Source organism: Drosophila pseudoobscura, chromosome X (genome assembly GCF_009870125.1).
Source record: "Drosophila pseudoobscura strain MV-25-SWS-2005 chromosome X, UCI_Dpse_MV25, whole genome shotgun sequence".
NCBI lineage: Eukaryota > Metazoa > Arthropoda > Insecta > Diptera > Drosophilidae > Drosophila > Drosophila pseudoobscura.
The window spans coordinates 17,736,103-17,793,807 of NC_046683.1; the positions used below are offsets into that span (position 1 = coordinate 17,736,103).

At 44.9% G+C, this 57,705-nt stretch overlaps 12 protein-coding genes across 18 annotated transcripts; 6 read left to right on the forward strand and 6 right to left on the reverse strand.

Moving 5' to 3' along the window:
* Positions 1-6,853: 6,853 nt before the first annotated feature.
* On the forward strand, positions 6,854-14,296 carry per (period circadian regulator). 4 transcript variants are annotated; one of them, XM_033382550.1, is made up of 9 exons: positions 6,856-7,037; positions 9,072-9,211; positions 9,274-10,202; positions 10,267-10,623; positions 11,152-13,136; positions 13,193-13,456; positions 13,529-13,659; positions 13,857-14,049; positions 14,127-14,296. In XM_033382550.1, the coding sequence occupies exons 2-7, from the start codon at positions 9,120-9,122 to the stop codon at positions 13,655-13,657; spliced, it is 3,756 nt and encodes a 1,251-aa protein (XP_033238441.1). In that variant the 5' UTR covers positions 6,856-7,037; positions 9,072-9,119; the 3' UTR covers positions 13,658-13,659; positions 13,857-14,049; positions 14,127-14,296. The 4 variants fall into 4 exon arrangements, with proteins under 4 accessions (XP_033238442.1, XP_033238441.1, XP_001354548.4 ...); XM_001354512.4 differs by having other exon boundaries at positions 6,858-7,037; positions 13,519-13,659; positions 14,104-14,296; XM_033382549.1 differs by having other exon boundaries at positions 6,858-7,037; positions 13,519-13,659.
* A 2,826-nt stretch (positions 14,297-17,122) lies between these two features.
* On the reverse strand, positions 17,123-18,273 carry dyw (daywake). The gene is made up of 3 exons (XM_001354511.3): positions 18,128-18,273; positions 17,562-18,066; positions 17,123-17,492 (listed from the first exon to the last, which is right to left on the reverse strand). Exons 1-3 carry the CDS (start codon positions 18,192-18,194, stop codon positions 17,252-17,254), a joined length of 813 nt encoding a protein of 270 aa, XP_001354547.2. The 5' UTR covers positions 18,195-18,273; the 3' UTR covers positions 17,123-17,251.
* Positions 18,274-19,948: 1,675 nt separating this feature from the next.
* On the reverse strand, positions 19,949-23,338 carry Spg7 (SPG7 matrix AAA peptidase subunit, paraplegin). The gene is made up of 7 exons (XM_001354510.4): positions 22,743-23,338; positions 22,223-22,687; positions 21,788-22,156; positions 21,192-21,728; positions 20,837-21,107; positions 20,242-20,771; positions 19,949-20,169 (listed from the first exon to the last, which is right to left on the reverse strand). The coding sequence occupies exons 1-7, from the start codon at positions 22,875-22,877 to the stop codon at positions 20,008-20,010; spliced, it is 2,469 nt and encodes an 822-aa protein (XP_001354546.2). The 5' UTR covers positions 22,878-23,338; the 3' UTR covers positions 19,949-20,007.
* Positions 23,339-23,589: 251 nt separating this feature from the next.
* On the reverse strand, positions 23,590-25,689 carry cv (twisted gastrulation BMP signaling modulator crossveinless). Of its 3 annotated transcripts, none has more exons than XM_033382555.1 (5): positions 25,501-25,688; positions 24,806-25,003; positions 24,078-24,293; positions 23,869-24,013; positions 23,590-23,812 (listed from the first exon to the last, which is right to left on the reverse strand). In XM_033382555.1, the coding sequence occupies exons 2-5, from the start codon at positions 24,909-24,911 to the stop codon at positions 23,620-23,622; spliced, it is 660 nt and encodes a 219-aa protein (XP_033238446.1). In that variant the 5' UTR covers positions 24,912-25,003; positions 25,501-25,688; the 3' UTR covers positions 23,590-23,619. The 3 variants fall into 3 exon arrangements, with proteins under 3 accessions (XP_033238446.1, XP_033238445.1, XP_001354545.2); XM_033382554.1 differs by having other exon boundaries at positions 25,322-25,688; XM_001354509.4 differs by having other exon boundaries at positions 24,806-25,689.
* A 446-nt stretch (positions 25,690-26,135) lies between these two features.
* Positions 26,136-30,841, forward strand: PGAP1 (GPI inositol-deacylase). Its single transcript, XM_001354508.4, has 10 exons — positions 26,136-26,523; positions 26,583-27,314; positions 27,382-27,561; positions 27,625-27,869; positions 27,934-28,356; positions 28,414-28,539; positions 28,671-28,864; positions 28,932-29,595; positions 29,663-29,758; positions 29,827-30,841. The coding sequence occupies exons 1-10, from the start codon at positions 26,383-26,385 to the stop codon at positions 29,987-29,989; spliced, it is 2,964 nt and encodes a 987-aa protein (XP_001354544.4). The 5' UTR covers positions 26,136-26,382; the 3' UTR covers positions 29,990-30,841.
* A 2,573-nt stretch (positions 30,842-33,414) lies between these two features.
* Positions 33,415-37,040, reverse strand: LOC4814515 (translation initiation factor IF-2). The gene is made up of 3 exons (XM_001354507.4): positions 36,798-37,040; positions 33,749-34,899; positions 33,415-33,684 (listed from the first exon to the last, which is right to left on the reverse strand). Exons 2-3 carry the CDS (start codon positions 34,570-34,572, stop codon positions 33,606-33,608), a joined length of 903 nt encoding a protein of 300 aa, XP_001354543.2. The 5' UTR covers positions 34,573-34,899; positions 36,798-37,040; the 3' UTR covers positions 33,415-33,605.
* Tre1 (Trapped in endoderm 1) lies at positions 36,041-43,564 on the forward strand. The gene is made up of 7 exons (XM_001354506.4): positions 36,041-36,505; positions 41,935-42,053; positions 42,119-42,264; positions 42,326-42,426; positions 42,499-42,601; positions 42,658-43,145; positions 43,220-43,564. Exons 2-7 carry the CDS (start codon positions 41,936-41,938, stop codon positions 43,404-43,406), a joined length of 1,143 nt encoding a protein of 380 aa, XP_001354542.2. The 5' UTR covers positions 36,041-36,505; position 41,935; the 3' UTR covers positions 43,407-43,564.
* Positions 43,565-43,804: 240 nt separating this feature from the next.
* Positions 43,805-44,620, reverse strand: RpL35 (Ribosomal protein L35). The gene is made up of 3 exons (XM_001354505.3): positions 44,505-44,620; positions 44,193-44,329; positions 43,805-44,132 (listed from the first exon to the last, which is right to left on the reverse strand). Exons 1-3 carry the CDS (start codon positions 44,505-44,507, stop codon positions 43,901-43,903), a joined length of 372 nt encoding a protein of 123 aa, XP_001354541.1. The 5' UTR covers positions 44,508-44,620; the 3' UTR covers positions 43,805-43,900.
* Positions 44,621-44,815: 195 nt separating this feature from the next.
* Positions 44,816-45,879, forward strand: Rab18 (RAS oncogene family member Rab18). The gene is made up of 3 exons (XM_001354504.4): positions 44,816-45,022; positions 45,174-45,606; positions 45,672-45,879. The coding sequence occupies exons 1-3, from the start codon at positions 44,964-44,966 to the stop codon at positions 45,771-45,773; spliced, it is 594 nt and encodes a 197-aa protein (XP_001354540.1). The 5' UTR covers positions 44,816-44,963; the 3' UTR covers positions 45,774-45,879.
* A 295-nt stretch (positions 45,880-46,174) lies between these two features.
* On the reverse strand, positions 46,175-51,036 carry LOC6901184 (RNA-binding protein 25). Of its 2 annotated transcripts, none has more exons than XM_002133849.3 (6): positions 50,564-51,035; positions 50,247-50,488; positions 48,939-50,088; positions 48,040-48,871; positions 47,375-47,970; positions 46,175-47,265 (listed from the first exon to the last, which is right to left on the reverse strand). In XM_002133849.3, the coding sequence occupies exons 1-6, from the start codon at positions 50,624-50,626 to the stop codon at positions 47,170-47,172; spliced, it is 2,979 nt and encodes a 992-aa protein (XP_002133885.2). In that variant the 5' UTR covers positions 50,627-51,035; the 3' UTR covers positions 46,175-47,169. The 2 variants fall into 2 exon arrangements, with proteins under 2 accessions (XP_002133885.2, XP_015041447.2); XM_015185961.2 differs by lacking the exon at positions 46,175-47,265 and having other exon boundaries at positions 47,501-47,582; positions 47,710-47,970; positions 50,564-51,036.
* Positions 51,037-51,525: 489 nt separating this feature from the next.
* Positions 51,526-53,944, forward strand: Sirt4 (Sirtuin 4). Its single transcript, XM_001354503.3, has 2 exons — positions 51,526-52,110; positions 52,187-53,944. The coding sequence occupies exons 1-2, from the start codon at positions 51,930-51,932 to the stop codon at positions 52,951-52,953; spliced, it is 948 nt and encodes a 315-aa protein (XP_001354539.2). The 5' UTR covers positions 51,526-51,929; the 3' UTR covers positions 52,954-53,944.
* Positions 53,945-54,269: 325 nt separating this feature from the next.
* Positions 54,270-55,773, forward strand: Coa7 (Cytochrome c oxidase assembly factor 7). The gene is made up of 3 exons (XM_002133848.3): positions 54,270-54,469; positions 54,600-54,889; positions 54,945-55,773. The coding sequence occupies exons 1-3, from the start codon at positions 54,370-54,372 to the stop codon at positions 55,335-55,337; spliced, it is 783 nt and encodes a 260-aa protein (XP_002133884.1). The 5' UTR covers positions 54,270-54,369; the 3' UTR covers positions 55,338-55,773.
* Positions 55,774-57,705: the final 1,932 nt, after the last annotated feature.

Here is a 57,705-nt window from a genome sequence, read left to right on the forward strand (position 1 = left end):
TACAACGTTAATCGAAGGCACACGAACTCCGTAGTGCTCGGATTCGGGTTTTAATGATTCGGGATGATTCGAATCTGACTGAAGACAGAATTCGTAATGATCGAAAGCATTAAAAGGGCTGTTTTTTACGAATACTGTGGAATATGTAGCATGCATCTTCTAGATGCCCTGTATTCCGACAGCTCAATGCGTAACTTTTAATAAGTGAAGTATTTAGTAAGCTATACGATCAGATTTACAGTTTAACAAAACAATAAGGTTTTATAAATTTTGCTGATCCAAATCTGATTAGAAAGAAGTCAACAGGGCTCGAGATAGGAAGTGATGTACTCGTGTGTATCTGCAGACATTCCTCTTCGGTAGTGGACTTTTAGGATAAGCAATTCGATTTGAATCAAACTTTTTTTAGACGTGAGTGTATCGTACAGACCTCTACTTACATACTAACCCCATATAAAACAGACTCATTACCCCAGCGACGACTACGGTGCTGGTGATGATGATGACGACGATGATGACAGCCAAGAGCAATGGCTCTCGGCTCTGGCTTGGGACTGGGACTGGTGTTGGGCGTGTGTGGCTTTTTTATTCCAGGCAAAGAAAAACTTATTACCAAGTAGGAACAGATCGCGAGCAAACTGAATGAATGGAAAATTGTGGGAACAATGGGACCCAGAGCGTGAGAAATTGCCACCGCCAACGCGTCCATTTCTGGTGGTGCTTCAGCCATAGAGCAGGTCTGGGATTGTTTAGCACATAATGCCGCCATTAAAGACCGCCGCGGCCTCCAGTCTCCCAAGCTATTCACTTCTCCGAGAAACCCAGGTCCACACCATGTAACATGCATACAAGTACAAACATACATATACATATATGTATGTATACATTCGAGTATTGTCTGCATTCTCAAAAAGTTGCGCGGATCTTACGCCAAATCGCGGTATTTAAGTTGACTAAGTTTCATTTTCAGCCACTGCATATTCCGTTCGCCAATTGTCCCTTCTCTGAAATTCGTAAGCGCCATTGTAAGAATTAAGCGTATGTGGGAAATTTTCCTTGCTCAACCCTCATGCATATCTCTTTACCGAGTTCAAGGCGAGCCGTTTGACGTGCCCGCGGTTCAATGTCTCGCGACTTGCGAGCCTCTGTGCGTGACTCGGCGTTGCAAGCATCATTCCTATCCCAGTCGCTGGTTAATCAGCGGCCAAATCATGGCAATCATGCAACCCAATGGGTAATTATAGTTGAAGGGCCTAAGATGGCTTAAGCATGCCATTCGGCGGCTAATGGCAACGTCATTGGAAATCCACCAACACTGATTGATTGAAGCAAATATCACGCAAAGCTGGGAAAATCTATGATCTAGAACTTAGAGTTATTCTGATTTTATTAGGAATTGCCAACAGGAAATGACAATATTATATGCGTATAGCTACACGATGGGCCATTTCCGAAACATCTCACTTTTGGCGCACTCCAACCCAACTAAGTAAAAATTAAGACCCACATGAAACGAGATCATTAAGCGAATTTCCCCGAAATAGGTGCCATAAAAGCCTTTAAATTAAAAACGTAGCTTTAAGAACTGTCATTACAAGGCAATCGCTTACAACCCGACCGAACCGACTCAAACTGAGCCCTACCTAAGCCCCACCTGGAGCCGAGCGAACACACATACTCGTGTTTATTCCTAGCACTGTTTCTCTTTCTACTTGTATCACATCCACATGACTTTTAATTGTCATGTTAAAGGAGGGAGAGAGAGGGATAGATAGAGGGTATGTGGAAATGAGGGTGGGGGGATAGGGTGTCAATGACATACCAGAAAGAAAGACTAGCCTCGGTGTACCCTTTGGGATCGGACGTTCCTTAAGCAGACATATGATACAGTAAGTCTTATATAGTTACTGCATTTAGCCAAATATAAGGTTAAAGGTTATGTATGTACTTTTTGGGCTCTCAATACTTCCGTCTGTGAGTTGCAAACATCTGGTACAAATAATAGGACCCTCTCCAAGGGTATGAACACAAAGAAAACTCTGACCGATGTGGATCTGCCGAGTGGCTGGCATGTAACTCAGTTTATGACTGCGAAGAGGCGCCCTTCGTTGTAAACCGGAAAAGTCGTCGTGTTACTCCGATGGCCATATCTCTATCATGATCTGAGCCTCAACGCTCGCTGAAGATTTCCTGTTAAGTCGGATAACCAAATTTAAGTTGGACAGAGATAGACACACTCAGATTACGATACAGAAAAAGAAGATAGCGAAAAGAAGTGCGCAGAAGTGGCCCCTTCTGTTCTGCGCATCTACGTCACTAGCGACAATGGACCATTTTGCATTGTGCAAGGTCTTTTTTTGCTTAAAGCCTAAAAATATACATATAGACATACAATTTTGCGCATTTATTATTATTAGACAGCATATCAAATAAAGAAATTTTCGGACGAATTGGTGAACGCCTACCCCATCCGTCCACATTCGATGCAGTTGGCACCGCATAGTTTTCCCGACCTTGCCTGACATTGCGCAGCCTAAATACTATACGTTTTCTCCATAAATAAAACAAAAACATTGTTTTCTTAAAGATAATTGAATCACCTAAGCAAAAGATATTCGTTTTGCTTCAAAAGTTCGCTAAAACTTTTCAGATCGGCCAATCAACCGGCACTCTATTATAATTAATATATAATTATAATTAAAAATATATATATTACATTATTATTAATATCTACATCGCCTTCATCTTCATTGTCAGAATCATTATCTAAAATTGCATTATTATATTTATAAATAGACTCCGACTCTGCCAGTAGATTGATTGATTCTTTGGGAAGGTCCATTTCCTTCTTGGAACCTTTTCGTTCAGCACCGCATAGAACTAGAACTGAACGGGACTGATGAATCCATAGTTCGAAAAAAAGGTGTCAGTTATATGGCTAAGGCGACTATTTTGAATTGAATGAGATCTGCGATCTTTTTTATTCAATTTATTATGTATTTCCGAAGCACTTTCACCCAAAACTCTAATAGGAACTACAGAAGCTGATATTATTTGCGATCCATGAGCGGTATTTTATGAAGCGTGGCTGACATAGGATACCATGGATATTTTTCTGTGTATAGACAGCAGTCTTATCACAAATATGTTGAAATTTATTGGTGAAATCTTGTCTGGCCTGACAGTTCTATTACAATTATGCGAAAACTTTGAAGAATTTCTTAATGAATATACATATACATACGTAACACTAGACAACAAAACACACGAATAAAAGAAGGCTTTAACTCTTTGTAATATGAGTTATAAATTTACGTTTATTATCCATATTATACATTTATTTTCGAATAACAATTTCTGAATAATAATAAGCCGAAGACTGGCATCATATTCCCGCTCTTTCACACATTTCGGGGCTATAATCGACCAGCTACCAGTGCAGGGTTGCCATAGGGCTCAAAAAAAAGTATACTACTATTAGGGGTATCAACTTTCCGAATATTGCGTTATTTTTCCAAAACCCAAAATCAAACATTTTTGGACTTGAGCACGAAAGACAATAAGCTATTATTTTTTAAACCGTTACATTTTATTAAAGTTTATAACATGGCGAATATAAATATTTAAGCTACATATTTTTTTATTTGGAGCTCAAAATTTTATCTTAATTAATATTCTTATTTAAAAATACATACAAGATCTGAAAAAAGTTTTTTTATCATCCATATCGGGGTAAGGACATGCACATTAGAGCCCTGCATGAACTGAAAACTGAATCCATTCGGTGGGATTCGGTAAGTTAGAATCTGCGATTCAGCTTTCTCAAATCTTCGAATCGCTCGCCCCGAAACGGACTGAACGAAGCAGGTCTCGTCATTTTTACTGTGTCAGCTCCGCTCGATCTCACCTTCCATTTGATTTTCTCGTAGAAAGAACGATAAAGCAACAAATAAATTTTCTGGTTTTTTTCTTTGTAAAACTTTGTTTGTGTGTGTTCGTAGACAAGAGGCACGAAGCCAAACGTTTAATTGCTTTACACTAAAAGAAATTTATTTCAGATAGAGCAAAAGAACTTTTAGCGCCAAAATAGACAAATATTCTCGAAATATTTTTTCAGTGTAGAAAAAAAAAAACAGAATGTATTAATTTTTGCGTTATTTCAGAGACCATGCTTGTAATTACTGACTTTAGTCGGCCTCTTTTCGCATTTTTTGTAGTGCCACCATGTAAAAGATCCCCAAACCATAAGCTTCTCTCCGGGCCTACGCCAACGTAATACGTACTTTGGATTCATCAGACCAGATAACACTTTTCCAATCATCCGTGGTGCAATTTGTATGATCCCTTGCGAATTTCAACCTTGCTTTAACATTTTTTTCCGGCAACGCAGGTTTATTTGCTTTGTACCCTATGTTGTGAAGGGCTCTTCTAGCTGTCCAGCGACTTACATTTTTATTTATGGCCATAGAAGCATTCTTTGGTGTTAGCATCTTATTTTTCCTCATTTCCGACATCATAAGTCTAGCGTCTGAGTCCGTTAACTTCTTAGGGCGGCCTTGGACATGGGGTTTGGGGACAGCATTTCGTCTTTTTTGTACTCTGATCACCACCGATTAACTAATGCCAAGCTTTTCAGCAATATTACGTGTTGAACAGCCACTATCAGTAAGGCACACAATATTATTTTCAACTTCTAGAGGTAGTTTTTTCATTTTTAAGCACGCGATAGACACTGTCTATTAGATTTCAGAGATCTGCTTTGATTTGTAAGAAGCACGTCTTAATGTGATGTTTGTATAACAAAATAACAAACCTACAAAAAGAAGAGATTTAACTTTAAATCTGCACGCTTTTTGATGATAAGAAACTTGAGAAAGTGAAAATAGGTGCAAATAACGAAAAGTGCAAAAATCAGTATATGCGAGCTTTTTCCACTCTTTGAAAACTTCTCATTTGCTTTTGTTAATTTTTCCTATTTGCTAAGAATAAAGAGGATTGATACGGTAAAACAGTTCTTTTGCTTTGCTCTATTCGTTTAGCTGTTATGTACTAACTTTTGCTCCCCACTGTAAGTTTGTATGCCAGTATCTCAGTCCGAGTTCTTTAAATAATTCGACTTAAATAAATAAATTTTGCCGACCATTGCCCTACCTGCATCACATCCACATGACTTTTAATTGTCACCTTAAAGGAGGGAGAAAGGGAGAGAGAGCTTCTGTCGAGTGGCTGGCATGTAACTCAATTTATGACTGCGAAGATAGCTTCTATAGCTTAGCTGTTGACTATTCGTACCTCTAAGGGACCGGTATTGTCATGGTATTGAATAGATAGGTCAGTTTTGTACGCTTTTCTTCAGTGATAATCATTAGTTTTGAGTAATTTTACGGAAAACATAGACTTAATAGTTATAACATAATATATACATATGTATATAACATATATTTAAAAGTTTATAATTTTTCCACCTAATGGCCTAATTTCTTAGGATTTTATAATATTTTCCGATGTTTATTTGTATGTGTATCTCACACCAACACCAGCCGTTACACCTCGCTCCCTTGAATGAAAAAGAATGTGAAAAGAATTAAGCGCGTAATGATCCGATTTAATCCAAGCTCAGCAAACTATTAGATATAAATATTCTCTATGGTTTTGCATTTTCTATCACAGATGTTCGTCCTTTGGGGAGACGGTAGTGGGGATGGCATAATTTGGACACAAAATCCATTCAGTCTGATAATCTGGGAGTCATATCTAATAACTAATATATCTCTAAATTGTCTGAGTACCATGCTTAAAAAGTAAAATTGTGTTGCATAGTGTTATCTCTGCGGCTCACCTTTAAAAATGGCATACAAAGCATACATCTTGGCTGCAGTGCGTTTTCGCTTCTATTGCGAGTCTATGCAACGCCAAGGTGCATACTTTTTTGAATTGACACGTCATCGCTTCACAGAAACCTATTTGCGGCGAATATTAGGCCTATGCGATAGTCTTGAATTAAATGCTAGAACTGCGAAATTCCGAAAATCGAATAAATGAAGCTATCAGTCGGCTCCCACAACTTTGTACGGGGCTGGTACTCAGACTGAGTAATAGCACTCATTTCAGATTTTATTGAACATACTATCGGAGGATAAGCTGGAGCCAGAGTGTACGTAGTGTGTATGCATGTGGGTCGCAGCAGCCCTTGCCAAGGCATAGGGCGAAAGAGTGGCAGGTGGTGATGATGCTCGCCGGCTGCTCACGTGGCCGAAATGCGTGACTGACCCACAAAAATACTCCCACTTCCACGCAGGCATTCAAGCGCCCGAGCCCCGCAGAACTTGCAAAATTCGAGCACAAAGTGTTCTCAACGTGCCTTCAAAGCAGCGCCCATCCGAATTCTCACCCAGTGGACCAACCACCCCCAGTGCCTAATCGAAGCCAGATGCGTCGGCATCTTTTCCTGTCTGATTGCGCTGCTGCTTTTTAACCCACTGCCGGTGCCCGAGGGTTACACAGCCACATGCTGTGGAATAGAGGTTCATACAAGCCGATCACCAAATGACAACAATTCAGTTGTGCGGTGAAAAATGTTGGTACCGCATCTTGGAAAATCTCAATGCCAAATTATATACAGTTAGTGAATAATATTGCACCAGTTTAGCGAATGCTAACTGGACGCTACCTAAGGGTTAAGGCGAAACCAAAGCGTTGTTGCACATACATACACACAGATGTATACTGAAGCGATGAATGAATGCCGAACGATAAAAGCCGAGGCTGGCAATGCAGATTCGGGATTGCCGAAGAACGGAATGAATGCATGCATGCCCCAGAGCGAGTACGCTGGCGCCGCAGTGCACGTTTTCCACTCGGGTATCATTCAGTACCCGTTTGAATTTCCAACAAGTAGGTCGAGAAAAGTCGAGAAACGTCCAGGGCAGAACACCTACACTATACACCGCGCATGCTATCCAGATATGCATTTTATGGCACATCTACAATCTTTTTTTATCGGTGCCAGTTCTGAAGCTTAAGCAGTTCACAGTGAAGTAAATATATACATATGCATACATGTATGTAAATTCATACCGATCAGCTCTTGGAAAGTCCGATTGAGCCCAGGGCGAATACAGTGAGCCCCAACGCGAGAGACGGAGACGTCACGTTGTTGTATAAAACAATACCCTTGGCTGAGAGAACTGTTTGCATTATCATGTTTGCAAAATAAAAGCAAAAACGACAACTTACATAAACAAAAGTCGTTGTTTTTCCACTCGTAACGTGTTAAGTGTGTATTATTAAAAGCGATAGGCGACATGGCGAGAGCAAGCGAAATGCCTGTGGCTGGAGTGGCTGAGAGCGCCGAGTGGGAGATGGAAAAACGCCTATCCCAACCGGCTCCAGTTTGGCACGTTGGAAAAACGACATCAAAACAAAATGATATAATGCATTCATGCATATAGATATGTACCTAAATATACTCGTAAACTTATCCTACAACGACGAGTATCTTCTTTTTTTGGCAGTCCTCGCTGAATAAAACCAGTAAGCCTTATTGCGCACTGCGCATACAATGAATGGCAATGAACGAATGAATGGGAATCGACGATCGTCTCATTCATTACCATGGTATGCTGGGACATACGTACTCAGCTGTGACGCACATTCAAAGATGCATATGTATGTACATACATATGTAACTCTCGGCTTCAGCTTACCCTTTGGGACGCTCCAGCTTGCTCCCAAATACTCCCAGATGTCGCCTCACATTTGCTCGACCCGACACGTATGTACATGCGAAAAGCTCATAAGAGAATACCCGTGGACGCTGCAACAACCGGGTGCCACAACCGGATTCCACATTAATATTCCATACATACATGAAGTTTTACGAACAACTTAATTTTTTAGTGACAGCACCCTTAATTATAACAATGTGCGATAGTCTTTTGTACTTAGCACGAGACACAAATTAAGTTGTAGGTCTAGATGAGGAGATCACTTTCTCATAATTGGATATACATATATATTTATAAACACAATATACCACCAAAAACATTTTTAAATACCGCGATTTTATGACTGCGCACTTTCATGATTTTTACACGGCATCTGCAGCGCAAATACCCACAGAAATTTCTCAATTGAAAAAAAAAGTGCACGACCTTGCACACGATTTTTGATTCGCGACGATAGATGGAATATACCTGAAGAAATAGCGACCCAATAATGATGTTTTTTATCATTGTTAATGTTTCCTCTTTTCTTTTGTATGATATGGTTTTACTTATGAAGGTGTCTGTATTACCATGTAGAACGGAGCTTACGTGTCTCACGAACCGTAATATACCCCTGTACTCTTTGTGAGAAAAGCCCGCTAGAAATTCCATACAACGGGGCCCCACATCATTACCTAAAGCAATCATCTTAACTAGCAGTAGACTATGAATCGAACGGGAACGTTGTGAGCAAGATCGCGGCTATAAATTTATACCCAAACCCCAGTCAGCATTCGCTCCCAGTCAGCTCCCCTCCGCACAAAGGGCGCACACTGCACGAGGAAGAGTGTATGAGAGAGAAGAAACATGTAAGCGCTTGGAAGGCGTTGCGAATCCACTGCAATTGCATTTGTTCCTTTTTAGTATAATAATGATGATCCGAATCTGATAGACAAGAGTATGGATACAAAATTTCGTGGCTCCAGATCTTATGGTCTCTGAGAACTAGGCGTTAAACAAGACGGATAGGCAGACAAGGCTCCATCGCCTCGACTACTGATGCTGATCAAGAATATCGATACTTTATGAGGTCGGAAGTGCTTCCTTCTGGGTGTTACAAACATCCACTTTCACCAAAAATCTAATATACTCCTATATCCATTGCAACTGAATTCATTCACGCTTAAGGCCGTTCGTAGTGGAACTGGCAAAGCCGCAATGAAGCTACATCAAGTACCTCTATTGTTTAGTAAACGATGAATATTTTGTTTGGAATTTTTAAAGATCAGATTCGATGATATCATGCAAAACCGATTAAAAACCTAATCCTAACCCCGTATTTTGCCTTCTCTTATATTCTCTAATAGCCGAATTTCCGAACAAATCCTACGAGAGCCACAAAACACAGACACAATGGAAGGCGAGTCAACAGAGTCCACACAAAACACCAAGGTGTCCGATTCGGCCTACTCCAACAGCTGCAGCAACAGTCAGTCGCAGCGCAGGTAAGTGACCTCCAGCGTCTTCCCTCCCCAAAATCTAATTCACGTATCCATCTTCCCTACAGTGGCAGTTCAAAGTCCATGCTAAGCGGTAGCCACTCGTCGGGCAGCAGCGGCTATGGGGGCAAGCCCTCAATACAGACTAGTAGCAGCGACATGGCCATAAAGCGCAACAAGGAGAAGTCGCGCAAGAAGAAGAAGGCCAAATGCACACAAGCTCAAGCGACCATCAGTTCGTCGCTGGAGGGAGCCGAAGAGCAGCCGCACTCCAGCAGCACAGCCTGCGACCAGAAAATCCTGCATGTGCTGGCGACCACACAGCAGCTGGGCGACCAGCCGTCCTCGTTGGACCATAAGCTTGGCGAGCAGCTGGAGGCAAGGCACAATTGCGGGGTCGGCAAGGCGGAGCAGCCCCAGTCCTTTTCGCTACCCTGTCCCCTCTCTGTGTCCACCCTGATGCCGGGCATCGGCGTTTGCCATGGCGGCAACGCACCAGGCGGCAAGTGGGAGAAGACCTTTGAGTCCTGCAAGCTGGACACGGGCCCGGCTAAGACGGAGCGCGTGAAGGAGGACAGCTTCTGCTGTGTGATCTCAATGCACGACGGCATCGTGCTCTATACCACGCCCAGTATCACGGACGTGCTGGGCTTTCCGCGTGATATGTGGCTAGGCCGCTCCTTCATCGACTTTGTGCACACCAAGGACCGGGCTACGTTCGCCAGCCAGATCACCACGGGTATTCCCATTGCAGAGTCGCGCTGCAGCATGCCCAAAGATGCCAGGAGCACTTTCTGCGTGATGCTGCGCCAGTATCGGGGCCTACAGACCAGCGGCTACGGAGTGATCGGCCGGTCCGTGAACTACGAGCCCTTCCGCCTGGGAATGTCATTCCGCGAGGCGCCCGAGGAAGAGCGTTCCGACAACTACATGGTCGCAAATAGCAGCAACATGCTGCTCGTCATTTGTGCTACCCCCATCAAGAGCAGCTACAGAGGTAGGCTGTCAGCCTCTCCTCTCAGTAGTCTCTTTCTTACCGCCCCTCTTCTCTTTCACCACAGTTCCCGAGGAGATCCATTCGCAGAGGAGCCCCAAATTCGCCATCCGCCATACGGCCGCCGGCATCATCTCGCACGTGGACAGCGCGGCGGTGAGTGCTTTGGGCTACCTTCCGCAGGACCTAATGGGCCGATCCATCATGGACCTCTACCACCACGATGACCTCCCCGTCATTAAAGAGATATACGAGTCTGTCATGAAGAAAGGCCAAACGGCCGGCGCCTCCTTCTGCAGCAAGCCCTATCGCTTCCTCATTCAAAACGGCTGCTACATCCTTCTAGAGACGGAGTGGAGCAGTTTCGTGAACCCTTGGTCACGTAAGCTCGAGTTTGTCGTCGGCCATCATCGTGTGTTTCAGGGTGAGTTTCTGTATAGCTTTTATAATGCGCCTCCTAGGAAGTTCCAAGCAGTATTTCATTTCGTTCTTCTGGGCTTCAGATAGCATGGACATTATATTTGTATATTATCCGTTATAAGTCTGCTTTTGATATACAAACAAATATACATAGAAAACCAAATCTATCCCCAGGTTTTTTTAAGCGATTCGACGGCATTTTGTTAGCTTTAGTACAAAAGATGGGGTTCATCTTTCTTATAGGAAAAAAAATAGTAAAGGAAATACCATAAAAATACCGAAAAAGCGAAGTTTCGCTTATTTTAATGGGTTTTCACATCAAGGTCAATGAAGTTATATGCAATTTTGTTAAACTAGCTGAATTTCAATCAATTTAGAAAATAATATCGGCCTGGGTTGACATTTTTTTTAATCCCTAAACTATTCACTAACATGATTAAAGTTATAAAAGAATTAGAGGAATTATAACCTCTTTATTACCAAACCTGACCAAACTCTTTACTGATAATTTTTGTTGCTTCCGTGTGGGTAGGTCCGAAGATATGTAACGTTTTCGAGACGCCGCCCAACTCGGAACCGAAGATCGCGGAGGAGTTGCAGAACAAGAACACACGCATTAAGGAGGAAATCGTGAATTTACTGGCCGAGAAAGTCTCTCGACCCTCGGACACGGTCAAGCAGGAGGTGTCGCGCCGGTGCCAAGCCCTGGCCAGCTTCATGGAGACACTTATGGACGAGGTGTCGCGTGCGGACCTTAAGCTGGAGCTGCCGCACGAGAACGAGCTGACTGTGTCAGAGCGGGACAGCGTCATGTTGGGTGAAATCTCGCCCCACCATGACTACTATGACAGTAAGAGTTCCATTGAGACGCCACCCAGCTACAATCAACTAAACTATAACGAGAACCTGCTGCGTTTTTTTAACAGCAAGCCTGTCACTGCACCCGTGGAAGTCGACCCGCCAAAAGTGGGGTCCTCGGATGTGAGCAGCACCCGCGAGGATGCCCGCAGCACGCTTAGCCCCCTGAACGGCTTCGAGGGCAGTGGCGCCAGTGGCTCCTCAGGCCACTTGACCAGCGGCAGCAATATACACATGAGTAGTGCGACCAACACAAGCAATGCTGGAACGGGCACTGGTACGGTCACGGGAACCGGCACAATAATAGCCACCTCCGGGACCGGCACTGTCACCTGCGCCTCCGGCAACATGGACGCCAACACCTCTGCGGCCTTCAACATTGCCGCCAACACCTCTGCCGCCGACAACTTTGGCGCCGATACCTCTGCCGCTGACACCTCTGGCGCCGACACCTCTGCTGCTGACAACTATGCAGTCGACAACTATGGCCCCGGCAACTTTGGCGCTGAAAACTCTTGCGCCGATAACTCTGGCGCCGAAAACTCATGCGCAGATAACTCTGGCGTCGATAACTCCCGGCCCGATAACTCTGGGGCCGATAACTCTGCGGCCGATAACTTTGGGCCCGACAATTCCGGGGCCGACAATTCCGGCGCCGACAATTCCGGGCCCGACAACACTGGACCCGACAATTCCGGCGCCGAAAACTCTCGGGCCGAAAACTCTCGGGCCGAAAACTCTCGAGCCGATAACTCTAGACCCGACCACCCTAGACCCGACATCTCTGGCGCCAGCAATTCTCGACCCGACAAAACTGGACCCGACAAGTCGGGCGCCGAAAACTCTGCCTCTGGATCGGGATCGGGCACCTCCGGCAACGAAGGTCCCTCCAGTGGTGGGCAGGACACCAGAACCACCGCTGGGACTCCCGATTCCCCGCCCGTCTCACTCACCGAGTCGCTTCTGAACAAGCACAACGACGAGATGGAGAAGTTCATGCTGAAGAAGCATCGAGAGTCACGCGGGGACCGCCGTACCGTCGAAAAGAACAAGAACAAGACGACCAACACAATCGACTCGCTGAAGATACTCGAGTACAGCAGCACTGGTCCCGGCCACGGCACCAAGCGCGGCGGGTCCTACTCTTGGGAGGGCGAGGGTAACAAGCCCAAGCAGCAGCCCACTCTTAACAGTGTGGGCGTGGGAACGGGTGCGCCCGAGGCTCCCATCCCACCTGTCCACCCCACTCACACCACTCACACGGCCATCGCCCAGAGCAGCTTCTCGGCACAGCAAAGTCTCTTCCCCACCTTCTACTATATTCCAGCCACCCCGCTAGCCGCCTCCACGCCTGCACCGGGTGCGCTTAGCCCCACGCCCCGCAACCAAAAGCACCATCACCATGCCCATCAGCATGCCCCGAAGGTCCCAGATCAGGCAAGCACCTCACAGCAGGCGGCGGGACCAGCCGCAATACCTCTCCAGTACGTGGCCGGGGTGATGTATCCGCACCCGTCGCTCTTCTACACGCACCCGGCGGCGGCAGCCGCCACGGCCATGATGTACCAGCCCATGCCCTTTCCCGGAATAGCCAATGCAATGCAGCTTCCGGAGCAGCCTAGCACCTCGCAGTCCAACTACAGCAAGACCGTCTTCTCGGTAAGTTAGCTGGAAACCCATCCTACTAGTCAGCATCTAAATAACTGGTCCGACAGACTCAACAGGTCATAGTGGCGCCGCCGACGATAACAACGACAACGGCGACGACGACGCCCAAAACACAGGGAGCCTTCCACTCGATCACACCCGCCCAGCTGCAACGCCCGTCGTCACAGGACACATCGGTCAAGACGGAGCCCGCCTCGAATGCCACACCGTCACATTCGTCCAACAAAAAGAAGGCCAACTCGCCCATCGCCTCCGGTATAGGCGACTACAACTCCAACCAGGCTTGCTCCAGAAATCGAGCAAACGTGAAGGTAAGATAAGCGAACTTCTCTCTTTTGCTTTTACACAATCTGAAATACAAATATGCACAAAGAAATACACAGACAGCAATGGAAACAGCGACGACATGGACGGCTCTAGCTTCTCGTCCTTCTACTCATCGTTCATCAAGACCACTGATGGCTCCGAAAGTCCGCCCGATAACGACAAAGAGGCCAAACACCGCAAGTTGAAGGTGAGTCAGTGGGGGACTTGATTGGGTACTACCTGGCAATAATCCATATTCTCTGTTAGACCCACCCACTACGTCAACTAAACTGATTTAGTTTTCCTTTCGATTCATCTATACTGCTCCAAACGCACTCAAGCCGTGTGTCTCCTATTGCCCGATTATCCTTGTTCAATAATTTCCACACTTTGTATCAATCGCAGAATATAACCCGGTTGAGCAGCAAGATAATGGAGCACCCGGAAGAGGACCAAACCCAGCACGGAGATGGATAGCAAACACCAAAGCTGCTGCTGACCGACGTACATAACCGGGTACATAATGTGACCGACGTCGACCCGTAGGGCGAACAAAGCAGCATCAGCTAGAGCCCGTAGCGACCAGAGCAATGGATAGGTAATGCAGAAATTTCTCACAAATAAATATTTAGTAAACCTATTCAATTTTCAGTTCCCCTTTATCCAACAAACAAGAACACTTTACTCTTCACTGTGAAGAAGATCACCACATCAAGACGGAATTGAAGTTCATCGGTGTTGTATGAATTAAAAATGTTAAACGTTATTCTAAATTGTTGAATATTTGAAATATGTATGAAATGTCCTTTAGAATAAACACTGCGATGGTAAGCTAAGAAACCACATCATGTTGGTATTTCAACTCTTCAGAACTTCCCTGCTCTGCTGCGACATAATCGTTGGCTTTGCGGTGTCTTAAGTTCAGCTGGATGTCCTGGACTTATTTTTATTATATATTTTAATTTTAATATATAATATAGCTGGCTGACCCAGCAAACGTTCTTCAGCCATTTAATGTCTATGAGCAATTGATTGTACAATATTTTTTGTTTGTCGGCCTTTAGCCAACATAAATAAGCTCGATGGTTTGCCCACGCTCACGTGCTCACACATGCCCCGTATAAGATTATGAATTCAATGTAAAACATGGTGTGCCCAAATCTAAGCCGCAATCTGGGAATGCCGATGAGCAAGCCGTTTCTGATGCGCAACCCATACCATCGACGCATGTTTGAATTTAAACGCATGACAATAGGGACATTATTTGCTCGTAGTCGACTGCAATAGGGGTGAAGAATCGGTTTTTAATGCTCGATATACTTTTTGACGTTGTCTGCCATTTTCTTTGTCTTTCGTAATTGAGTTTCACGCAATTGTGACATGCTCACACGCACATTTTCATGAAGAGAGAGACATGAAGAGAGATGTTTAATATTGCCTAGTGGACTAGCAAGGTCTGTTTTGAGTTTATTTATGTGACAATTCCAATTATATCTGGTCTTAATTGTGAGGCCTAAGATTCTAAGTGTGCTGGTAGATTGGATGATTGTGTCACCGGTGAGGATTGTGGGCTTGCATTTTTTCGACATAGGAGTTGGCATTTCTCTGTAGAGAGGACTGAGCACGAGTGTATGCACCAGTCATCTATTTGGTTAAAGACTGTTCGGATGTTAACTGTGGGACTTTTTGGTTAAGTGATATATCAGTCTCGTTTTCTGGTGCTGTGGGGGTTTAGGTATTATTGGTAGGGGAATTTAGATGGAGTTTGTTCAAGCGGAATATTGGGGAGTTCGTCTGGGTTATAGATAAAATGGATTCCAGGATCGATTTCCGTTTGGCCTCCCTGATTACTATGTTGTTGTGGTTGTTTATGTTCCGTTTGAGTTCGTCTCTTTTGAGGAGTGTAAGTTTATTTTTCCACCAGGGGACGGTACGTGGTGTGGAAAAGGGGATATTTTGTGGGATAGAAAGGTGGGCACATTGTAGTGGTATACCACTATATATTATAGTGAATTATATATTTCCTGTAGAGATCGCAGCCAGCATTTTCGAGTTTAAAGAACGGTTTTGAGGTAAGGCTTGGGGGATATGGGTTTGCTCATTTGGTGGGGTAAGGAGATACGGAGGTTACAGGTTTTGAAAGACTCGTTTTCGAGGACCTTTGAGTACGATTTTCGTCAAAGTCTGTGCTGAGTGGAATTTGGGTATGGGTATGGAAGGTGGAGTTGCGTATGAAACGGGCTATGCCGTAAAATGCATTGGCGAAGTTATTCTTGCAATATAGGGTAAATTTAGAAGGGATTGCAAGTGAGTTGGGGTTAGATGTGGTAGAATAATTAGTTTGCTCAATACTAGAGCTTAGTATTCTTTATTAATATGGTTTGGTATTTAAAGTTCTTTTTCGCTGTTAGTTTAGTTTGTTAGTGAATTATTAGATAATAAAGCTAGGTTTGCATTGAGAGTTTTAGTTTTTTTGATTTTATCCTTAGCCTTGAGGTGTTTGGTGACCAGGTTATGTTTTTCTTTGTCCTTAGAGCGGCTTCCGAGTTTCCGTTCTGATTCTAGGATATTTTTGTGGTGGTTTCGGTAGTCTTAACAGATCCTGTGGTGTCTGTGTCCATATCCATTTCTTCTTGGGAGCTTTGGTCGTGATGTTGGGATGGTGTTTTTACAAAATTTTTATACAGATCCTTAGTTTGTGATTGGTCTTTTTTTTATTCATAGTATATATAGAAAAATAGGAATATAGGAAAATATAGTGCGGATCTATTGGGTTCCCAGCCACCAGGGCATCGAAGGAAACGAAGCGGCGGACGTACTAGCTAAGGAAGGCGTCGAGCTGGAGAATAGGAGAACCGAGAACGTGCCAGTCTCCCTTAGAACGCTGCAATGCGATCTAGAGAAGCAGGCTAGAACACAGACTGATAGCAGGTGGAGCAGTACCACCACCTGCAGAACCTCGAAGATAATGTACAACGAACGCAACGAGAAACATAGCCACTACCTACTGCACCTACCACGACAGGACTGTAGATTGCTAGTGCGAATACTTACAGGTCACTGTCTGGCTGCTGCACATGCAGCTAAGCTAGGCATCACCAACAGAGACAGTTGTAGGAAATGTGATGAACCTGGGGCTATCGAAACCCTGGAACATCTCATCTGCTACTGTCCGGCTCTCGTTCGCTCGTTCATATCCTATCATTATATGTTGATGTGACGTTGGTGTATCGAATGTTAGGATAATGAGTCCGGTTTCATGGAGTACGTCGTGTTTGTGTTTTGCCTTTTTTTAGACCCTTTTGGAGAAGTTAAATATTTTGTGTTCCATTGCTCTTACAACAAAATCGTGGAGTTTGGTGATTTTAAGAAGTCTTGTTGCCTGATCTGTATTTTTTATACAGAATATACCTCCCGGACACAAAAAAGGCATAAAATTGTTTATTATAAAGGGGGAGACGTTGTCGAAAGTTTTGTTATCTGTTCTATTTAATGTGATGTATTGCGGCTTTAAGAGAGAAATTTTTTTACCCACTGTGCGTGGAATTTCTGGTCTTTACAAGGTCCGCTCCCGCAACGGGTCTCTCTCTTTTCGGGTCTCTCAGTAGTGCAGAGCGTTAAATAACACCCGAAAGAGAGTAAGCGAACTACCTTTTATAAGGGCTGGTAAGGGTTTGTAAGGGCTTGCTATAGTATAGAATTTCTTATATTATGTATATTTTAATATAAAATCACTTTCTTTTTTAAGTGTCCACTCTCGGAGCTATATTGGTATACATTTGTAAATCTAAGAATAAATATTAAGATTTCATGGCTTTTTTTCCTGTGTGAATTATTGAGCTTTCACTATCAAAGAACTTTTCATACGGGATGTTGTCCCAGAGGTGCTGAAGGATGGCCCTGAAGGACCGGTCGCAGGCTTCGTTGATCTTGGGCTGAATGTCCGCCGCCAGGGCATCCCACTCATCGTTCAGAACCTTCAGGGTGCTTTCGCGGAGCTCCCTGTTGTCACTGAAGAGGTTGGACAGGTTAAAGTTACCCCTGGACATAAAATGGACAGCGTCATGAGATAGAAAAAATTGGAGGGGCCATGGGCGTTAAGTTACTCACTCCTTGACCTTGGTGACTGTTTTAAAGTCTGTGATATTGAGATATGTGTGTCCATCCCCATCCCCATGCCCTCGCTTTACTGGGTCGGCCACGATACGCAACTTAGCCTGCACCTGGCTCAGCTTGATGACTATATCCCCAGTGCTGACGATGGGTAGAATGAGGATCTTGCCGTTGACATCGTACTTGGCACGGACCTCCAGATCAGGCATGTAGAGCATCAGGACTAGCTTGAGTGGCTTGCTAAAGTCCTTCGTGAAACCCTTCAGGCTCTTGACCACCACCGAATTGGCCAGATTGTACAGCTTGGCATCGGTCATGAGCAAGTTGAACTGCAGCGATGCGGAGTGGCCTCCGCTCTCTACTCGCAGCGTTCCTAGGTCAATGGGCTCCAGGCTAGCCACTCCACGATCGGGTATGCCACTTTTGAAGGCCCGGAAGAAGTTCTGTGCCTGCTCCACGTAGCAGGTCTCATTCCCAAAGTGACAGCGCTCCAGGGGCCCAGCTGTGGGTAAGATCGAGTCAGACTGGCAATGGACAGGATCAGCACTTGTTGAAAAACTCACGGAATTCATCCACCGCCAGGGTCGCGATTATGCCTGCGATGAGAACTAAAACTATAACAAACTGCATTTTTTTCTCCGTCTTCCGTAATCCGTTTTCGTCGAGCGGCAATTGACAAACTTGAGCCAAATGCCGATGCCGGGCCTATTTATGCATCCTCTGGGCCTGCCTGAGAGTCAGCTCAAGCGCGATTCTGGGTACAGCTCGGTTTAATTGCTCGCCGATACCCGTATGGCACTCGCTTAATATTTAGCAGTGCGTAGCAACGAATTTAGTTTTCTTTTTAAGAGAAGATTCAGTCTTTTATCAATTATATCCATTACTATTTGAAAATATCAACAAAAGATATTTGTTTTATCAAGCAGCGAAATCATAGCAAGTCCCTCAATATGTACATACTCGTACATAGTACATAAATATGTAAGTACATATACATATGTGAAAATGAAATTATACTGACGAACGACTTGGTTGCAATGGACCCGCGATAAAACGAGTTTTATCCACTCTCCCATCCGCTGTCTGGACACGCATTGACATTTTTGTATTAGTTCAAATTAGAAATTCACTTGTACTAGTAAAGGCAAATCTAAATGCTGTAGACCCTGGTATTTGCGTAACTTAAATATAAACAAATTCTAAGTGCTGATTGCGTTAGTCGCGAGTGGCGATTAACTAGACGAAACCCTACAGCACCAAATCGAAACCATTTTCATAGCCAGAACTATCAAAGGATTCACTTACAAGCTCCAATAGAATCCAAACAGTTCACTTATAAGGTCTTCATACTGTGGTACAGTTTACCAATGTAATACTTGTATCTTTAATATATGTACTTATATCTTTAATATCCTTAAAACGGCTGTACCATTCCTCATAGACCCATTAATAACGGGACAAAGTCGGTGCAGTTCCGCTTGCAGCTTGGGCTAGCAGTATTATTTCTCCGTTTTATCCACTGATGTAAAATTTTTTTCAGTATGCTACCACAAAATCGAGACTAATGTACACTTTTTCTGACATGCAGGCGTTATATATAATCTAAATAATATTATAATCAATTATATAAAATTCACTATACTTTTCATTGTATACCAATGTTTTTGATAATAAATAAATGTTAAATTGTCTTGTAAAATGTCTTGATTTGATAGGTGTACCTGGAACACAAACGGTTTGCAGATTGTTTTCAGAATCATCGTATGCTTGGCTCCCCGAGAGGTTTTACCATCATCGTTGGGGACACGAATATCACAAATAGTCTCCCAGATATTGTAATACAAGCGAAAAGGCTGACGACAGCGATTCGTATAGAGGGAGGTTAGTAAGGCTTTCTTCGACAAATACGTGTGCAATCCTAGGGAAGGAGATGAGGCAGTATCGATTCAAATAGCTAAAAAATCTAGTTCCGGCTTTGGCGATCACTCAGACAGTGTGTGTAGGTTGACTTTGGCTCAACCAATTGACGGAGCATGTCAAGCTCTAGGTCAGCGGGGTGACTGTTGAATTAAACTCTTGATCTCTTGCCACGTCAGAACGATGACGATGATTCTACTCTAGCTAGTGTAGATTTACTCTATGCAATGTCTACTCGTAGACATTCGAATTGTCGGGAGACAGTGGCTTATGATTTGCGTTGCAAACGGGTCCGATTGATTAATCACTTTTGGATCCGTTTAATCACCCAATTCGGCTCGAAGTGTATCCGTTAAGTGTGTTATCGCCTTGCTCCAAGACGCGGCTAATTAGCGAGTAATGAACACAGTTCTAAGTCGTTTAAAAAGGTAAACAACTTTATTTACATTTATTGAACATGAACCAAGGGGTGCGAGCGGCGAAAAGGTGAGCGGCTTAGGTTGTGCAGCAGGCGACAAATGACTGCCTAGATCTGAGGTGTGTTTGTATCATTGCCAAGATTTTTAAGCGACTGCTCGAACTCAACGGATTCCACCTGGCGCTTCTCCGGATCATGAGGCGGCGGCCCAATCAGTTTTACAACCTCATCGTAGTCCAATGTTTCCTTTTCCAGAAGAGCCTCGGCCAACTGAAACAGGAGAAGAATGGGATAACTCGTCGTGGAAAGCTAGGAGACAGAAAGTATAAGAATTTAGCTGACCTTATCTAGCTTGTCGCGGTGTTTGACGAGTATGCCCTCGCTTATCCGGTAGGCTTCAGTAACGACACTGCGGGCCTCGTTGTCGATCGTGGTTTCCATGGCTCGGGAATAGGGTTTTGCGCCACCGCTGGAGTCCCCACCCTCGGACTCGTCCGCATCTCGGATATAGATGGGTCCTAGGATCTTGCTCATGCCAAACTTCTTGATCTGCGAATAGGCGATCTTTGTGACCTTTTCCAGATCGTTCTGGGCCCCAGTCGTAATGCGATTGAAGACTAAGTTCTCAGCCGCACGTCCGCCCAGGGCCATGCACATCTTGTCGAATAGCTCCTCCTTGCTGTACAGATGCTGCTCGCTGGGCGTGTACTGGGCAAAGCCCAGGGCCAAGCTGGTGCGCGGCACAATGGTAACTTTGAGCAGGATGTCCGAATGAGGCAGCATCCAGCCTACAAGGGCATGACCGGATTCGTGGTAAGCAATAACCTTGCGCTCTGCCAGAGACAACGCATGCGAACGCTTTTCAGTGCCACCTACGGAAGGAAAAGGATATAGGATATAGTCGACTTTGCAAAATTTTAATGGAGCTCTAACGCACCAACTAAACGCTCGACGGCGTACTCCAGGTTCCTTGTGCTGACCTCTGTCTGCGTGTTTCGGGCCGCATGAAGAGCGGCCTCATTGCAGACGTTGGCAATGTCGGCGCCAGAAAAGCCGGGTGTAAGGCGTGCCAGGCGCTGTGACATAGAGCTGGGCGGGGAGTCCAGCTTGACTGTAGACAAATGCTTCTCGAATATCTCCTTGCGCTCCTGCAGCGTGGGCAGGTCGATGAGTATGTGGCGATCAAAGCGGCCAGGTCGCAACAAAGCCTGAACAGAAGGGTTTTAATATTTTGCCCAATAAATCAGCCCAAAGGCCAAAAATCATTCCATGCTTCCCCATGAATCACTCACCTTGTCTAGAATATCGGCCCGATTCGTGCTGGCCAGCATGAGGACACCTTCCTTGGTGGCCATGCCGTCCATTTCGACGAGAAGCTGATTGAGCGTTTGTTCCGACTCCCCAGAGCCACCCTGGCCCATGTTCTCTGTGCCAGACCGCTGGCGTCCGATGGCGTCGATCTCATCTATGTAGATGATACAGGGCGCCCGCATCTTGCCCTCTTTAAAGAGATCTCGCACGCGTGCGGCACCGAGTCCCCCAATCATCTCTATGAATTCAGATCCGTTCATACTGAGAAAAGGCACTTGAGCCTCTGTGGCCACTGCTTTGGCCAGAAGCGTTTTTCCGCAGCCAGGCGGACCCAGGAGCAAGGCTCCGCGTGGCACCTTGGCGCCCAGGCGCTGATACTTTTCCGGCGTCTTCAAATAGTCAACGAACTCCTTAACCTCCTGCTTAGCCTCGCTGAGACCTGCCACGTCTCGGAATAGTACGCCACGTCCGCCGTCAAAGGGATCCACGAGTGTGAACTTGGCACGACCCATTTGATTCTGCAATGCGGGTAGAGATTGGTCAGAGATCTATAATTATGTCTGCTATACAAACGTACAAACGAGTCCATGCTGAGCGGACTCTTGATGCTCTTCATGCGCGTGGCAATGGACATGAATAGAGCACAGATGAGCAGCAGCATAAGGATGCGTCCCGTAGTGTCTGACTGGCGATCGTAAGTGACGGGTACACCATCCTTGATGCCCAGACGCTTCTCCACGTCGCGAAGCTTCTCCTCAAATTTGGTGGCATCGGCCACAGCCATGTGAAATATGGTTGAGGTAACTTTCCTGCCCTTGATAACGGCCCCTTCGTGAAGTATAATTGTTACCATTTCCATGTCGGGCCGTATGATCAGCTCTTTCACCTCGCCCACGGCCAGCATGTGATGCACAAACTCATTCCACGACACGTATCGCGTCGAGCCCTGTCCGCAGATAGAAAATATTATGTAAAAAGGGAAGATGGCAGTGAAAAAGTATAAGAGTGTTACCTCGGGCCTTTCCGACCGGGGGGTGATCAGCAATGAGAAGAATGCCACAAACATGTAGATGGTGAACAACCAGAGCACAGCCTTGGTTAACACTGAACGCATTTTCTCATCGTTCTCATTGCTTTTCTTTTTCCCGTCTTCACCAGGATCGCTGCTCGAACTGCTGCCAGAGGTGGCATCGGCCGATGACTGATCTGTGTTGGATTTGGTGGTGCTGCTGCTACTGTGAGATGTGGGCGCTGCCGACAGTGGTTTCTCCTTGACAGAATCGTCGTCACCGGACGTGGATGACTTAGTTTGTTTGCTGGCATCGCCAGTGTTGCTGCTCTTGCTGTCAGGGGATTTGTCTGATTTACCCATGCTCATGCAGCGCAGATGCATTTTACGCACCTCGTTCGGCGTTAGCTGCAGAGAGCGTGATATCAGGCCCACAACCGCTTTGTACTCCGCCTGCATCTTGAGAACCTGGCAAATAAATTTCGGATTTATTTACCTTTTTTCTCTGTTCCTGTCTTCTTACCTGTCGCCGGCTAAGCGGCAGGAGACGGAGCTCCCGCCTGAAGCCACAATATAGTTCTGTCAAATTTTGTATCTGTGCGAATTGGCGGGATCCGCCTTGCAGCAGACTTCTCACATGCTGCAGTCCCTTCAACATCGTTCCCAGAAGTTTTTCCCCTCTTGTGCACCTCCTGGCACACGAATACGTAACTTGATGTTATTTTCTTGAAATTACATGCAATGACTCGCAGGGTTGCCAGATCGCCGCAAAACGGTGACAGCAATGTCAGCTGTGCTGGTATTTTAATATACAGTTATTAATTCAGGCACTAGTGCCTGTATTGCACTTCACTTTAGGCTAAGGCCAGATGTAAAAACCTTACAAGAAAAGTAGGCAGTGAGAACGAGAGAAATTTATGCTATCGTTTGGATTTTCAGTCGATCTGGTGGTAGCGAAGCTGAGATTGTCGATTGTTAGACTTTGCAGATATATGTAAGTTTGCTAATGGCTGTATAATGGTCGAATTTCATTATTGTTCAATACCGGTATGGTATGAAACACAAACACAACGATAAATTTTTGTTAGTTCTAGTGGTTTGTTGTTGCCTCCAATTCGATAACAATGTCAGTCCATAACATTGGCACAATCGAGATTTTGATAGTTGAGCTTTCAAACAAAAAAAAAAGGTTGCTTTTTATTAAAAAAAATTTGTTTGATAAATCTTGGCCGGTTTAATAAGTAAACAATTAAAAGCGCCTATTTTTTAAATAAAAAATAATAATAATAGTGCTATACAAATATTACTTCGTACTACGTAATAATAATGTCACTGTATTGAGTAGCTAAATTTCTTAAATGTTTTCACTGTTCTTTAAATGGCATTTGATCGCACTGCTCTCAATAATTATTATTTACTGATCCATCGAAAGGACCCATATTGTCGCCAAAGTCCTGCATCTCCTCCTCAATGTTTTCATCGAAATCATCGCCCAAATCCTTAGATTCGGGACAGTTTCGACAGCGACTCTCGTTAACACCGTAGTTAATACATGTCGATCCCACGCACTCACAGCAGCCGTCGTGGAACCATCTAATTTGTTAGATTTCAATTAAATACTGTCTATTCGTTATATGCATTATATTCACCTGGTACTGCTGGCACCGGTGCTCTGACAACTCTTTCGACACTTATTCCAGGAAACGCACTGGTCCAGATATATTACCGTGCAATTAACTGTAACTATATTGTCTCGCTCCTGTATTGCTTCATCCAAATTTTTATCATTTGTTCCTTAAATACAAGAGACTCGGTTAAACACAAAGTAATAATACCAATTGCTTTGAGAATTACATACTTAAATAATAATGGCCATCCTTTTCGAGTTTGGGACCCTTCAAGTACTTGTCAAAATCCACTTGAAACGTGAACACATTCCAATTGTAGCCGAAAGTATCACTGTCATCCGGATTTGTGATCAATACGTTGAACAGCTCCGGCACACCATCGAAATCTTCGACATGAGATTTCTTTGACAGCGAATTGCGCGTGTCATTCGGCTTCGGACAGAGCTCTGTAAATTTAAATACCAATAAAACATACAAATAGAAAATGGGCAAATAGACAACTGCATGCTTTTTAAAAAAAAGATATTCTATCACGTGCTATGAGATTGGTCTTTTCTAACTGACTGGTGCTTGGCAAAGTCGAATGTCATAACACCATTACTAATAGGTTGCTGATCATCTGTTCTCCAGACGCAGCGACCTGCGTCTGCCAATGTAAACGCCTATTCCGGGTCGTTGCGTCTATTTCGATATCGATACCAAACGCGCTGCAGTGTAAAAGGGCTATAAGAGTGGTCGGGAAACTGCTAATCGCTAGCTCAAGCCCGCTATCGATACCTGGTTGGCACATCGCTCACACACACTCGCACATGCACGAACACTACACAGTTGAAGGCAACAAAAACAATGCGAGCCAAAGGCTGTCGCCCGATTGTCATCACCACATATTTTTATCTCGTTAGACCTCTGCCCAACCCCACCCTCAGTGTGGAAGGCCAACGCCAGCCGCATTACTTACCTACACAGCTGCAGCACTCCTCGTAGTACTTCTTCCCCAGACACTTGAGACACTCTTTGCAGCAGGAGCAGTTCTTGAGCTCGCATTTGCAGCTCTGCGTCAGCATGCACTTGGATACGATGGATGCGCAGACGACTTCATTGCACGACTCCACATGGCCATAGAAGCACACGAGTCCCAGCAGCAGAAATGAGCCAACTGTGAGCGAGCGCCAAATATCCATAATGTTAGATGTTGTGGAGGATTTCATATGATTGCACACGGTGGACAAGGAGATGGCAGGGGAAACAGAGAGACACAACAGCAGTGGACGGTAGTTGGGGAGACTTTGACTGATATATTTATACTATATAGTGAATAATAGATGGAAATGCGATCTGTTTTTTTCTGTTTCACACGTATGTACATATGTATGTAAATATATAAATATGTATCTTTATGTATGTATGGACCAGCTGCGCTTGTGTGATTGCAATTACAAAAAATTACAGTTGGGGAAAACACACACAAACACACCGACAAACTATTTGTTAACAACACATGTAATTGCACGGCATCATTCGCTTAAGATACTTTCAGTTTGGATTATTTAAATATGTATTTATATGTTGGATCAGACTCAGTCTACGAATATATTTCATAAATCATTGGACAAGCGCGTAACAACAGCAACAAGAAACGACTCCACAACGTACACTAAGAAGACAATAACTATCGAGCGACAGATCAGATTCGAGAGATCCGCAGCGGCAACGTAACGGCAGAGGCGACAACGAGACAGAGACGTCGGCGTCAGCTAGCTTGTTTTTATTATTGGCGCGACCCGCAACGATACAACTAGATACAAATACGAATACGCGAATTGAGCGCACACACAGAATCAAACCCACCACACACGCAACTCAGACTGGGGCTTAGAAACGTAAACACGTTACGAAGCGTTGATGATGCTGACGCCGGCGCTGCTGGCTTTGATTGTTGACAATTCTGGCTCTGGCTGCCAGCGAGGGGAGGGGGCGGCTCGGAACGGATCGGATCGGGACACAGAGTCAGGCGCACGCGTACGTTAGCTGAATGATCAGCTACCAACAACAATTATCAATACACACACATGTCCATACGTATGCATGTGGATCAAATGACTTAGAGATGAGCAATATTATCCAAAAATTAAACCTGATAAAATTGCTGTTCTTTCATATAAAAGAGACGACCTTACAATTTATTTGTTAGACAATGAAGCTGCAACCCCACTCAAAAATAGAAGACCATCTGTAAATCACAAACTATTGCTGGAAATAAAACATAGGTCCCTCCTGTATTTTTGTCTACGAAATGACACCAGTATGAGAAATTTATCTTAATCAGTTCATACCTATGTTGATCAAATATTTTTATTTGGGTTATTTTTAATTCGAAAAAAAACATAGCTCTCCTCTCTAATACTGAATTGCACTATCGAGTACCGATACTTTAAGACTCCGGTACTCGAACCTCAGCGGTCTGGCAGCGCCATCGGAACAACAATAACAAAAATACAGAACAAACTGAAATATGCAAAATTAGACATTTTAAAAATGTTTATGTTTCGGAACTGTGCCGTTCTCCTGGTGATTGGTTCCATCTGTTGTTTCATATATGGGATCATTAACCTCTATGTAGATGTGGAGCCGAATGCCTGTCGCATGACCTATATGTTTGGGCAGCCGATGTTTTCAGTAAGTTATCAGAATGAGATTAGCACACTCAACACACTATATATTTATTGCTTATACAGCGAGTCCAAATAAAAAACGGCGAGCTGTATCCCAATTACAGACTTTTCTACTACTACGAAGGACTAAGGGACTCGGTGGAACCACATGCAAAGGAGATGACCGGAGCTCCGGTTATTTTTGTGCCAGGCAATGGCGGCTCCTACAAGCAAGTTAGATCGTTGGCCTCCGTCGCCCTTCGCAAGGCTCTGACTAACGATGCCGGCATTCATTTAGACTACTACACCATCGACTACGATGAAGAGCTGTCGGCCCTCTATGGCGGCTACTTGTTTCATCAGCAACGTTATCTTAAGCTCTGCATCCGCACAATCCTGTCCCTCTATAAAGGGCGCAGCGAGGAGCCGTCCATTGTGCTCATCGGGCACTCAATGGGCGGTAAGCTGGCGCACTCGGTTCTCACAGACTTAAGCATAGGACAGCACATAAATACGATTATCAGTATTTCCACGCCCCTTGACCGGCCCGTGCTAAATTTGGATGCTGAGCTGGACGCTTTTTACGCACAGACAGATAGTGCCCTGAGCAGGACTCGAACAGTCACTCTACCAACGACCCGGACCAATGTATGCAACAGCTTGCACCAGAACCCACCAAGTGTCCAAAATATGGCTCTGAAAGAGACATCGGCAAACCTGGACAACGTTTTGCTCATCTCGACGGCTGGTGGGAATCGTGATCTCCTCGTGCGCCCGGGCCTAACAGCCTCCAAGTTCAATGATCTTCACGCCATGGTAAATTTCTATATAATTTCAACTTTGCTTCTATCGCTATCTATTTTGTATTCCTGTTACCTTGCAGACCTCGGCCATACCCCGTGTGAGCCTAAGCTGCGATCATCTATCCGCTGTTTGGTGCTTGCAGTTCATTAAGACCATAAATAGATTCCTCTTCAGCATTGCCCGGGTGCGCGACGATCGGTCAGTGATCTTTGGCACAGACAAACAACGCAACCTGAAGTCGGCTCTGTCTCACTTTGTGGTAGATTCTAATGCTTATAATAACTTATAATTTCTTCATCATTTATCGCGTCTGGTTTTTCAGAAGCGGCCAAGTCGCCCGCAGAGCACTATGAGCTTTTCTGCAGCCAACAATTGGAACGAGGAGCGACGACTAGTAATCAATAAGTACTTCGCCAATGGTCTCAAGACTTCCTACTTTGACCTGATTGGCATAAAGCGCCACAAGCGCTACAAAAAGCTAGCCGTAGAGGCGCTGAATGTGGACGATATCGATTGGTTATTCGGCTGCACTGCCCTGGTCCACAAAGAGACGGGTCAAACTTACTGGTGAGCTGCCCCTCGTCCACCATGCTAAAGACCAGTCCACATGACCTCCTTTCTGGCATTTTAGCGAAAAGGTTACACCGCTCACCCATCTAGTTCAGCGGTTGCCGAACAGAGAGCGAGAGCCGCGAAGCATTGCAGTGCTGGATCTTCACAATTTGCGCAACACCTACTTAGAGTGGACTCATGTGCTGGTACGCCTACCAGCGGGCAGCGGTCACCTTGGCTACAATCTAGACATCTACGACCCTAAAGAGCGGCACGTTGACATCCGCCTTCCGCGCTGGTACTCCTTTTCCAAGCAACTGGCCGTCAATGAAACGCTGCAGGGCACACTCCACTATAGGCTGCGTATCAGCGAGCTCTTCGATCCGTACCAGAGCCTGAGGGTGATTGTTGAGCCCCTACAGTGCCTCAAACCACAGTACCGCGTCACGGCAAGGCTCTGTGTTCCTTGGGCGGCGGGCTTTGAGCGCTTTCAAACGTTGACGTGAGTTGGTGTAGAAATCTATTCTTTCTTGGTCAATATTCGACTGCCTATCCACAGTTCTCCAGACGAAAAGCCTCAGCTTTATGCGAACGTACCCACCCTGCTGCCAAAGCACTACAATACGACCCTGAATCCTGTCATAATGGACTTGTACCTGGACCCCATTTGCCGCTATCGTATAAGGTAAACAAACTTTAAATGATTTAAAGCAGTGTGGATTTATAATTCTCTTTCTCTTTCCCTCTTCCACGGTCTCTCGCTTCTCCTTCTTATTGACGTTTTCTGTCGCACTCTGATTCATTTTCGAACCTAAGCTATGAGTACGGCTATTCCTCAGCCCTGTCCCGACTGGTCTTGGAGTTTTCCAGCTGGCTGCCGGCTCACCTGACATGTGTGCTGCTTATTGTTTTGCGAAAGCAGGTTTCAACCTTCCATGAAGTGGGCAGCTTCAAGAGCCTAAAGCCCTACACCGGCTATCTGCAGTACACATCACTATACGTGGTCACAGGTTGTCCAAAAGAAATGATTCACATATGTCGTCCCAGAATGCAAACAAGTTTTCTGTTTTCTTGCAGCCTGTCGCCTGCTGAAGAAGCTAATACTGAGTAGCCGGGTGCTGCCCACTCCAGAGTCCTTGGACTACAGCATCAACGTGTCGATTGTGATCCACTGCGCAGCGATTGCGTTCTCCTTGGTGGCAGCCCTGGCCACCTGGCTGGCCCTATCGCTCTACGGAAACGCATTCTATCGCTTGGCCTTGCGTCTGACGCGCCAATCACAGCCCAGCTCCAATATACTGATCTCCATAATGACTCATCTGCCCATTACTTACGGCATCCTAACCATTGCGACGGCAATAGGCACCTGCAGTGGTGTGGGTCTGCTGCTGGCCTTTGTTTTCTACTTTCTGATGCTGTCGAATGCCTACAAGGACTACCTGGAGGACTTCGTCTGGCAGAAGGCGGCTAACTTGGTTCGCGGTACGCCGAGTGAACCGGCTGCTACAGGATCTGAAGGAGATGGAGACACGCTGTCGGGCATAGATGATGGCCAGTCAGACGAAAAAAAGCAACAGCAGGAGGAGGAGCAGGAAGAAATGGCAGCGGAAAAAAAGGAAATTGATCCAGAACCCTGTGTTGGCCTTCAAAACTTTCCCTTTCACGTAACCCTATTGTTGATGCTGCTCATGCAGCTGCTGCTCACTGGCCCAAACACATTGGCCTGGGTCCGATCTCGACGGTAAGTGAAACTTCTATCGCTCACATAAGTCGTTGAAGGAATCATTTCTCCCCCTTTTCCTCGGCAGCCATGGCATCGATCTGCCCGACCCGAGCTTGCAGTCCAGCGTCGTTGTCTTGATCTCCCTAAGTTTACTGCTGCAGTTTCGGGCTCCACAGAAATGGTAACTAAAGATTGCCACTTATCGTAGCCAACACCATCTTACACAGCCTCTCCTCTTCCCTGCCTTAGCTCTGGCTATTGGATGATGTCCATTGTCCTGTACGTGCTGTCTGGGATTGTTCTTTTGTACTGTCAGGCAGCCATATACAGACTGAACTTTGTGTTTGCTGGTGCCTTCGCCCTGCTGGCCGCCCACCAAGGTCTCTGGATTCTGTGGCGTCGCCTGAACTGAACTGGTTTTAGCACGTGTCTTAATTTGTTATTTATTTGTTCATTAGTTAATACAGCTATTAAGTTAGAGCAAACAATGGCAATGCCCGAGTCGAAGTGTGCGGTTGAGTCTTACATAAACCCTCAGGCGGCCATTACAATTACAATTAAGTCGCTATTGGTCATAGCGGGAAGTCCAAACTAGTCCAAATAGGCGTTACTCGATTTGCCGAACGCACATTGCTTTCAATAAATTTTTTTACGCCTGCTGCCGACGATTTCTGTTGGAGATATCTGGTATCAGGTATCAGGTGGCAGGCATGTCAATTACCATTTATGTGAAATGTGTGAAAATTACCATAAACACTGACCACACTGTACTGCCATACGCGGTTTTCGATTCAGCCCAAACCAAAAACCTTTATTTTCACCATTTTTGTTTTCCATTTGGACTTGGCATTTCCCAGTCGGTGCTAAAAAGCAAGCTCCTTATATCCGTGCCCTCCGGATATGTGCAAATGAATGTTAAATTCAACCAAAGACTAGTCTATATATAGGTACAAATATATCTTTTATCCTTTTTTACCCTCAAATCCCTTTAATATCATTTATGTGAAGGACGTTTTGGATGTATATATATAATATGGGAATTGTAATTAAATTTAAACATACTTAATGTAGAAAATACTACGGGTGCACACCTACTGCTTGACAATGTTTTCCGACGAGTAGGAATGCAGACATTTGCAGTGGTATTGGAGGCATCGGTCCACCGAACCTGATCGCCCCATATTAGATATACTACATATATTTACTATAGCTCGTAACATACCCGTAGTTTTCAAAAATAAATAAACTCCCATTACTTATCCAATTGCTTGTTGGACAGTGTTGGGGGCTTTACTGCGACGTAAAAATTTCCACAAATTTATTGAATTCATGTCGGTTTAGCTCTGCGCCCCGATTTCAGATCGTAGCTGAAAAAGGTCGGACCTCCATCCATCCCAATTTAGCCGGACCACTTCCATCCAGACTCAGCTTCATCTGTCTTAATGTCTCATTCGGCAGAGTGTTGAATGCGATTTGGAAAACAGGATCAGACAACATGTCTGTCATCGCCCGCGGATTGGCGAGTTATGGCACAGCAGGGCGTGGCAAAGTCATGCTGACACCCGCGGCGGCTGCCATAAGCGCCCGATTTGGCACGATTGCTGCTTGTGGATGGGGTTTCGTTTTAGTTGCACGTCCAGTAGTCAAACACGATAAGTGGTTAATGCTGTACGGATCAAAAAATGCGAGCATAATAATCACATTCGAAAATTAAGTAGATAAACGCATCATCAGTTTGGTAATTGTTTAATTAAAGCTTTTTTGATCTTATCAATCAATTAAAAAGATTTACAATATCTTATGACTTTAGTTTATTAATTAGGCTAGACTTTGCTATCTGACTAACAGCTAGGACAGATATAAGAGATATGTATATGTTTATAGGGGAAGTGCGATGGTTATGGGCACGTTCTAGGTTTGGGTACCATCTGAAGCTGGACAACAAGCAGACGCCACTGACCTAAGTATTGTGAATCGAGTTCCTTGACAGGCGCAGCATTTTGATAACGAAACAAATATCTGCATTTGATTATGTATATATTTATAGCTTTCGAATGGAGATACATTGGTGGGAAAAAGGTGTGTGTTTTGATTTCAGTGTTGTAATTGTATGTGCTTTATCGCCGTGTTTACCCAAAATTGATGCATCACATAATTTGTCGAACTCTTGGAAAAATGGCTGTCATTCCCGGTTATGAGCACCGCCATTATACCTGTTGTGGTCACTCTGGCTATACCCGATACTCCAACACTGTAGGAAAGTGCAAGTGGATCGGTGTAACACCCAAAAGGAAGCGTTTTCCATCCCATAAACTGTATATATTCTTGATCAGCACCAATAGCCCAGTCAATATGGCCATGTCTGTCTGTCCGTTTTGCTTGACGCCTACTTCTCAGAGACTTTTAAGATACAAGGAAGAAATTCATAGATAATTACCATATCTAGGAGATTGCCCAATCTGGAATCACATCGAATTATTTTTATAGGCACAAGGAACAAATAAAACTGCATTCCCTCTCTTTCACACACTCTTCCTGCAGTGTGCGCCCTCTGGCGGAACGCAGCCATACTGGACTGCGTATCGGCCACAAATGTAGAGCCGCGGCCCTAGCCGCGTTCCCGCGCGATTTACTTACCGCCGGTTTTGGTTGAGAAACTATGTGATATTGTTGTTTATGTTTTACGTGATTTTAGCCAAGTCAACACCGGAACAATCGTTGTTGCCAGACATTGAGTGTTGCTTAGCGGACAAGAAACCTGCCAAAGGGACTGCTAAAGCATATGGCATTCCTAGGAGACACCATTTCGGATGGTGTTTTGTTTGAATTCGTCCGTAATTGCAGCCAACGTACACATCAAACATTTTAGTTTTATTGTTTTCAACGCTTTCTTTTGGCTCGATAAAAGGATCTTCTGTTTCTGCCAAGAAAAAGCATGGACGGCGGGAAACACTAGCGAAACTAAGCGCACCAAGGAAATTCCATTGAAACCATCAGCTATATACACTATTTTATAAGAAATTATAATTAAGCGTCGGAATCGGTATCGTCTTTTATCATCCCTGTTCAGAAAAGGGTCCGAGCAAGCAGGTGCCCGCCCCTGTCATGAGAGATTGAAAAACATAGAGAGAAAGAGAGGAAAAACCATCACCTCTAGTAATATCCTGCACTCCGTTTATCATATTTCCAACTAATGACCTATTTGATCAGAATTTTTTAAATAATTTATATATTTTCGTTTTTCTGCTATTGCCACGGCAATACCAGCCGCTTTATTTCGATCCCCTCCGACAGAGGAAACACACTGCACGAGGAAGAGTGTGTGTGAGATTGATGAGAGGGAGAGCAAGCACGTGGAAGGGCTGGGGTAGCGTAGCCACTGCAAATGGATTTGTAGATTCTCGCTATAGAGATATGTAGAAGGGGGCTGGGCAAAATTTCGAAATACACTTGTAACAGTGTATTCTCACAGGAGCAAGGGTACAAAATTGTCTTCCTCTAGCTCTTATAGTCGGCGGGTATAAATTCCGTGACTTTATGAATATCCACACGAACATAGACTTCTTTGACTTCTATAAATTTGGTCCAACGTTTCTCCCATTTTTGTATCCCTATAAAAAAAAGGGTTTTGTCGAGATCCTAAAAATAGACACTTCTTTGGAAGGTAACTTCATCGTTGGAATCAAATCTCTCTCCGCGGAGCCACTTCTTCAGGTTTGGAAACGAGGAATAATGAGCACACAGGAATTCGCAGTAGAAATTAAAAAAACTTCACACAATTACAATTTATAAGTTAAAATATTTATTATTAAAACCAAATATAAAAAAAATGTTTGTTAAAAGAACATGGCATTAAAGATACAAGTAGATGCTGATGATCTGTACATGGACATAGATTAACGTAGCCTATATATGTAATTGTATAGGTATAATATGTATAGGTATGAGTGTGTATATTTGTACAGTTTGAGCTTAGATAAAATGGGAAGGACGAGTACCAAAAGATGTATGCACTAAAGAAGTGGCGACTACTGCCAGTAGCCAGGAACGAGCTGTACTGGTCCCGGAACATGGGCCAGATACCCGGGCGATGGCATCACATCGACCCTGTAAAACGGAGGAGGAGAGTTTTGAGAGAAAGTTAGCAGCAGTGTCAAAGGGATGTACATACCGACTTGGCTCCGACTGCGAAGGAGCGGCCCGATAGTAGCGCGGTCTGGGCGCCACATAGTTTCCTGAGGCGAAGCTGCGGGGATTGGCAACGGGAAAGCGAATAGAGGCGGCTTTTGAGGGCCGACCTCCGACCCTTGCACGGGCCCGCGAACGGGAGACTGTGGCAGTGCGTGCTGTGGCAGCTGCTGCTCCGGCTGCAGCGCCACCATCAGTGCTTGCTGCAGCTGCAGCTACACCCCCACCCAGTCCCAGTCCTAGACCTGACAAACCACCGATTCCGCCCAGACCGAGGCCTACAGATCCTGCGCCAGGCACTGGAGTCTGCCACATGGCGGCTAGCTGAATGGGTACCAGGGCTGGCAGCGAGACGGTAACCGGCACACCGGGAGGAGGTCCGGCTGGTGCCTCTGGGGCTGGTGCTGGGGCCTCCGGTTCTGGTTCTGGCTCCTCCTCTTCCTCGGGAGGGGGGGCGGTGGTCACCTCAGGCTCCGGCTCATCCTCGGGCTCAGGGGGTGGAGACGGAGTCGGCTTGGGCTCGACATCTTTCCAGGCCGCCAGTAGAGCCAGAAGCTCGTCCTTGGTTACGTGCGGGCTCGATGAGGGTGGCAGGTGGCTGAACCCGAAGCTGGGACTGGGACCGGCCCAGCCGCCACCGCTACTCCAACCGATGGGTGGACCGGGTGGGCCAAAGAGGGAGCGCTGTTGCCGCTGCGGGTGCACCGGTCCGCCGGGATAACGTATTGGCTGGATGATCTGGCCACGGATCTGGCTGAGGGAGAGCAGGACCAGTGCTAGGCAGTGGGAAATCTTGTGGGCCTGCATTGCTTAAGATCAGCTTGAGTGCGCGATGTTATCTGTACATCCATTGGCGACCGAAGCCTTTTATATGAGCCAGGCCGCTCCAGGCCATGCCGTGTCTGGGCAGACCAGGCCAGTCTGGGCCTGATCGAGTCGCGAATTGGGTTAACAATTGTCAGCCCCAGACTGGACTGGCCTGGCCTGGAACGGGCCGGAAGCGTCGGCTCGCGCGGCAATCGGCATTGGCATTTGGTCAACTGGTTCAAATCGTTATTTACGCATTTCAGTGGGCCTAGGAAGCTTGCACCATTTATGGCTCCCATTGCATCACACCGAAGACTAAGTAAGTAGCTGCGAATGAAAATGAAAACGAAAATGAAATGGACATGGAAAAAGTAGACACAGAAAGAAAGGAAAACTGGTTCGCGAGCACGCAGCTACACAACTGTGTAGCACAGTGTTTGCGCCTGGTCGATGGCTCAGTTGATGCCGCGTGCAGGCCAGCTCCCCGACTTTTTGCCCTCCCGAAACTGTGAGTGCCAGCTCGTAGGTAGCCAGCGTAGTCTCCGCCACCGTCCTCTCAGCGTGTATCACTATCAGATGCGGCTCCAACTAATGTTCGCCTGTCATCGATCATGACCGCATGCTCACCGTCAGCAGTAGTTTCCTGGTGAAGTTGAGTCCCATCAGGGCCACCTAGTCGCTGGCCAGTTCGCGGTACACCTCCGAGTGGTAGGCCGAGACTGCCACCAGGAGAAACAGACGCAGTGGCATTCAGTGGCCGTGGAGCTGCGGCTGAACAGGAATGCGAGCGAGAGCCAGACGGCATGAGCGTTTGAGGACATCGTCCTAACAGCGACCTGATGAGCTCCACTAAGGAGTACCACTCCTGCACACATGAGAAGGTCCAGCATACCTCGGGCATGGGTTACGCTAAATCGAAGGGCTTCTGCGAGTTGTGGAAGATGTCTATCAGAGAATATCAGAGATAATCACCCAACAAAAATACCTCTATGGCTAAACGACGTATGAAAGAGTTAAGGGATACAAAAGCAGATCCATAATTCATGGATTCCATGATTTCAAATAAAAGCGGAATGATTTTAATCATGTGTTATAGTCGTGGATGGTCTGCTGAAAGCAATGGAAAATGGAGGGCAAAACAAAATAGAAGCCAAATTTAGTATTAAGACAATATATTTATACATATTTATGTATATTGTATACATTATTATAAATACATATTTTAATAATGGTTCAATTAGTAAATAATTTATATTTTAATAATAATTCATTTATTAATTAAGCCAATAGAAGCGTTGACAGGGACCGCCATTGTGTTTCAACCATTTACGCCTGCGCCTAGAACATCGATATGTTTTGCACACTTGCGCCCTCGCAAGAAACATCGATACCCGCATGAGAATATATCGCAGGGTCGTCGGCTAGGGCTGGAACGATATATCCAAACCTAGCTTTTCCACTGCAATGCTCCGACCACTACAACGACATCGACAACGAATGCAAAAACAAACAGCAGCAACCCCAGCTCAGCTTCGTCACTCGCCTCTGCACTCGCACCAGCACTCGACCTAGTGGCGGCAGAGTTCTTTCTCGGCATTGTTTTTGTTAGTGTTGTTGTCCATTGCCAAAGAAAATACAAACTCGAACGTGATCGGAGATCTCTTGCGCAGAATCTTGCGCCGTCACAGCCACAGCCGCAGCCTCAGCTCGGTGTGTCACTGCCAACGTCAGAGCCAGTGAAGGCTTTGATAACCATTAAACGAAACATTGTGTACTCTAATCGCGACTTGCCAACAAGTTCTAATACGTGTTATTATTGCCAATCTTGGTGTTTTTTTTGGTTGGCCGAGTGCTGTGCATCGAGCAAAATGCAATTACAAAAATAATATTTAAAATCGCTTAACAAAGAAAAAAGTACCATTAACACGATCGGGTAAGCCAAGGCAGGAATCATACCAACAATTTAAGGCAATTGTGCAGGGTATTGTTGTTGCAGTAGGTACACAAACACACACAAACACACACACACATGCATACATACAGATTCATAGGCACATGAATGGAAGTACCATAACGAAATGATAAAGAAACGGCTGTTCCGTCCCGTCTCCCTTGTTTGCCTGCCTGACTGTCCGATGCAACGGCATTCGGAATTCAATTCCCACCCTATGTCGAACAGCTTCGCACACACACACACACGCACACGCACACACAGTCGTACTCACAAATTTTCTTCGCCACCGTCCTATCCTCCCGGCTTGCCTTTTGTTTTTATTTATGTTCGCAGATTTAGTTGATTCTGTTGCGCTGATTTCGATTAAATTTTAAATCTCCACTCTCCGGACAAAAGCCGCTGCACAGATTCCAAGCGAACGAATCATCATCATACCCCGCCCCCCCTCTCCGCCACCACTGTTGCAGAGTCAGAAACAGCTTTTTCACTGGCTATCAAGAAATTTACATTTTTGAGCTTCGATTAGTCAGCAGCAACGGGCAGATACTACATACATAGGTATATTTTCGGTGCAATGACATCAAAGAACATAGGAATACTGGAGGACAAAACACCATCTAGAAAAACGATCAGAGTAGAATAAGACCGTCTCAAATCCTGATTAAGCCAGTATTTCTAAAAAAGACACATACATATGTATGTAAATTCATTCTGCCATTATCTACTATTTACATACATATAGAGATCTAGAGACTATTGTTGTCTTTAACGTAGATCAATTAAAAGTGTCTTTCGCAGTTGTAAAAATACGGAAAATCAAAAGTCATTACCAGTTACTAACGTTTTATCTAAGCCATATGTATCACGTATTCAATTCAAATATTTACTTTTTTTATTAACGACATTATTACCAAATATAAGATCCAGTTATTGGAGAAAACGGCAAAAAAAAACTTAATATGAGATGAAGATTGATGGCAATACTGCCACAACGATAATTTTGTTTGAATTGCTTTGAGAAAAACCACACTAAATATGTACATTGGAATTTATATACTCTTTTAGAGATCAGATGTTCCATATATTGAACATCGCCATCATTTTGGCACGCAATTATGAAATTACCAATGTGTTCAATCTCTACCCAAATTGTACACAACTCTTATGACTAGGGTCAAAGGCATAGCCAACATATGACCGATCTAACTTCAACGTTCTTTGATTAGGGGTAAATCTGGCTGCAATAATTATCAGATCGTGATGAATTTTAGTCTATGAATCTCGATCTATTCCATATGTCTTTTTTTACCTTAAAACATAACAGCCAGAAGAAACGTTTCCGACCTCATAAAATATATGTATTCTTAAGCAGCATCAATAGTCGAGTCGCTATAGCCATATCCGTTTAACGCCTGCAAGGACTAGGGAACTAAGGACTCTGTTTTCTAGTATACCCCTCCTACGCATTGATTATAATGGGTACACAAACTCTAGATATAGCCTTAAATAAGCTTAAATGGTACCACTGGCATATATTTATACTTATGTACATATATTGTGTGCACATGAAAATTGTTTGATCGATAAGTTTTTGGGGTTCCGGTTCTTGTCTTGGTATTCTGAGGAATTTCGACTTGTGGGAATTCAAGGCTGATAAGACTGTTTGGGGTGCAACTCCAAACATACAACATACATGCATACATACATACATATGTACATATGTATGTTGTTACATATGTTTTAAGCTCCTATTTGCTTAGCTGTGTGTGCACAATGCGTTTCGGTGGGGAGTAATCCGCTCGGCCCGAGTGGGGGAGCGTTATCTCTGATATCTGTGCCATCATCATTGCCAACTGGCTGGGGGGAGGAGGGGGCTTCGCTGTGTGTTGTGTACACTCGCGCAGCCCTGGGAACGGGATGAGATGGAGTGGGCCCGGGATTGGATGCGTGTACAGATTTCCATTTGCGGGCTCCCCCTGTCCGAAAACGGAGAGAACTGAAAACAAACACACATGTTGATCATGCATGAAAGAAACCGATTCGTTTAGCCCTCACCCCAGCTGCCTTTCTGGCGGTGGTGGTGGTGGTGCTGCTGCTGCTGGTGTCGGTGGCGGTGGTGCTGCAGCGTTCGGAGAACGTTCCATGCACCGGAAACATACATATTTAAATGCGTAACATGGCGCATTTTAATTTAACCGATCCAAATCCAAATCCAAATAACAAGAAATAATCATAAATGAAATTGTGTATGTGCAAAGCAATTTAAGCCGCTCGTTGAATTTATGCTTGCGCGGCAGAAAACCCCTCGTGGTGCTCAAACCCCGGGCTAATTGAGATTTCCATTGATTCATTGTTTTCCGTTGTACCCACACACACACACTACACACACACATCTGTATATTGTTTGACGCGTTGTCAAGTTCGTGCAAGTTCTTCTGTTCTGTTGACTTTCCAAAGAGCGCAAAACTGGGAACAGAACCCACTTCATACCATATTAGGTGCGTTGAAAACTCTGTGCCTGTGTCTGTGTCTGTGTCTGTGTGTGTGTTGTGTGGGTGTCTGTGCGTGTGTGTGCGGTGGAGGGGAGCTGCAACTTGCAAGAATGCCTCCAGTGCGGGCGCCGCTTCTGCGCCACTTATCAACTCGAAAAGAAAAGAAAATTAAAATTGAATTGGTCGTAAAAAATACATTAAAATTGCCGCTGATAACTCCATGCCGGTCCGCAAAGATAACCATTACAAATCCCGACAGTAGGCATTGGAGTACAGAAGAACACTTGATTCTTGCACATTGTTAAGAGTCACAGCACATGTGCACTCACTCAGCTTTTGGTTCAGTTTTCGACGATTCGACGTTTCGAAAGAAGCTTTCAAGCTTTGTATGTATGTAGCTAGTACTTCAAATCATACCATCGATTGTGATCAAAAATATATGGACATACATACATATATGTACAGACATACATACCTACAGACTCGGTACATCTTTACCACTAAGATAAAATCTACGGTTGAACGAAGGAAGAACGAAGCTACTTCGGCGAGCCGAAGTCTATACTCTCTCACCTCCGATCTGAGCGGACACCTATTGCAAAACGATACTCTTATTTTGGCAGACATTCTTTTTAAAAGCTGTTGTACATATGTAGGGGTATATACATATAGGGTTACGCCCAGAAGGAAGCGTTTCCGAACCCATAAAGTATATGTATGTATATATTCTTGATCGGCATCAATAGCCGACTATGAGCACCTAGATCTCAGAGGCTATAAGAGCTAGAGAAACTATGTTTCGTATCCACACTCCTGTTAGATCCCACTGTTATAAGTTTTTCCCCCTTAGAAGCTGCTGTTCAATTTAAATATTTTATATCCTCTGCAAATGGTTTCCTTCAAGAAGTTTAAGCTCGCAATAAGTGCCCGATAAGCTACGTAGACCCCTAATCAGTTGGGATTTCCAGTACAGAAATACAAATCTGGGTATAGGAGTCATTATAAAAACCAGCTGGAGGGGCCTCAGTCGAAAATTTGATGAGCGCTTTAGTGAATTTTTCAGAACTTTCAAAAGTCAAGGGCACCGGCTCTACATGCAAACACGGTACTCAGTCAGTATACGTATCAGCCTTTGATATGTAACCTATAAAATATATCTTATATTATCCGTAAGCGCCAGAATTGGTGTCGGAGCCGATGAGTGTCGCAGGCTCTTTCTCTCTCTCTCTCTCTATCTATCTTTTGTGTCGCTGTTCGTAGAAGGGATGAATGGATTTGTTGCATAATGCTGGAAGCGGGATCTCTCCGGGATTTCCATGAACTTTGCTTGCACTTGTCATGAGAGATGGAAAAAACACAGAGAGAACGAGGGGGAACGTTGTGAGTTGCTGCGGACACCGCAACTCTACAGTTATACCCGATACTAAGTCAGTACGGCTCTCCTCCGGCAGACGCCGCTAATATTAAACGACACGACAAAGAGTGTGTGCGAGAGAGACAGAAAATCAGTCTGAGCGTGACGTCACGCGCTGCGTAGCCACTGCAAATTGATTTCTTGCTTTTGGTTACAAAAATGATCCGATCTGATCCAGATACAGCAATCTGATAGATATGGTCATTATCTATGATTCTGCGTTTTTAGTTTTCTCAAATCTGCAATATTGTGGATGCAACAGATTTTCGTCCATTGTTGGGGCAGAAGGGGGTGGGGCGAAATTCTGAGATATACGTTTTATAGTAAGATCTAACAGAAGTGCGGATACCAAATTTGGTTACTGTATCGTTAATAGTCTCTGAGATTTGTGGATGCCCCAGATTTTCGTCCTTTGCGGGGGCGGAAGGGGGTGTGGCGAAGTTTTGAAATATTTTTGTAGCAGTGACATATCACAGAAGTCTGGATCCAAAACATCGTTGTCATAGTCTTTGAGCACAAGGCGCTGAAGGGGACGGACAGACGGACGGACAGACAGACATGGCTCAATCGACTCGGCTATTGATGCTGATCAAGAATATATATACTTTATGGGGTCGGAAAAGATTCCTTCTGGACGTTACACACATCCACTTTTACCACAAATCTATTATACCCCAATATTCATTTTGAGTATCGGGTATAATAATCTTGAATTTATTGCAAACATATGTTTTCAGTGGACAGTGGTGTCCTTTATCCAGTGCTGACTTACAGCTTTCATCTCATAATCTACATAATTATAGATTTATACTCTTTGGTTTTTGAAATTTGAAAGACCTAGACTGCTAGACTGCTTTGTCTTTCTGACGAGGAAGTTCAGATGGGACATATCGCAGGCCATGCAGATTGTAATCATTCGAAAACCGGATTGATCATTACTACACTCATATATTACCAGTCCAGTTGAAATCTTATAACAAATTCAGAGCGCATAAATCAAATGTCGCGACTGAAAACCAACACGAGAGAAGCATTCGGAGTTCGCAGACTTCCTCGCTTATCCATGAGATCAAGTTTGTCTGAGCCAATCGCTTCCGCAGGATTTTGGCACATCGCTTCAGACCTAGAAACATGTCTTTTGGGCACTTTCACTTACATACCGGACATTATACGGGTGCTCGATCAATTCACGTGCGTGTAGGGCGGAGTCATATCTTCGGAACAGTGGTCAAAGGGGGCTCTAAGCCAGACCTGCTGGCGCCTTTAAAGTCTACAAAGTGCTGCCACCGATCCTGATAAGGAATGCATACATTTACCTTCCTTCCGCCGGTCTGCGTGCCGCAAAATCAATACCCCTCTGCTTGTTCAAAGAAGATCACTTGTTGGCACACATATGTACATAGAGCTAAGTGTTTGTTAAGGGTAATTCAATCATAATTGGATGTACCCATTTATCTAATCTGTAGCTTTAAATAACTCTTTCCTCCGTCTCTATATTCCAGCATGGACATGGACATGAACGTGGACCTGGGTGCCCCGGCATCCCAGTCGATATACCCGCATTCGGCAACAATGTTTGCCGCCATCAGTGCCTGCGTCTTCACGACCATCGGCGTGCTAGGTGAGTGAATGAAGTGTGTACCTTCGTCTGGCATCTGCTAACCTGCTTAACTACTTCTGCACCAGGAAACCTAATCACTCTGCTGGCTCTGCTCAAGAGCCCGACGATACGGGAGCATGCGACGACAGCTTTTGTCATATCCCTGAGCATATCAGACCTGCTATTCTGCTCCTTCAGCATGCCCCTGACAGCAGTTCGGTTCTTCCAGGAGGTGAGTCCGACCCCGTACACACAGTGGCCATTCAACAATCAGTAACGCGTTTCCACCACAGAGCTGGACCTTCGGCACCACCTTGTGCAAGATATTCCCCGTCATCTTCTACGGCAACGTGGCCGTCTCACTTCTCAGCATGGTGGGAATCACCCTCAATAGGTAGGAGCTGGCGGCTAAGCCGCTCTGCGAAGGCTCTTGACTAATCCACACCCTGGTGTAATCCCCTTGCAGGTACATACTCATCGCTTGCCATAGCCGATACTCCCAGATCTACAAGCCTAGGCTCATAACGCTGCAGTTGGTTTTTGTCTGGGCCGTGTCTTTTCTGCTTCTGGTGAGTACAAAATGGACAGCGATTAAGTGTCGGAAATATCAAATTGAATATTACAGCTGCCACCCATTCTGGGGATCTGGGGGGAAATGGGACTGGATGAGGCGACGTTCTCCTGCACAATACTCAAGAAGGAGGGCAAGTCGATCAAGAAGACGCTCTTCCTTATTGGTTTCCTGCTGCCCTGCCTGGTCATCATAATCTCCTACTCCTGCATTTACATTACTGTGCTGCACCAGAAGAGGAAAATCCGGAGCCACGACAACTTCCAGATTGGCGCCAAAGCGGCGGGCAAGGGGGAGTCTGGGGGCTCGTACGTGACGACAACGTGCACGAGAAAGGTGCGCGAGGACAACCGACTCACTGTAATGATGGTGACGATCTTCCTGTGCTTCCTCATCTGCTTTCTGCCACTGATGCTGGCCAATGTGGTGGACGATGAGCGGAAAACCTCCTATCCCTGGCTGCACATAATAGCCTCAGTCATGGCGTGGGCCTCGAGCGTCATCAATCCGATCATTTACGCGGCTAGCAATCGAAACTACAGGCAAGTGGCATGGTCACCCTTTCCCCCCGTCCCCCTCCCCAACCGATAATATATGTATATCCTTGCTCTTGCAGAGTGGCCTACTACAAGATATTTGCGCTTCTCAAGTTCTGGGGCGAGCCCCTGTCGCCGATGCCAAGCAGGAACTATCACCAAAGCAAAAACTCAAAGGAACTCTCGGGCGTCATCCGCAGCACTCCGCTCTTTCACGCTGTTCAAAAGAACAGTACTAACCAAATGTGCCAAACATATTCAGTATGATTGAGTCGATGTCGAGCCTCTTCCTTTGCATTAGAGCTGTTCATCATACCAATTACCTACCAATTACTTCCTAATTTATGTATGTACATATACGTGTATTAAACCGCGTATGAAGTCGGAAGCAACGGAAATAAATATAACTTTAGATCAATTTAGAATGCCAGGTCTACGTTTGATTAAACTGAATTTATGTGGGGGAACTGGAAACCCTATAGAGGATTGGTTACGGCTCGAACCAAAGCCTAAATTCTACTTTACGTAAAGATTATTTACGACAGCTGGTTGAGCGTTATGAAGCCATTAGGAATCGAACCACAAAATCATTCATAAGTTGAGGCACACGCGTTTTTCACACTTCAATTTGGGACGCTCCCAGCATGGCAAACAAAAAGTTGTAATCACATTAAAAAAATTGTTTATTTTTCGTTTTCTTCTATTTGCTGGATAACTCTTAACGTCCTCAAGAAATGCAACAGAACTAATTGTTGCAATATTTATGCCTTGACGGCATATTTGCGCTGAGGGAAGATGGAACGCTTGCGAATTTCCTTCAGCGTCTTGCGGTTGGCATCGCGAGGCGACAGAGCCTTGCGGATGGCGCGAGTCTTCTTGCGGCGCAGATCCAGGGGCTTGTACTTCTTGTTCTTGAAGACCTTGCGCAGGTTCTCCTTCTGCTTCTGGTGCATGACAATGTAGACGCGAGCGATCGCCTTGCGCACCACACGGCTGCAAAACAAACAAGTCGGTAAGTCTTGAGGCAAGGGAGCTGGGCAAAACACTACTTACATCTTGGAGAGCTTGGAAGGCGCTCCTCCGGTGACCTTAGCCACACGCAGATTGAGGAGCTCATTCTTGAGCTCATCCAATTGCTTGGTGAGCTCCTTCTTGTCCTTGGTTCTCAGCTCGGAGCACTTGACCTTTACCTGAGTGAGGCAAAAAATCATCGAATTATTAGTTATTCAGAAAGCACTAAAACAAATATTATTCTCATCACAAATTAGGTATTGCTGTCTTTGATTTTCACACATTTTTTTTATGTATTATGCACGGATGTCTGTTATTTTCATAGATTATTTTTCACACAAAATCGGCACCAACCATTTTTCTCGCTGGTCACGTCAAAAAAGAAAGAAGAAACGATAACTGGTTGACGTCAAACCGATTTCGGAACCACGCAATGAACCAGCGCGCTGGTTCAAATTCACTGTCATCGAACTAAAGTCGCTTTGGTTCATTTTGCTCTGGATGCATGGAAACTCTTATAACTAGGTGGCATATTTGCACTAAATTTTTTACGATTATTTAAAAGAAATCTGAGTATTTCGTTCAGATATATATTGAATATTCTTCGACAAAAAGAATATCGATGCAAAGAATCGGTTCATTCTGAGCTGCAATTTAGACTTATCGAACTCATTGCAGCGTCGAGCCATGTAAACAACTCGCAACCTTGCTCGCCAAAGATTCGCTGTATATTTAGATCCGCAATAGTTCTACAAATAAATAAGAGCCAATGAGTTCTTTAAAAAAGCACAACAGACACATTAATTGATAACAATGGCTGATAGGGCTATCAAGCTGTTAGTCATCGGAGAAAGTGGTGTAGGCAAATCCAGGTATGTTATATACATATGTATATATATATCAGTGCCTTAGACCTGCTGCGTATATTCCATATACGAACGCCCTTCCATTGTATATATACATATATTTACGCACCAGATATAAGCTAGAAGTTTCACTGTTTGCATCATGTTTTTCTAATAGCTTAATACGGCGCTTTGTCGAGAACAAATTCGACGAGAATCATGACGTCACAATTGGCATGGACTTTAAAAGCAAGGTGATGAATGTCGACGGAATTGACTACAAAGTAGCACTCTGGGACACTGCGGGAGCCGAAAGGTTTCGCAGTCTGACACCGAGCTTTTATCGGAAGGCTCTTGGCGCCATCCTGGTCTACGATATCACGAACCGCGATTCCCTGGTCAAACTTGAGGCCTGGCTGGCCGAGCTGGACAGCTACAGCGATAATCCCAACATAGCCATAATCGTCGTGGGAAATAAAATCGACCAGGAGCGTGTTGTCGATCGCGAGGAGGGGCGCAAGTTTGCCCGAAAGCATCGTGCACTCTTCATCGAGACCTCGGCCAAATGCGACCAGTTCGTTAGTGATGTGTTCAAGGACGTTGTTGAGAAGGTAACTGATTACATGGTGAAGTTTGGTATATGTATGTTCAGAAATAATCCATTTTTCTCTTGCAGATTGTATCCTCGGAGTATTTTGGCAACGGATATGGCTCCGATGGCATGGATATTGGAGGCAATGACGTTCACGAGAAACCTGCCTCGACGTGTAATTGTTGACGTTCGTGTATTTCAACCAGATGTTATGTGTGCTTTGTCAAATTTTTAGCGTGTATTTTCTTATTTGTTTCAATATCATTAGCATAAAGTCAAACTAACCCTTCAATTTGTTTCGCCTATAAAGCCCATGCTCGTGCATTCAAGCTATTTTGTCTCTAAGGATCGCAAACACTAATAGATTCGAAGAATAACTCCAACTGTCAATACTTATTGGAAAATGTAGGACGGCTCGAAGTTCTTTAATCTACCTAAATCAAAACATTTGTTTACCAATGAGCTCAGCGAGTGACGCTTATTAATAGCTTAGTAATCGGTTCATACATTCAGATTCACATACATAGAAGGCAGGGAATGCACAGTAGGGCTTATCTATATCTCATTCTAAAGGTAATAACCAGCTGTAACGTGAGTTGCGTATATTCATATCCAATATTAGGATTTATGTAACTTGTACACTATATATTCCTGCACTCCGTTTATCCTCCTTCCACCTAATGATAAATATTCCTGTTTTTACCGCAAATCGTACTGTAATTTGCTTTCCCTCTCTCTCTCTTCCCAACGAGATACCATCCAGTCGTTATAGGGGCGCCACTTGACGAGAGAGAGTGATAGCGAGCGCGTGGCAGGGGATTCACCTTGTCTTCGATCTGATCCAAAGGAAACATTCTGTCAGATGTTATATCATATTTTCTTCCCCGTCATTAACGAAACCCAAAAATATATTAAGCTGATTATCCTTTCATTTTTTGTTTTTATTTAAATGACATTTCTGTTTTCTTTCAAGTCAAAATGTTCTTTTGTGAACTACATACTTTCCGAAAAAATAGCGTACAGAGTAAATTGACTTTGATGTCACTAGTGAAAATTAGGAAGGATGTAGAATAGCAACACAAGTCCAATCGGCACGACAGTTTATGGTAGTTTCTAAAATTATAATGAAGGTGCATTGTAATATATGTATGTATACTAGTACGATATCCCCTTTTCCATCTAAGCGGAAAAAGCCTTAACAGTCACGCTGACTGAAATGTTCATGGGTTTGCGACATTGTGGTTTTCGTTTGGAGCTGGTTTTGCTTCTGTTCTTGGTGTCTGTTTGTTTTGTTTTACTCTTCGAGTAAGAGTGTATTTACATTTATCGGCGATTCGATGTGGCAATTACCGCTATCGCTAACAAGGTGGATTGAGAAGTCGTTGAGGATGCGCTATTGCTTAAGAAAGAAGGAGGACGCTTATAAAACAAAGCTCGACATTTGGCCGCAACAATTCCCGGAGCATGCCCTTTATATACATTTTGTAGTCGTATAGGTTCCGTAAGTATAACTTAAGATCTATCAACGTATATCGTTCGTCTCTCGTACAGCACAGATCTGGTCGCGATCCGGTTGCCTCCTCTACTTGCCCGAAATGCCGCTCTTTTTGGCATCCAGTTCGTAAATGAGCAGTCGCCACATTTTCACTACAAATACCTCAGCTTCCTCATCCAGTACCTGCAGGAGCACCAGCACCATCAGTGAGCAAAGTGAGTGAAAGAGCAGCAGAGAAATTAAGTTTGGATTAGTTTTCAGTTAAAGTTAAGCGGCTCAACGGACAGCTTACCATTTGCACATCGTCCAGGATGCTCTGGGGCTGGCTGCCGGCCAAAACTTTGGAACATATAAAGTCCACTAAAGTCGGCTCCGGCTCACCAATATACTCAATGATTTTCTTATTTATCCATGGACGTATTTTTCGTTCCATTAGACCGCTATCGATCTCGTTGCGGTCAAGTTTATAATTAAATAGTTCCTCCTTTTGCGTGGGTATCCTGTCAATAATGCTTTTTATATGGCGCCGTTTTTCATCATACACCTTTGCACCATTCTCATCCTTTTTGGTGTTTGTCGCGGCAGCATCTGCGCTGTTGGTCGCAGATGCAGCTGCATCATTCTTACCGTGTTTGCTACTGTGATGTTTGCCGCCCGATTGGCTGCTGGCGTTTGCGCTGTTGTTGCTTTTTCCGCCGCTCCCACTCCCGGACGACGCTGATCCGGACCCAGAGCCCCCGCCAGCTTGGGCTATCTTCTGGCTAACAGCAGCGGCAGCAGCTGTGGCCGCAGACACGGCAGAGCTCTGGCGTTCCGCAGCAGTCATACTGCTGCTGTTCCCACCGCTGCCAGCCTGCTGATCTTGCTCATTGCTCATGTCGTCGTAATCTTTGTGTGGGATGGAATTAAATGTTAGGCAATGGTTCATGTGATTGTGCAATGGTCCCACTGTCTTACCTAGAGGAACCAGCTTGCGCTTCTTGGGGTTGATGTTCTCGTCGTTGTCGTCGTCGTTGACGAAGACTCCTGTGGCCTCGATCTTCTTCTTCTTGAGGTTGTTGCCCAGAGTGAGCGAGATGAGCGGCATGGTGATGGGGGGAGTGGCCGAATGGACCATGACCGAATCGTTCCCAGCCGCCAGGTCATTCATGGCACTCTGAGAAGGCGTGTGGATGTCGGCCACAGAGTCCCTGGACTCGCTATTCTGCCGGCTTAAACTGTTTTGACGCGACGGCGACTTTTTGTTGTTGTTCTTGGCATAGGCACTGGCATTTGAGGCAGTGTCGGCTATTGAACCATGATCATCGTTTGATATGGAATCATCGTTGTGTTCAGCCAGGTCTGGATCGTAGGCCACCATTTCCTTGCGCCGTTTCTCCGCCGGTATCAGGGATGGGTCCTGGTTGTCAGCCGTCGCGGCCCCTGCAGCCGATTGCTTAGCCAGGCGATCGCGCTGGCCAGCTACTGGCTCTTGGTTGACGGTTACAAGAATGCGCGGTTCGTACAGCTTCTCGATTTCGCGGCGGGCCTTCTCGTATTCCAGCGAAGGATTCTCGAACTCACCGCTGAAGATTTTGGTCTTCAGTTCGGCTAGTTCGTCCGCCTCCTTTTCCCGGTCCTTAGAATCTGCATCCGCTTCGCGTACACGCTCTGCCAGACGCTGCTGGAGCTCCCGACCTTTATAGTACAGCGAGTCGTCGCGTTCATCGTCGTAATCTTCGACGAACTCTTTCAGGCGCTTGGCATCGCTTTCCCGCTCGTCATGACGCATCACCTCCTTCAGGCGGTACTGTAGAAAGAAACGAATGGAATCAAATGAAATAGTGCATGACGTGTGTAAGGATGAACTCTCCTACCTTCTCGTTCTCCTTGCATTTGCGCTTCTCGCGCATCTCCCAGTTGGAGAGGCGCTGCTGGTAGGCGACTTCCTTTTCGCGGGCTTTCTTCTCTGCCTTTTTGCGCTCGCGCGTCTCCTCCTCCATTTCCTTCTCGCGCCGCAGGTCGCGAACTGGCTTGAGGATCTTCTCCTCGCGCTCGCGCTCTCTGTCCCGCTCTCGTTCTCTTTCACGCTCTCGCATCTCATTGCGCTCTCGTTCCCTCTCTCGCTCCCGGAGCTCGACACGCTCCCTCTCGCGCTCCCGCTCACGTTCACGCTCGCGCTCACGCTCCTTCTCACGGAGTTCACGCGCCTCCCTCTCCCTATCACGCTCCCTCTCACGTTCGCGCTCGTGATCCTTGGAACGGGATTTGGACCGGCGACGTCGGCCCTCCTTCGTTTCGGGCCGTCGCTCCTTCTGTGTCATATCGATGGTCACGGGCTCCTTGCGGCTGCTGCTACTGCGCGCCGAGACGGAGACGGAAGCGGAGCCAGTGGCAGGGGCAGGGGCAGTGGGGGCCGAACCGGTTCCAGTCGAGGCAGGTGCTGTAACATCCTTTTCAACGATCTCGACAACGTCGTCAACTTCGGAGGCACTGGCCTTTCTAGTGGAAGATTTGCGCTCGCTGTCCCGCTGCTGCTTCTTCCGCTCCCTGTCGCGCTCCTTCTCCTTGCTGGCGGCCAGCTTCTCCTTTTCCTTCTCTTTCTCCAGCTCCTTGCGATGCTCATCGGCTTCCGCACGTTTGCGAAACTTGCCGATCTCGCTGCTAATCAGATTGCGTTTCTCTTCCTCCAGTGCATTTTCGTTTAGGACCTTGATCTTGATGTCATCCTCCCGACGCGTCTTCTTGTTGCGGTTACTACTCCCATAGAGATCACCGCGAGTACTCCCATCGAAGCCTTCGAACTCGTGCTTGTGCTCTTCGAGCAGATCTTGCATCTGGTTGACGGCACGTTCGTCTTCAGTCTTTTCGTCCACAGCATTCGCTCCCTCACCGTTCTTGCATTCTTTCTCCTTGTAGTCTTCGATGAGTACTTTATTCTTCGCATCCACCTTGGCCACCAGCTTCTTCCCATCGATTTCCATCTCGCTGAGCAAGCGAACGGCCCGCATCGCCGCAATAGGGCCACTGAAATAATGCAAAGTTGCGTGTTAGAAGAGTATCAGGTATCACGTACCAATCACCAATGACAGACAAACGAGATAGAAGTGAACCTTAAAGTGTTCCCATTAGGGCGAAAACGTTCACTGCTACCTTGGGTTCGTCGAATCACTGCGTAAACCTACTCGAACTCGCAAAATCCGAATGTGGAGACGCGCTTCCAGTTGATGACCATGCCGCAGGTGGCGAGGATCCGTTTGAGCAGAGCCTCAGGGACCCGTTCGCTTATGTTGCCCACGAACACGGTTATGATTGGTCCACGGAACTGAGGTTGTGGCTCCGGCGGGCGGTGATACACTGTCGGCTGAGAGCTGATTGTGGCTGAGTTGCGAAAGCTGCGCGGCGGATTGCCCATGGACTGCATCATCTGCAAACATAGATGGAACCGACCATATTAGTGCTGTTGGCCGACATAGTCGATGGAATTGCAGGTTTATCTTACGTGTGGTGGCGGAATTGACGCATTCATGTAGGGCGGCATTGGAGGACGCGGGGGGTAGGACATTTTGCCGACTTTTCTTTGCTTTCGCCTTTTCTATATATTTTCCAAATGTTGGCGTGCGTGCAAATATAAGCCGACAGAATACACACACACAGTTAAATGCAACCACACACAAGCACACCACAGCGATACGCGCAAACGCCACACAGGAGAATGTGTGTTGTTATGTCGGTAAGCTTTACTCCACTGTATAGCCGAAAGTGATGGCAAATTTAATCGACCATTGACTTTCAACTAAGTTTATTATGAGTGCGAAATTTTTCGTACACATACAAAACTACACGTTAAATTTATTTAATTGTCTTCTTTTTACAACTCTGCGGCCGCTGCTGTAGAGATGGCAAAATTTCATCAAGCTGCTATCGAAACGGATAGCGATATCAGGTACAGACAGTGCACGATTGCCACACTTGGTGATTTTTTTTTGCGGTTAGGGAAGGTACATTTTGGTTAGTGCTCGTGCCCAGCAAAAAAATAATCATTTTCCTTTCTAGTATTAATCGGTATTTTATACGATTCGATAACAACACCGTACTCACATCAGCAAATATTTCCATTGACCGAATCAGGGATGATATTCGTATGGAAACGATAAAAAATATGCTATATTTTGTTCGATGGAAATTATTGCTCAGATCAGCAAAATATAAAACCGATAAATACTTGAAATTCAACCGATACATACTGGAAATGCAAAGATGGTATTTGCTGGGCACGAGCGGAATATTTTTATATCCTATCTTTCGTCGACATGCTGGCATAAAAAAATGGAGGGAAGCAAGAAAATGTGTCAGTCGGCTAGAAAAATGAAATAATGAAGACAAATTTAATCTCATTAAGCAGTAAAATGAAAGCCGAATATATGGATTTTATAATTTATTAGCAGTCATTTCATTAATTTATAAGCAGTTAAAGAACATGTTGATTTCATTTCTGTTTCACAAGAACCGATTTATCCAATATTGCTAGGCCTTTACCGTGCATCGTTATCTTCCAGTGGCACAGCGCCCACAAACAATACATTCTGGCATAATGTCATACAAATTTGAATTTTCAACTGATTTTATTGGTAAACAAATACATAAAAGTGAGCGTGTGCACCTGATCATTCTCTGTCCCGAGCGTATATACATATGGCTTTCAATCAATGGAACATTTTGTAGATCTGAGTACTAGGCTTTAAGGTTTTTATTGCTGGTCTCACTCTCTCTGCAATTGAAGTGTAGTGAAATGCGATGCATTATCGATAGATCAGTGTTATGTAATTTGCATAATATTCTATAGGATATATAAACAAAACAAAACAATGCGAGTAAATAACTTACTTAGATTTCGCAGCACTTCTCTGCAGAGGTGCAGCATCAAGCAGCAATATGTGCCACAGCACAAGCCGGCGCTGGACGATGATATAAAGCGGCTGGAGGATTTTTTGCTCTCAAAACCAAATGTAGTTGTGTTGACCGGTGCAGGAATCTCAACGGAATCAGGTGACTTATATTGATCAAACATAATTAACTCTAGCTGTACGCAGAACAATCATGAAACCCTTGTTGCTTTCACCAGGTATACCCGACTACCGTTCGGAGGGTGTCGGCCTGTACGCCCGCACCAACCACAAGCCCATTCAGCACATGGAGTTTTTAAAATCGTCCAACGTACGCAAACGGTACTGGGCACGCAACTTTGTGGGCTGGCCGAGCTTCTCCGGTAAACAGGCAAACGCAACACACCATGCTCTGTCTCGTTTCGAACGCGAAATGCGCATTCAGTCGGTGGTCACCCAGAATGTCGATCGCCTTCACACCAAGGCTGGCACCAAAAACGTGGTAGAACTGCATGGCAGTGGTTACGTGATAAAGTGCCTGTCCTGCGAGTATCGCACTGATCGCCACGAGTTTCAGCACATATTGGCCTCCCTTAATTCCACCTTCAATAATGTGCTGGAAATGACCCGGCCCGATGGTGATGTGGAGATTCCACTCGATTATATAGAAAACTTCAAAATACCTGACTGTCCGCAGTGCGGTGGCGATCTCAAGCCAGATATTGTCTTCTTCGGGGACTGCGTGCCCAGGCAGCGCCTCGATAAGATCGCTGAAATGGTCTACAATAGCGACGGCCTGTTAGTGCTTGGTTCTAGTCTGCTCGTTTTTTCCGGCTACCGCATCGTTCTGCAGACCAAGGACCTCAAGTTGCCGGTGGCGATTGTAAACATTGGAGATACGCGGGCCGACCACTTGGCTGACATCAAAATTTCGGCCAAATGCGGCGATGTGATACCTAAACTGTTTGACTACCGCACGAGCGGCTCGGCCAATAGCAATAGCTAATATTTGTTCTAACCGACGCCACACTAAGCGGAGAAGGGTTTGTTGATGACAGGGACACTGTGCTGTAGTATCACAACTTTGTATGTCTTTATTTACCCCGATAAATTACAATAACTTTGTGTGTTGAGGATCGACTTTGACAATAACGGCGAGATCTGTGTCTCAGTAACAAACGCCCTCTTCGGTCATTAGCAGGTTCTACAGCGCCTCAGGAGATCGTTCCCTTTCTAGGATGCAGGATATTCCTGTGCTGAGTTATTCTGCGGCTTATACACATCGAACTCGTAGAAGGTAAACGAAGGTGAAGAATAGATCCCTCTCGGACAGGACTAGAAAATATTCCTGATCAGCCTGGGAATTCGGAATCGTCAATGATTGCTTCCTTTAAGGTTTTTTAGTTTGGCGATTGGGATTTTTCCCTCCGCTGCAGGGGGATCAAGGTCCTAAATGTTGAGATGATTTCGCCCCTGAAGTCAACGAGCTCGAAACTACACGACAGTCAAAGTTTTCACCATAGAGTCACTCATCTTGCAGGAAAAAACGGCTCAGTTGTTTTTGTTGTAGGGGCGCCAAGGCAAGGACACTGCTTCTGGTTTCTGCTAGATGCGTCGTTGTTCGGGAAGAAGATCGATGAAATCCGGTCGGCAAGGCCTTGCCGTTAGCATAGAGAACTGCATGCTTTGCAAAGCCGCAAAGGCTATTGTGCCAATAAATCTGTGCCACCGGGTCAGTTTCATATATGTCAAGTCATTTTTTCCCTTGTTAAACTTTAAACAATTAACAATACACATGTTTAATCGCCGAAAAAGTAGAGCGGTGGGAATTTCAAAGATGTGAAAAACCGATTCACACCCGAGTCAATCCACCATCACAAAGGTTTGTTCTGAGCTCAGATCAGCCATTGCAACGTTGGTTTGACCAAGATAGCATATAAGTGTGAAAACTAAACTTGTTTGTAAATACATAAATATGCATGCATTGTTTTTGTGTATTCATTAAATCTTTTACTGGTCTCCTTTAGAAATAATGGAAATTTGATCTGAAATTTAAAAATTTTTGAATGCGATTTTACGCGCCAATTATTTGTTTTGCTTCTTTTCATTGTGAATGTCAATTATTTCGGGTTGCATTTAAAAACTATCGGCTAAGTATCGTATAAAAACGTGCGGACTAAATCATCTCAGGAGGATGGAAACGGATTTTTGGACAGTAAAACCTTACGGATCATCACAAAATAGCTTGTGTGAATAGAGTATTGTAGTATTGTATCAACTATATCTACTCTTTTTGCCGTTTAAATATCGATATGTCGCGCAAGAAAAGCAAAAAATATCAGCTGTGTTTTCCAACACTTGTCACAAAAGGCCGAAACTAACACAACATATTTAAAGTTTATGTTAATTAAAAATTGAAACAATGGCATACGACTTAAAAAAGGAGTCAGATGTAAAAGAGTACATCGAAAAGCTGGGCATCGAGTATCGATTTGGCTGTTATTCAGAGAAGAAACCGGAAGGTAAACACATGCAAACAGCAATAACAACTCTGCTATAACCTATGTTTTTGTGCTTACCTATTTTAATTACAAAACAAATCGTGACCTGAGATAACACTTTCATATGTATATGCGTGAAATATATTCGCAGCTTGCCACCTGCTGGGAGACTATCTTGAGGGCATCAAGAAGGACTTTGAAAAAGCGTCAAAGGTATACAAATCGACTTGTGACGATTATGGTTACGCAAAGTCCTGTTATAAGTTTGGCAACTATAGCATTTTGGGAAAGGGAAAAAGCGGCAGCAAGGGTGAGCCCCGAGTGGCGTACCAGTACTACGAGAAGGGATGCAACTTAAACGATTCCGATGCCTGCCTCCACTCTGGCCTGTTGCTTGTCTCGCGCTCCATGCCCAAAGAGATTGACAGAAATGTGCCCAAGGTGAGTTGAGTACGATCTGAAGATTTTGTCTGACCACCTCTTACTAAATATGCAGGGTCTGGAGTTCCTCACGAAGAGCTGCGACATGAACAATGCAAACGCCTGCTTTTATTTGTCCGGGATGCACATCTCTGGCATTCAAAAAAGGACAGAGTCAGGTGCCGTGGCTACCGGCAATGGACCCACGCCCGCCAAAACGCTTAAGGACTCCGACTACATTTTGCTCAAAGACATGAAGAAGGCATTTCAGTTTGCCCACAAGGCGTGCGAGTTGCGCAACGTGTACGCGTGTGCCAACCTAAGCCAGATGTATGCTCGAGGCGACGGTATCGAGAAAAACGAGAAAGAGGCTGAGAAGTACAAGAAGCTAGCTCTGGAGTTACAGGAGGAGATGAAGAAGAAGCAAGAAACGCTCGGCTTTCAGCAGGGCGTCGGCATGCCAAACTGATTCAACACTATATCCATTTCTACACGTGTTTCGTACTGCAGTAAAATCGAGCACCCAACTGTCTTCTCAGCAATTAGCAATTACTTCTGTTTCTTCCCCCACTTAGTTCAATGTATCGTTTGCATGTGTGTTGTTTAGTTCCCTGCCTTACTTTCCTCTTCAATCTGACCATTGTGGTTCTACGAACTAGCAAGTGTGTTTTTAGTTTCAGTGTAAATAGGGGGCATGTGCGTTTTTGGCATGTGCACGGGAAAGAGCGCGCGGCGGACGACGAAAACAAGATCGGCGCTGCGCAATCGAAGACAAGAAAATATTAATTCCTAGACTTAATTGTTACTGTTACCAAGAATGACAAAAAAAGAAAAAAAATCTTACATAATTATGTTGATACCCTTATTTTAAATACAAACAAGTCCAGCCAGGACCATAGACCAAACTTCGAGGCAAAACTGCTGTTTCCGTGTTTGTACATATTCTATCTGCTCCCGTAGAGATAGACACAATCAAAAAGACAACAAAGCACTGGTGATTTATGGAACGCATGGTCAATTATCTTTATTTGCGATCGCCATTTGCCGTGACTGTTACGCGTGTTCAATTTAAAATCTATTTGAATGTATATGTGAACACAGTGCGTCACAAAACTGTAGCACAGATCAAAGCCCAAGGTGTCGCGACAGATGTCCGTTATCCGTTAATGAAATATAAGTCTTTAGTTTTGTTTATCTTAATTGAGTAATTTAAAAATATCTATTGATCTCTAGCAGGAAAGTGAGACCAGTCAAAGAATTAATGCTATTTTAAGTGCACTTCGCAAACGTCATAAGAAATGCATGTCCTTTATAAATCCCTTTTCCTCTATGAAAACTTACATAAACATTATCTGTATGTAAGTCGATATTAGGAGTTATGGATGCAAAATTGGTTGCTTTAGTTGTTATAGTCTCTGAGATCTAGACGCTCTGTCTAGTCTCTGAGATCTAGACGCTCATCTGGACGGAGGGACAGTCGGACGACGCGGCCATTGATGCTGATCAATATATATGCTTCATGGGGTCGGAAGCGCTTCCTTCTGGGCGTTACACATACATATCCACTTCCATCGCAAATCTAATAATCTAATATGCCCCTTTACTTTTTGATTATCAGGTATAAAAGCTTAAGTCGGTCCCCAAACTTTTTTAAACCAGTACAGAATTTTATGTCGCTGTCATAATGATTGCTGTTGTTGTATAGCCTTAGCTTATAAGAATTCTGATCTGCAGTAGGTATTTTTTTTAATTTGGGAGCAGTCCGACCATCACACTAAAAAAGAACTCATATCAGGGAGATTTGATGCGATCAGCACTCGGTCGCTCACAGCTCCTTCCACAATCGGGTACGAGTCTGGGACGCAAACACCTTTTTTTGCCAGCGGTCTGCTTTTGTGGGCTGTCGTCGGTAAACGAAGAATAAATCTCGGCCCATTGGGATCAGTAGATGTTGAAAAAAGTACAGAGGCAATAAACGCTGACCCTGAGGATATGATTTATTGACCAGGACGATAAGCTGGGTTTCTCATCTTTCGGTTTTAATTAAAACTATATTTAATGGCGAATTGGACAAGATTTGGACTGGGGCTAGCCATGGTAGTGCGATGTTCGAAACCAATAAGGTAGAAATATTTATATTTCTACGGACAAATTCACCCTTACATTTTTGAGAAGCACTGCCTTTTTGTGTACGTTTGTAACCTTAGAGTGGTTGACAATCGTCTGATCTACTTTCTATTTTAATAGATTGAAGCTTAATTAATAACGCTTTTGTTCAATTAGTGGCTGCTTAGTTATAAGCGTCCGCCAACATCCTCAACACGCTCGGCCTGGCTGTTCGTGGGCTTATTCATATTTCGCGGCAACGGTAACGGCAACACCGACAGTGGAACCTGTCACGCAAACTTAACAAAGTTTGAAAGACAAATATATTACGACCAGTAATCTGTTTGGAGAGCCCTTCTCATATGCCGCAGTCCTGATAAGGTGTCATGGGAAAAGCTGATGTGGCGATGGGCAATCTTGATGTGGATAGCCCGTGGAAAAGTTGCCAATCGATGCGAAGTGGACGGTGCCAAGCGATGGCACGAGTTTGCGAATAACTCCAATTAGTTGATCGCTCTAGCATGACCCGACCTTTGGCTATTGGATGCCATGAAAGAGCTGAACGTAAATACAACCTACTCTGACAAAAAATAAAAAATAAAAAGCTTACGAACAATGCATTTTAGAATCCCACCCCCCACAAACACACATCAAAAGCCTTATACACATCAGAATACCATGCAATCTGTTCTTGAATGAATGTTTGTATTAGTCTAAAGTTAGTCAAACGG

Excerpts from the sequence above, each read along its gene's own strand:
- PGAP1 (XM_001354508.4), top strand. The coding sequence starts at position 26,383 with ATGTTTATGTTTCGGAACTGTGCCGTTCTCCTGGTGATTGGTTCCATC. Across the intron at positions 27,562-27,624 it reads CGGCTCTGTCTCACTTTGTG|AAGCGGCCAAGTCGCCCGCA; the intron begins GTAGATTCTAAT and ends CTGGTTTTTCAG. Across the intron at positions 28,540-28,670 it reads ATTTGCCGCTATCGTATAAG|CTATGAGTACGGCTATTCCT; the intron begins GTAAACAAACTT and ends TTCGAACCTAAG.
- per (XM_001354512.4), top strand. The coding sequence starts at position 9,120 with ATGGAAGGCGAGTCAACAGAGTCCACACAAAACACCAAGGTGTCCGAT. Across the intron at positions 10,203-10,266 it reads CATCAAGAGCAGCTACAGAG|TTCCCGAGGAGATCCATTCG; the intron begins GTAGGCTGTCAG and ends CTTTCACCACAG. Across the intron at positions 13,137-13,192 it reads ACAGCAAGACCGTCTTCTCG|ACTCAACAGGTCATAGTGGC; the intron begins GTAAGTTAGCTG and ends CTGGTCCGACAG.
- Rab18 (XM_001354504.4), top strand. The coding sequence starts at position 44,964 with ATGGCTGATAGGGCTATCAAGCTGTTAGTCATCGGAGAAAGTGGTGTA. Across the intron at positions 45,023-45,173 it reads AGTGGTGTAGGCAAATCCAG|CTTAATACGGCGCTTTGTCG; the intron begins GTATGTTATATA and ends TTTTTCTAATAG. Across the intron at positions 45,607-45,671 it reads TCAAGGACGTTGTTGAGAAG|ATTGTATCCTCGGAGTATTT; the intron begins GTAACTGATTAC and ends TTTCTCTTGCAG.
- Tre1 (XM_001354506.4), top strand. The coding sequence starts at position 41,936 with ATGGACATGGACATGAACGTGGACCTGGGTGCCCCGGCATCCCAGTCG. Across the intron at positions 42,054-42,118 it reads CACGACCATCGGCGTGCTAG|GAAACCTAATCACTCTGCTG; the intron begins GTGAGTGAATGA and ends CTTCTGCACCAG. Across the intron at positions 42,265-42,325 it reads CAGTTCGGTTCTTCCAGGAG|AGCTGGACCTTCGGCACCAC; the intron begins GTGAGTCCGACC and ends TTTCCACCACAG.
- RpL35 (XM_001354505.3), bottom strand. Across the intron at positions 44,133-44,192 it reads CCTTCCAAGCTCTCCAAGAT|CCGTGTGGTGCGCAAGGCGA; the intron begins GTAAGTAGTGTT and ends TTTGTTTTGCAG.
- Sirt4 (XM_001354503.3), top strand. The coding sequence starts at position 51,930 with ATGCGAGTAAATAACTTACTTAGATTTCGCAGCACTTCTCTGCAGAGG. Across the intron at positions 52,111-52,186 it reads AGGAATCTCAACGGAATCAG|GTATACCCGACTACCGTTCG; the intron begins GTGACTTATATT and ends TGCTTTCACCAG.
- Spg7 (XM_001354510.4), bottom strand. The coding sequence starts at position 22,877 with ATGTTGAAGGGACTGCAGCATGTGAGAAGTCTGCTGCAAGGCGGATCC. Across the intron at positions 22,157-22,222 it reads CCCGGTCGGAAAGGCCCGAG|GGCTCGACGCGATACGTGTC; the intron begins GTAACACTCTTA and ends ATCTGCGGACAG. Across the intron at positions 20,772-20,836 it reads CGCCGTCGAGCGTTTAGTTG|GTGGCACTGAAAAGCGTTCG; the intron begins GTGCGTTAGAGC and ends TTCCTTCCGTAG.
- dyw (XM_001354511.3), bottom strand. The coding sequence starts at position 18,194 with ATGCAGTTTGTTATAGTTTTAGTTCTCATCGCAGGCATAATCGCGACC. Across the intron at positions 18,067-18,127 it reads CCTGGCGGTGGATGAATTCC|CTGGGCCCCTGGAGCGCTGT; the intron begins GTGAGTTTTTCA and ends TCTTACCCACAG. Across the intron at positions 17,493-17,561 it reads ACAGTCACCAAGGTCAAGGA|GGGTAACTTTAACCTGTCCA; the intron begins GTGAGTAACTTA and ends TTTTATGTCCAG.
- LOC4814515 (XM_001354507.4), bottom strand. The coding sequence starts at position 34,572 with ATGCAGGCCCACAAGATTTCCCACTGCCTAGCACTGGTCCTGCTCTCC. Across the intron at positions 33,685-33,748 it reads TCGCAGTCGGAGCCAAGTCG|GGTCGATGTGATGCCATCGC; the intron begins GTATGTACATCC and ends TCCGTTTTACAG.
- Coa7 (XM_002133848.3), top strand. The coding sequence starts at position 54,370 with ATGGCATACGACTTAAAAAAGGAGTCAGATGTAAAAGAGTACATCGAA. Across the intron at positions 54,470-54,599 it reads TTCAGAGAAGAAACCGGAAG|CTTGCCACCTGCTGGGAGAC; the intron begins GTAAACACATGC and ends ATATATTCGCAG. Across the intron at positions 54,890-54,944 it reads TTGACAGAAATGTGCCCAAG|GGTCTGGAGTTCCTCACGAA; the intron begins GTGAGTTGAGTA and ends CTAAATATGCAG.
- LOC6901184 (XM_002133849.3), bottom strand. The coding sequence starts at position 50,626 with ATGTCCTACCCCCCGCGTCCTCCAATGCCGCCCTACATGAATGCGTCA. Across the intron at positions 48,872-48,938 it reads AATGCAAGGAGAACGAGAAG|TACCGCCTGAAGGAGGTGAT; the intron begins GTAGGAGAGTTC and ends TTCTTTCTACAG. Across the intron at positions 47,971-48,039 it reads GCGCAAGCTGGTTCCTCTAG|ATTACGACGACATGAGCAAT; the intron begins GTAAGACAGTGG and ends TCCCACACAAAG.
- cv (XM_001354509.4), bottom strand. The coding sequence starts at position 25,055 with ATGAAATCCTCCACAACATCTAACATTATGGATATTTGGCGCTCGCTC. Across the intron at positions 24,014-24,077 it reads GGATGGCCATTATTATTTAA|GAACAAATGATAAAAATTTG; the intron begins GTATGTAATTCT and ends CTTGTATTTAAG. Across the intron at positions 23,813-23,868 it reads ACCGGTGCCAGCAGTACCAG|ATGGTTCCACGACGGCTGCT; the intron begins GTGAATATAATG and ends CTAACAAATTAG.